This window comes from Lagenorhynchus albirostris, chromosome 1 (genome assembly GCF_949774975.1).
Source record: "Lagenorhynchus albirostris chromosome 1, mLagAlb1.1, whole genome shotgun sequence".
Lineage (NCBI taxonomy): Eukaryota > Metazoa > Chordata > Mammalia > Artiodactyla > Delphinidae > Lagenorhynchus > Lagenorhynchus albirostris.
In genome coordinates, this window is record NC_083095.1 from 50348962 (window position 1) to 50409909 (window position 60948).

At 46.2% G+C, this 60948-nt stretch overlaps 1 long non-coding RNA gene across 4 annotated transcripts; it reads right to left on the reverse strand.

The window, feature by feature from the left end:
• Positions 1-34664: 34664 nt before the first annotated feature.
• On the reverse strand, positions 34665-58148 carry LOC132516463 (uncharacterized). Of its 4 annotated transcripts, none has more exons than XR_009539320.1 (5): positions 57963-58148; positions 53796-53880; positions 39102-39510; positions 38081-38382; positions 34665-35370 (listed from the first exon to the last, which is right to left on the reverse strand). It is a non-coding gene; the product is annotated as an uncharacterized LOC132516463 (long non-coding RNA). The 4 variants fall into 4 exon arrangements; XR_009539321.1 differs by lacking the exon at positions 57963-58148 and adding an exon at positions 54662-56595; XR_009539318.1 differs by lacking the exon at positions 57963-58148 and having other exon boundaries at positions 53796-56586.
• Between the last annotated feature and the right edge of the window lie 2800 nt (positions 58149-60948).

Consider the following 60948-nt stretch of genomic DNA (forward strand, 5'->3'; position numbering starts at 1 on the left):
CCCTCGGCCTGCAGGGGACAGATGAGTGAGGCCTGGTGTGCGTTGAATTAGATCCCTTCCACCAAAAACTATGTTGAAGTCCTAAACCCCTGGTATCTCAGAATGTGACCTTATTTGGAGGTAGGATCTTTGCAGAAGTAATCAAGTTGAAATGAAGTCATTAGGTTGGGCCCTAACCCAATATGACTTGTGTCCTCATAAAAAGGGGAAATTTGGAGGCAGACAAGCACATAGGGAGAACACCGGGTGGAGAATGAATTCAGAGATGGGGGTGATTTCTACAAGCCAAGGAACTCCAAAGACTGCCACTCACCCACCCTAAGCCAGAAGAGAGGCATGGGACCAATTCTCCCTCACAGCCTTCAGTTTTCAGTAAGCAATAATCACACCTTGGATGAACCTCCTCAGCCACTGTGCAGAGCTTCTCACAGCCTTCAGAAGAAACCAACCCCGTGACACCTTTATCTCAGCCTTCTAGCTTCCAGAACTTTGAGATAATAAATTTTGGTTGTTTAAGCCACACAGTTTGCAGTACTTGGTTAGGGCAACCCTAGCAACTCATACGAGGTCCCCTAAGTGCCAGTAACAAATGCGTTTGGTGACAGCCACTGGTCTCAAACGATTGCCCTGCTGCCTCACATCAGGGTAGGAAGACATTGAGAGCAGCTGGAGTCTCCCTTGGTCATTCCTCTCAACAGAGAACCCCAGGGAGTCCTCTTTCCCGATGCAGGCAGGCAGGCACTGGCACACGGAGTGAGATCAGAAGAGGCTTTTCTGCTCTCCCCCTGGGAGTCGTGTTAAACAGGGATACTTCCCAAGGGTGAAGGGCTGACACTAACTGGCAAAGTCTGTTTGTGAATACCTATCTATCTATCTATCCATCTATCTATTTATCTATCATCTCTGTATTTTTTCATTTTCCTGGCAGAAAATCAATATCTAGATGGGCAAGAATCTTGCAAGTTCTGCAGTCTTTTCAGACCCCCACTGAAGTCTTTCTCTGTTGAATGATTCTTGTGTGTGTACAAACACACACATGAAAGAACTGCATGCGGTCTCTCCTGCCCCTGTCTCCCCGGTCACACACACACTTGGCTTTCCACCTGGGGGATTGGAAGGCAGAAGGGATGGGGGCAGAGGAAGAAAGGACATAAAAAGGCTCTGCAGAAGTAGGCCGGCCAGCCAAGTAACCACGGCTGGCTCCCCCTGTCCACCCACTGATACCATGTCTTGTCACCACGGTCTAGGCTGAGGCTGCTTTGGGCACATGGGGCATTTTGTGAAGCAGAGTGAGGACTTGTAGCTACTAAGCATCTGTGTTGCTTCTTGTTCTTCTGATAGTCCTTCATTTTTACTCTTTACGCCTCACTGTAAGCAGATGTTAACCCCATTTTTAAGAGACTGAATCTGGGACCCAGCAATTCACCCCGAGACACCTGAATAAGAGGCTGGGCTATGCGATTCTGAAAAGTTCACTCTGTGGCCCACGGTCCACAGCACACTGATTATGAAGGTCCCAGAAGCCTGTGCTAAGTGGACATAGAGATTGTTTCCTGGGTAAGGAAATTTGTATTTCCTTTCTCAGTTATTCAACAGTAATGCTTCGCGTTGAGTTTATAGCGTTGGCTACAAAGAAGATGATCATGATAATCAGTCAAAGGTGTGTGGAAATTGAGGGAAAGCCATTTGTAGAATACATATGGTGGCCTGCACTGTGCCAGGCTTGTGGAGAACACAAATGTGTGCCTTGCTTTTTAGGGACCTAAAGTCTAAATGGGAAGATCAAACTAAACTCCTGAGAAACAAGTTGACAACTGGTGTTTCTCTAAACTCAAAGTGGCTTTATTCAGGATTTGCTGGTAATAAACACAGAGACCCCTCAAATTGTCTCAAGGAAATAGGGATGGATTGTAAAAAATCCATGTGGTTGGCACTAAGGCCTGGCGAGCCTTCTCTGCCCCTCTCATGGAGGGGCCCAGCCCCCTCTCTTGGTGCCTCTGCGCTTTCCCTGCATCTGGCCCCTGCTCCTCTCTCTAATGAGTTCAGTTTCATGTCTGTCCTACCCCAGCTTACCCATAGCTTCCACCTGTTCTGATTCCACCTCAAGGCATCCTTTTAGCTTTAACTACCATCCCAAGCAGTATAGTATTCCTGTATTTGGTAGTTGCTTGGTGGTTCTTTCTACATTTGATTGGCCCAGCCTCTAGACCTCTGTGAGCCTAGATTTGGTTATCCTTTTTTTAAATTAATTTTTATTGGAGTATAGTTGCTTTACAATGCTGTGTTAGTTTCTACCGTACAGCAAAATGAATCAGCTATACATATACATATATCCCCTCTTTTTCGGATTTCCTTCCCTTTTAGGTCACCACAGTGTATTAAAGATTTGGTTATCCTCGGATCACTTGCCATCCCTGAAAGTCCTGTCAGCTGTGGCCAGGAGTAGTGAATCACAAGACCACCTAAAGTGTTATGTGCAGATAGACACCTAAAACAATTCCAGTATGGGGGCTATTGGTTATAAAGTCAACCACAGGCCGTAGAAAAGAGAAATCACTCTGAGCTAGAGAGAGTAGGCTTCCCAGGGCAGTGAGATGGCTGGAGTTTCAACACATGGTATTTGTGTCATGAGAGGGAAGGAGAAAGCTGAAGTGAGCACTGTGGCAAATTGTAGCAGTATTCACAGTTATGTTTCCCCTCCGTATGGAAGGATTATCCATCCCTCCCCAGATGACAGCAGACTTGGACATGTGACACTTTTGCCAATGAAATGTGAGTAAAATGAATGTATGTCATTTCTAGGCAAAAGCTTTGATAACTGAACCATCGTTCTCCATGTTCTCTTTTCCCTTTGCTTTGAGAACATCACTGTCCCAAATAGGGAACTCTCCATCGGCTTGGGTTGCAGCATGAAAACAACTTGGAGCAGAGCCAGAGCAAGTCCATGATGGATATATGCATAATGTAAATAAGATATAACCCTCTCTTGTGTGAAGCCACTGAGATTTTGGAGTCATTTGTTACTGCAGCATAGCATAGCCTAGCCTGACTTGTACAAAGATCAAGTTGTGTGCAGATAAATGGGAGAGAGAGAGCTGGAGGTGAAGACGTGATAAAAAATAGAGACAGGAATCCAGATATCAGAGAAGGAAGACTTAAGCAGGATAGCAGGAGAAGACCTGAAAAGAATGAGGGGACTTTAAGAGCCATTTTGAAGGAAGATGTACAAGATTTTGGTAACAGATTGGAATAGGGAATAAAGAAGAGTAAAGAGTAAATAAATAAATACATAAACCCTTTACTTAATAGCTTATCACAGTTGAGAATTGGAACCATTTTGAGAGAAAGATATCCTTTTCAAAAAATTTAATTTAAGGGCCTTCCCCAGTGGTCCAGTGGGTAAGACTCCATGCTCCCAGTGCAGGGAGCCTGGGTTCTATCCCTGGTTGGGGAACTAGATCCCGCATGCATGCTGCAACTAAGAATTCGCATGCCACAAATAAGACCTGGTGCAGCCAAATAAATAAATAATAAAATTAATAAATAAATAATAAAATTAATAAATATTAAAAAAAATTTTTTCATTTAATTTAAAGTAAGGTGGACATCTAGCTAGTAATTTCCAGTAGGTACTTCGGATTGGGGTCAGGGCTAGTTGGGCCAGTGAGTTTTTGGAAACTGGTCTTTTGATCTGTAAACATCACAGGTTGTGAGAAATAGAACACAGATACCACATTTGTAGAGAGAAAGCAATACTAGACGGACGGAAGGAAGAGGAGGGACTAAAACCAAGATCTTCCAGAAGCATCACTCCACTGCCTTATGGAGGTCCCAGGATGACTAAGTTGGCCCACAAGAGATTTCTCATCATCTGATCGAGCAGGGCTCTCAGGCAGGCCTGGCATGAAGTCTCACATGGGGTGGGGCGCGTGACAAGGCCTCGCCTAGTGACCCTGGGACGACTGGACTATTAACGTGGTAGATCGCACACAGTTAAATGGAATCCAGAGATTATTTTTCACTCTTCAAGCCTCATTCACATATACTGTCTCATTAATGTCTCACTAAAAAAACCTCATAAAGTATGTATTATCTCCATAAAACAGATGAAACAGAGGCTGGGGAGAAGCTACAGAACTCTCTGAGGCAGGACTCAAATGACATGTTAGCATGCCACGTCGTCTCTGTGATTCCACCTCAGCTTTCCTCTGAGAAGTCCCAGAATCACAGCACATACCCAGGAGCGCCCATTTGGAGACGTTGCAGAGTTTGGTTTGAGCACAGTTCAAGGCAAGGGGCAAGAAACCACGTAAAGTGATAATTTCCCAGCTCTGAGGAGCTCTTCCTTTTCTGTGAGTTTAGTAACAGTTTAGCCTCCGTCCTCGTAAGCTTTCCGGAAGCAAGACCAGAACTGTCTTTAATACTAAGGGGAGACAGCATGGCTTTTGCATTAAGAAAGATTTGCATTGGTTTTGGGGGAAAACACTAAAACACATACTTGCATTTTCTCTTGCTTGGAGAGGTCACCCAAGAACTGGCCTCTCCCCCAACTTTTCTATAGAATCTCTTTTACTGGAATGGTCTTCTCAGATCCCTCAGACTCCAAAAGACTGCATCCGGAAGTTCCCATGGGGAGGTTCTCATGATGGTAGCAGTGTGTGTGTAATTCTATTATATGCTCTTTGAGAGCAGTTGCTGCCATGTGAGAAGCACAATAGCACCCATTGTTCTGTTGTCGGAAACAGATTTCTGGCTCCAACTTCTTCATTTTCTTCTACTTCGTGGTCTCCTTTAGAAGACCAAGGAACAACTGGAGAGATGAGGTTTTTGGCTCACGTATAATAGGTCCTGAGAGCGCCTCCAGCCCTGCCCCAGCTATACCAAATGAACTTGGCACTGTTTTGTACAGTCAAGACACCATGCCATTGCAAAGTGAGCACTGCCTGCACCACTGTCTCTAACTGATCCAGGAGAGCCAATCAAGCCCACCCCTCTGGCTTGTCTGCTTCCAGGGTGCTGAATTGAAACCCCTCCCTAGAGGAAGGTGACAACTGTATTCTTGTTGGATCTTTAAAACAGGAAGCTAGGAAGCTTCCCAGAGGCTCTGAATCTGCACTTCAAGGGCAAAAAAAAAAAAAAGCATTAACCTAGTTTAGCTATATTTTAGGAAACGAATGCTGGGCACTGGAAAGCCCGTTTTGCTTCCAGCTATAGGTTTTCTGGAGAGAAAACAAGACAAAGTTCACCTCTGAGCACATAGGATAGAGTGCATAGGATACAGCCTGTTGCTTAAGAACCCTGCAGTTTTGGACCCTCCGATGAGTGAGTCTGTCAGAAAGAGCACTTGTGACCACATTCTGTTGAATATATGCATTTGTAGGATGCTTTTGGCTCAGGCCCCTCCCAAAGAGCCTCCTCTCCGGACTTCCCTCGTGGTCCAGTGGTTAAGAATCCGCCTTCCAATGCAGGGGATGCAGGTTCGATCCCTGGTCGGGGAAATAAAATCCCACGTGCCGCGAGGCAACTAAGCCTGCGTGCCACAGCTACTGAGCCCGTGCACTCTAGAGCCCGAGCACCACAACTAGAGCACAAAAGCCCACGTGCTGCAATGAAGATCTCGCGTGCTGCAGCTAAGACCTGATGCAGCCAAATAAATAGAAAGAAAGAAAAGAAAAACTTATGAAGGTGACCAGATATAAAATAAATTTTTTTTTTTTAAAAGAGCCTCTTCTTCTGGTGGTGTGTATGTGGCAGACAGGGTTGTGCTGGTTTACCACGGAAGTGGATGGGGGTGGGAAGGACATATGAGTGCAGGCTCTGTCTTTGCTGCAGCCTCTGAAAACATCACATGGAAACTCCATCCCAGCTGGGAAGCTAGAATTCAGGGAAATCACCTTTAACTTGAGGGAGCACCCTTGGGCTACAGAGCAGTCGCCGATAAGGAACACCATTTCTACAGCTTTGTCAGGTTTACACATAATGCATTGTACGTGGTTAGCATTTGCAATGGCCACATGTTCAAAACTTCTATAAAGGGAGCTAGTGCTTTCTAGCAGCCCACCAACAGAAATTCTTTCACTTAGGCCTGGAAACACACTTAGCCCTGTTTCCGTGAGGCTCTTGCCCCGGGCCTCCAGGGAAGCTTCCTCTTTTTTTTTTTCCTGATTTGCCAGTCTCATCTCTCAATATACTTTATTTTTAGAGCAGTTTTATTTTATTTTGTTATTATTATTTTGTGGGAGCTGTACCACGCAGCACGTGGAACTTCCCTGACCAGGGATGGCACCCGTGCCCCCTGCCGTGGAAGTGCAGAGTCTTAACCACTGGACCACCTGGGAAGTCTCCACAGTTTCCTGTCTTAAAGTGGTGTAGGACAAGGCCCTGTTGACCGGTAAGCTGGGGTTCGCCTTCATCTCTTTCTCTGGAAGGGGAAAAGAAAACAGCCAAGAAAAAAAAGCCCAGCGTTTCCTCCTAATCTTGCATAACAAATTACTCTTAAACTTAGCAGCTGAAAGAATGAACATTTATCATCTCACAGCTTCTGTGAGTTAGGATTTCGGGAGTGGCTCAGATGGTGTATCTGACTCATGGCGTCTCTCATGAGGCTGCAGTCATCTGAAGGCTCAACTGGGAAGGGCCTGCTTGTAAGCTCAGCCATGTGCTTGTCAGCCGGCCTTCGTTCCTCACTGGTTGTTGGCCAGAGACTTCAGTTCCTCACAATGTGAGCGTCTTATAGCCTGTCTGAGTGTCCTCACGATGTTTGCCCCAGAGTGAGTGATCGAAGACAGTGAGAGCCCAAGGCAGAAGCCACCGCCATTTATAACCTAATCCCAGGAGTGAGTCCCATCTTATCTGCTATATTCTTTTTTTTTCTTCCAGTTCTATTAAAATATAATTGACATCCAGCACTGTGTAAGTTTGAGGTGTACAGCGTAATGATTTGATTTACATCCATCATGAAGTGAATATCATAGGAAGTTTACTGAACATCTATCATCTCATATAGTACAAAATTAGAGAAATAGAAAAAAAAATTTTTTCTTGTGATGAGAACCCTTAGGATTTAGTTTCCTAACATGCCTGCTCTATGCTCTTGGTCATATAGACCAACCTCGACCCAGCGCAAGAAGGGGCTCTGCCAGCATGTGAATTCCAGGCTGCAGGGATCCCAGGTGACCTCTTGGAAAAGAGAGAAGCGGGGAAGAGGGTCATGCACTGATAGAGTTCATGGTGTGAACTGGCTAATGAGGAACTCTTATGTCAACTAGTCAAGTGTCTTTCACAAGTCAGCATCTCTGCTCCTCCTCTCTGGGCCCTTCCTGTAAAGTCAGGTGTTTGAACTAGCATGATCTTTAGGTTCTGTAATGTCTGCAATTCTAGTCATTTGAGGTTGGTGAGGAGAAGAGTGAAGAAGGGAAAGAGTAGGAAGAGAAAGGAACCTGGGTCTCATGAAGCAGCCCCAGGGCCTAAGCCCTGAGCTGGCTCTAAGCCCAGGGTGGATGCAAGTCCTACCATTTGCTGAGCATGGAAATGGGAATGGGAAGCTCTAATTTAATGGCTACTGCCCTGTTTCCCTGAGGTTTTTAGACCTACTTCTGTGCAAGAGCCAAACAGAGATAACTGAGGGTACTCTGAGCCTGGGGAGAGGGCTCCCCTAGTTTCCAGCTGGTGCTGGTTTGTGTGTAAATAGATGATGGTTCCTTATTGTGTAAATGTATTTCAGAGCGGAGTGCAGCCGCCCTGGTACCTGTCTCCAGGGGAGCGGCTATTGGGACCATCATTGCTTCATATTTCACATCTTGCCCAGCCATTACAGACCCTTCTACCCATGCGTGATGGTTCCACTGGACTTTGGGGAGCATGTCACCCAGTAGGCACCCCGGGAACCTTGACGTGGGAAGGCTTTTTTAGCTTTTCATCACTGAGTATCATGTTGGCTGTGGGTTTGTCATAAATAGCTTTTATTATGTTGAGAAATGTTCCCTCTATACCCATTTTGGTAAGGGTTTTTATCATAAGTGGTTGTTGACTTTTATCAAATGCTTTTTCTGCATCTATTGAGGTGATCATGGGGTTTTTGTCTTTTCTTTTGTTGATGTGGTGTATCACATTGATTGATTTGTATATAATGAACCATCCTTGTGACCCTGGGATGAATCCAACTTGATCACGGTGTATGATCCTTTTTATGAGTTGTTGGATTCAGTTTGCTAATATTTTGTTGAGACTGGGAACCTTGATGTGAAAGTGTCCTTGAAAGTCTTTGATGGGGCTGGTCCCAGTTTGGGGAGCTACCTGCTGAAAGAGCAGGGCCAGGCTTCACTCGATCAACTTGCCTTCCTTTCTTTGGGTTCAGCACAGGGAAATAACAGTTCCTCAGAACCAGATGCATGGACTTTTGCAGTTTTTGAGCTGAAAGACCTGTTCTCAGAGATGAGTTATTCTACTTCAGTAACTGTCTTGGGCATTCTCTGGAAGCTCCCAGGCTGTATGATTACCCATGTAATTTCTTGGCGTGGTTGGTGACACTTGAATCATTCCAGGAGACATCCCAGGTGTTTATTCCCAAATGCTGAGATTTATTCCTCAAGTTTTGAGCTGTTTCTTCGGGAAAGCTTCCAGTTTTGTGGTTCTCATTATAAAACCAGAAACTTTCATTGCTTCAGGAAGCCCCCAGGGCTAAGGGGGAATTGTCAAAGACTGTCAGACCCGCAAGCAGATCATCTATACTCCCGCAGAGTTGGGGCAACGCAGCCAGGTGGAGGAGCAGTTGGGTTCTGGTTAAGCCAAAGAGACGAAATGCTAGGTCCTCAGCAAGCTCTCCTTCTGAGAAAAATCAGTTAAGCCTGTTTGGAAAGAAAGAGCATTATTGAAACAGCCTGGCAACATCAGGCTGTTCTCAGTGCATTCTACTACACTGAGAACATCTGTCCTGACATTTCAGGCAAAAGGTCTGGAGCTGTGTGCTGCCATCTGAATTGACTTGGGGTTAAGTAAATATTGTGTTTCTGTATCATGAGTCATATGGCTCTGTCCCTTGGACCAGAGCCACCCTCATGAAGACCCATTTCCCAACTCTGGATATAGCTCTCCAGGACTGGGACTCCTCATCTGGCCAAGCTCCTCCCAGATTTAACACTCAGCTTCTTTCTTTCTTCCCTTCTCTTCTTTTCCCTTCCCTTGCCTTCTTTGGTCTCAAAAGGACATTAAGTGATTCCAGATTTGGGAGTTTAGAACATGCTTAAAACCAGAATCTAAGACATAAATGGGGTTTTACAGGACATCTAGTTCAGCCTCTCCCCTAGTTCAGAAATCTTCAAAGATCTGGCCTCTGGAAGACACTTTATGATAGGGACAACCCTAGAGCGCAAAGCAATTCATTCTCTTTGGATGGCTCTATTATGGCGGAATCCATTTTCATATTGACTTTCTTATACTGAAGTCGGCCTCTCTGAAACTTACTTGTGTTGACTCTTATTTTGCCTTCTGGGGCAATCTAGGCTACAGCTACTTCTTCTCCATAGCAGCCTTCAGATGTCTGAAGAAAATGGCTATGAGGCAGGGTGATGTTGTAGCCAAAGTGTACAGTCTGGATCTGGTTTGAGTCCCAGGTCTGCCACTATTGGTTATGTGTGATTTTGAGAAAGTCCCCTAACCTCATCTGCAGGTAGGGGTGGTACCCACTGTATACGGTGGTATGCTGGAACCAGATATTGGGTGTGTCTCCTCTTACAGCTGTGCCCAGTGATCTCATGTTGGTCGCTTAAAATGAGCCACGGGGGGAGTATTTACACCATGGAAATTGGCAAATGGTATATGTAGCTCAGGGTTTTTTGTTGGTTTATTTTTTGTTTTACCAGCACAGCACTGACCATCTCTCAACTTAGTGATAAGGATCAATTAAGATAGTGCAAGTAGGGGCTTCCCTGGTGGCGCAGTGGTTGAGAGTCCACCTGCCGATGCAGGGGACACGGGTTCGTGCCCCGGACCGGGAAGATCCCACATGCCACGGAGCGGCTGGGCCCGTGAGCCATGGCCGCTGAGCCTGTGTGTCCGGAGCCTGTGCTCCGCAACGGGAAAGGCCACGACAGTGAGAGGCCCGCGTACCGCAAAAAAAAAAAAAAAAAAAAGATAGTGCAAGTAAATATCCTGTGTGAAACTATAAAGTCTATAGAAATAATAGATATTATTTATTTGGATAGACTGTTACAAAATAGTCCCCAGTGAATCACACTCCTGAATTCACACTGTTGCATGGTCCCTTTCCACATTATATCTGGGCTGGTCTTGTGATGCGCTTGGTTCAGTACAATGTGACAAAAATTCCAGTCCTGGGCATTAAAAGCCTTGCAGCACCTACTTTCACTGTCTTGCTGTCCTGAGAAGCCATGACACCCAGGCTAGCCTCCTTGAGGATGACAGGCCTTGTGGAGAAGGAGGATGAAAGAGCTTGAGGGGTGTGGGCAGTCCACAGCCATTCTGACCATTTCAGTTAAGGCGACAGACGCGTGAGTGGAGCAGTCACGGCCCTTCCAACCCCCGTCAACCTGCCAGCGGGCTGCGAATGCATCAGTGAGCCCAGGCCACGCCACTGCACCACATGCGGCAGAGAAAATCTCTCCAACCCAGACTGCAGAATTGTGAGCAAGTGAATGGCTATTGTTGGTTTAAGACACTCAGTTTTACGCATGGTTTATAAACAGTGATAGATGACTCATTATAGTTACTATCCTATCAGGCCCCTCCATGTCTTCTCTTGTCCGAGTTAAGCTTTCCCAGATCTCTGGCTGGGCTCCATTCACCGCTCCTGGGATGGACACGCTGCTGGCTCCCAGTGCTCTGACCGAGCAGAGGCTGGGCCACCTGCTCTCTGCTCTGGATCTTAGATAATCATCGCAGCGGAGGGTGAGCCAGAGCTCCTGGCACTTGCAGTTCACTCTGTGAGCTCATTCTCAGCCTTTGCGGTCAACTTAAACCCCCAGGCTGTGAAACTACGCTCTCCTATCTTGACATCTTTTAAGTACAAGGTTTATAGCCATCACCATTAAACTGTTTCACTTTCGACATTGTTATTTCAGCCTTTCGAAATCTGGACTCCAGTTTGATTTTAAATTTTGCCGTGACTGTAGCCTTTCCTTCCATGCACACATGCACCCGCCACACCCAAACACACATATATCCAGACACACGCAGAGCACATACACACGAACACACATGCACGTAACAAAAGACAGAAACTCATTTCAGTGTTCACAGCAGCTGCCAGTCTTCCTAACAGTCATGACCCTTCATGGACAGCCTTCTGTCCTCTTCCCAGTCTCATCTCCTCGTCACTACCTGTTTCAGTAGGAGAATCCACAGCTCTAACTGTGATGTAACCAAGTAGGGATTATTTTTCTCAGGCGACAAGAAGGTCAGAGGTAGGGCCTCCAGGACTAAAACAGAGGCCCCTTGGTGTCATCGGAGATCAGGCTTCTTCTGTGCTATTTTGCCATCTTCACGACATTCTCGTGGTCTCCAGATGGCTGTTGCATGCCTGAGTGTTGCCTACGGGATCCAGGCAGGAATGAAACAGGAAGGGGGAAAGGCAAAAGGCAAGGGACACAGAGCCTGTTCTCTTTTACCAAGAAAACAACAGCTCTCCTGGAGGCCCTACCCGGGGGACTTCTAGTTACATTCATGGGCCAGAACTGGGTCACGTGGTCACCCCAGCTATGACGGAAACTGGGAAGGCAAATATTTGTACCTGGGCACATGGTCACCCTGAGAAAAAGACCTGGGGTTCTGTCAATAAGAGAGAAACGGAGAATGAATAATGAGTGGGGAAATAGCAGGCTTTGCACATTCTCCCACACATACTAGGAGTTGTCAACTTTGAGCGCCAGGCACATGCCAAGTTTATTGAAAAAAGGTTATGGGAAATGAGGAGATGTGGTAGATTGCAAAAAGCCCTAAAATCCTCCTTTCCTGTGTAGATAACTCTTTTCAGTGAGTCTAGCTGGTCCTGTGACTTGCTTTGACCAGTAGGACGTGGCAAAGTGATGTTATGCGACTCCCTGGCTCACACCTCGAGGTCTTTTAGCTTTTATTCTTGCCCCCTTAAAACTCAGTGCTACAGATGAAGTCTCAGAGCTCCTAGGAGGAGAAGCCAGGTACAGAGAGAGGCCCAGCCAGCAGCCAGCACTGACCACCAGCCATGGGCGTGAGGCCATCTTAGACCGGACTGTCCGGCGCCCCCTACCCCACCCCCTGCCAAGTATCTCGACGGCAGCTGCAAAAGAAACCCCAGGAGAAGCCCCTTGCTGAGCTCAGCCCCAATGGCTGACCCACAGAATCATGAGCAAATAAGCTGGTTGTTACTTAAGACACTAAGTTTTGGTGGGTAATGAAATAGATCATGCGTTGGTGGCATGCAGGTAGAACGGATATCGGTGGTGGTGTTGGATTCCTGGATGGATTCGGATCCGGTTTTCAAACTTTGTTCTTAGGAGCCCTGCATCGAGGGCAACAGGGCAGCCGATCTAACCACTTCCCATCCCCACCCTCACTTCATCCAGGGCGCCTTGCCTTTGTCTGTTTTGCAGATTTGGATTCTGTGTAATTTTTTTTTTTTGCGGGGGGGGCGGGGCGGGGTGGCCGCGCAGCATGGCATGTGGGATCTTAGGTCCCCAACCAGGGATCGAACCTCTGTCCCCTGCAGTGGAAGCGCAGAGTCTTAACCACTGGACTGCCAAGGAAGTCCCAAGATTTTATTTGTTTAAGGAAGTTTGAATAAGCCTTCAATTGGATCATCTCTAAGTTTCCTTTAACTCAAAAATGTTAAAGAGTTTTTAACAGGCATAGAGTTTTACTTATTTGGAAGTTGTGCTCCCACCCCCTTTCTGTTCCTTCTTCTTTCATAGTATCTCATTTACCACCCATCACATTTCATCATGAGGACACTTGATATTCCTTCAGTCACTTGCACCAAGTTCCCCCAGCCCCAACACACAACCCTCTCTCTGCCCTTTGCAATCATCCTTAACAGGGACAGGGTCTCATGTCTTATCCTGAGAAACCAAGGCTAAACTAGGGGAGGTGGCAGGGTCTGTGTAAGTCTCAGAGAGACACACTAGATATGGTCGAAAGTGAGAGCAGAGGGCTCTGAATGACACTTGCCCATGAGAGCCAGGGTGAGAATTAGCTCTTTAATAGCCAACATTTTCTAGAGCCTTCCACGCGCCATGAGCCATGTTAGATGGTTGCTTATCTCATCAAAGCCTGACAACCTTGGAAGACAGGCCATACCGCCCCAATTTACAGATGAAGAAACTGAGATTAAGAAAGATTAGGTAACTTGTATGGGGTCTCTCAACTGAAAGGTGGACTTATAAGAACTCAGAGCATGTAAAGAGTGATTATGAAAGTTTTAAGCCTTTTTTGTGTTATTGACTTTGAGCTATTTCTGTTTATCCTTTATTGTTTAGTTAATTGAATCTATAATTCTTTTTTTTTTTTTCAAAAGAGACCCTGAGTCAGAATAGCCCTCTCAGGGTCCATTTCACGACTCAGACAATAGGAGAGAGCAGGAAGCCAGGCAGATGCTGTCACCAGGACTGCTCTAGATGCCCCCGAAGTGGTCATACGTTACCACTGTCTACCTGAACCACTCCTCCGCCCAGTAGATGTGGTACAGGGCGGCTGTCCGTCACAGTACCCACCTCCCATACCCACCAAATATGAACCACCAGCAGTCTCCTAGCCACCTGACAACAGCCATTGGCTCAGGGGACATGCTGGCCTCTCTTGCTGCCTATGTGGATCACGCTCTGTGTAAACTCCAGGATTTGCTGCCCTTGAGTTGTGCAGTGAAAACGTGCACAGCCATGGCATGGGGTATAGCCATAGCGTGGGTGTACATCCAGAGCCTGTGGGTACTGCCATAGCATGGGGTATAACCATAGCTTGAGGGTATAACCACAGCATGGGGGTACGAGCATGGACTCTGGAGCCAGACTGCCTTGTTTCAAATTCTGGTTCTACCAGTTAATAGCTGTGTGGCCTTGGGAAAGCAGCTTAACTCATCTGTACCTCAGTTTCTTCATTTGCATCGGAGGTATTAATGGAACCTAAATCATAGGCTTTTTTTTTTTTTAAACAGGGATAAGTTACTGTTTGTGACCTGCTTAGAACAATGACCAGTTACTTAAGTGCTGGATTCAAAAGAAAACATCTTGCATCTGTAAAACACACAACCCACGTGAGGCCAGCATTCTTTCCTGGGATTGATTTTCAGAAGTAGAGAAAAGCAGCTCTTTTTTCTACTGGGATTTCTAAATTGGGGCTTCTGGTGGCCATGATCCTCACCACGTGGCAAAGGATGTCTGCTGAAAGAGAATGAGGGCAACAGGCAAGGATACAGGGAGACAAGCAGAAAGGGGAGCAGGGGAGAGCCCTGCAGGCTGGAACAGCCGTTGCTGTGGCTCCTACAGTCCTTAGGCGCCTTAGGTCAGGGGCTCCAAATTCAAATGCCAGCAGGAGCCTGGCTGTCCAGGGTGGAAAAATCCCTTTTAATGGCAAAGGGAACACTGAGAAATCTTCCTCGACTGTGAGAAAAACAGTCGTGCAAGTTCAGGGTCAGTAGCACCTGGCTGCATGTGAGGGACGTCTCGGGCGTGGAGCGGAGAGTGAAGAACTGTCAGGCCTGCGCTCTGTGTAACCAGCATAGACCATTTTGCCACCAGAGCCCAGTATAGAATATCCTTGATTTTCTTCTTTTCTCTAAAAGAAGACGTAAATCTGTGACTCTCCGAGTCCATAAACGTTGGATCAGTTTTTTGTTTTTTACAATATTGTGCAACACATCTGCAAGCGAACGTGTCCCCCAGGTTGCTAGTTATCACCGTAGCAGTCCAGTTCCAGGGTCTCTGCCTGAAATCTAAATAGAACCAATGTCCTGGGACTCCAGGTCTGGGGTTCAACCTCTGGCAAAGCATTCCCTGCTCCACCCACACGTCAAAGCTGGCTCTGTGTAAAGGGATTCCCCATAGTCCTACGGATCAATCCATTCCTCCCCACTGTCCTAACCTCCTCCCTTTGGCTTCTTGCCCCCAGGCTGTATTTTTTTCTGTATGGGGGCTGGGGTGTGGTACTGATGGAGGAGGTCTGCCAGCCAAAGGTAAACCCACAGCAGTTGGATGCTCCGGTGTTACTTGGGTTTTCATAGCTCCTGTAGCTGGAACCTGGGTGCCCAGGGCCTACAGCAAGAACATTCAGGGCCAACCTGGCAAGTGACAGAGGGAAGCTTTTCTGGAAGTCTCTGAGGGCAGGTCCATGGTGGCAGCCATCCAAGACCTCTGCTTCTGTCTAGCTGAATCATCAGCCCTGCTCCACTGAAACACTTAGAACAGGACAGAGTAAGGGGAAATGGCTACTTTAATGTGGGAAAAGCAAGTAGGGATTTGGGGCTCTCCTTGGAAGACTCTTTTTCTGCACTCTTCTTCTGGAAAGTGAGCCGTAGGAGGAGAAGCCTCTTGTACGCTCTAGCTTTTGTTGGTGCAGACAAAAAGAACCAAGAGGTAATTCTCAAGAAATACTCCAAGGGTTTTTAGAGACAGGGATTGTTTCTATGTGAAAATGAGAAGAGATCCTTAGACGCCTTTCAGAATAAAATTATTATTATTATTATTTTTTTTTTTTTGTGGTACACGGGCCTCTCACTGTTGTGGCCTCTCCCGTTGCGGAGCACAGGCTCCGGACGTGCAGGCCCAGCAGCCATGGCTCACGGGCCCAGCCGCTCCGCGGCATGTGGGATCTTCCCGGACCGGGGCACGAACCCATGTCCCCTGCACCGGCAGGCTGACTCTCAACTGCTGTGCCACCAGGGAAGCCCCGGAATAAAATTAGATGAGAGAGGAAGCAAAGGACATGAGCAATTAATGCTCCGCCACGCCATTTGGAGAACCTAGAGGGGCTTTCTTGGAAGCAGCCTCCAGAGGCTTCCCTTGACGACCCAGCAGCTGCTCTGTCCAGGGCACACACATTTAGCTTCATTCACCTGGTGACTCTGGGGGGTGTGGCCCGGTACCTGAGAGGCCAGGTATTCTTGACTGGTCTCACCAAGGCAGACTTCCTCTCATTTATCGCTAAAGGACTTCTGAGATTTGCAAATGCTGAGTCCAGAAGAAAGAGATTAAGGCAGCACTTGGAACCCTCTAAGGTTTTACCCTAATTTAGAATCAGCAAGGATATGAGCACCTGGGCAGCAGGCTGTTGCTCTGCTCCCTTCTCTCATCTTGATCTGTCTAAATCCCTCACACAGGGCCTGGCTTCAATGCATGCTCCAAGAAGGCTGCTGAACTGAATTGGAGTAAGAGGCGCAGGAAATGAATTCATTCATTCATCTGTTTGTTCATTAAGTGCTTCTGCACGCTGAGCACTGTGCCGTTGGAGTGGTTTCAGGCCCCCAGTGGGAACTCCGTGTGAAGGGCACGCCTGGAGCTGTGCCCCTCAGCACAGCACTGGATTTATGCCCCTCCTTTACTGGAGCAGAAACACTGAGCTCATGGCAAACCAGAAAACTGCAGGTGGGCCCCAGGGATACAGACATTGTTGCTGCTGAGGACACAGCTTCACAGGGGATGTGTCCACGAGTCAGGGAAGTTCAGCCCACCTCCTGCCAGGATTTGGGAGCATGTCAGAGTCTAGGCGGAGCCCGCCAACAATCTAGATTCTTAATTCCTTGACATTCCAGGAAAGTTCCTGTAATTCCTGCAATATTCACCTGCTCTGTATCATGGTCACCTTTTCCCAGGGTCTCAGCCTGCTTTCTCCTTGAACTTCACCATCTCACTCCCTAAGCGTTGCCTTCTGCCCTGCCAGCTTTCCCTGCCTTTTGAGACTATACCAGTCCCTCTTCCTGGTCCTTTTGCTTCTGCTCTATAACTTCCCCACCCGCTCTAACTTCACCCGATAGTGGTGTGGGGAGAGTTGGACCATTGGAACTGTGCTTTCCAGCATGTTCAATTCTTTGCACCCCAGGTCTTACCCCTACCCCTACCAGGGAAATCTCACACACAGTTTCCTGGTTTCCAACTTCAGCTGAGTCCTCAGATCCTTAAAAATAACTAGCGACACTTGGAAGGAGGGACCTAGGATGAGAGGTGAAGTGGTGGGAGTGGATGAGCTCAGCCAGACACAGAAGAAGGGAGAAAGGGGTGCATGCTCGGTAATGTCAAAGGCTGCAGAAGGACTGGCTAGAATGAGAACTGAGGAACTGAGGAAAGGCTATTGGGATTGACCGTTACATCTCAGATGATCTTCGTAGGGGCTGTTTCTGCAGAGGGTGAATGCAGAAAGCGGACTGCAGCAGGCCGAGGAGTGAATGGGAGAGGAGGAAGTAGACACAGGAAAAGGAACTTCTTTAAAGGAATTTGGCTGGGAAGGGGAGGAGAGTTTTCAACAGCCTGAGTACAAGTGAGGTTCAGAGTATTAGAGGCAGATGAACCTGGAGTGAGCCCTAGTTTCATCACTTGACAATTGCTTGAGCTTGGGAATGAATGTCACTGAATTCCCTGAAGCCTCGGTTTCCTCATCTATAAATGGAAAGGATATCTCCTACTTCACTGGGTTGGTGTGAGGATTAACCAAGGTAAGGCAGGTAAACCGCCATGCACCTGGCACATAGTAGGTACCCGGATCCCCGTCTTTGTCACATGTGCAGGCTCATGGGAAGCAGCCAGTGGAAAAGGAAAAATTAAAGATTCTGGCAGGGGTAGTAATTGGCAGGGTGTGTCCTAACGGCGATGGGAGAGGATGAGGTCAACCTCCAAAATGGAGGGGGAACAGTTCTTCTGAGACAGGAGAGAATGAAAAGATGGAGATCAAAAATTGATGTGAAGGGACTGGAAGTTGTGATCTGAAGAAGTTGTAGCCTTTCTTCAGTTCTCCGGGCTCCCTTTCCACCTGACCAATCAAGTGTTTGACGGTTTTCGAGTCCGTAAATCAAGTCCATAAATAGACTGAACATCAGTGGTTTCTCACATGGTGTGGTTTCGCACAAATACCATCCTCCTGAGAGATCCTTCCAATATGTTTAAGTGTCTCTTAAAGTGTGGACCCAGAACTGAGCCTAAGCATTTCAGATACGGCCCTGCCCTGTGACAGGGCTCCCGCCTCCCTCTCTAGACGCTGTGACTCTGCCAACCCTGTCAACGGCTGTTCGGGCTTCCAGCTGCTAGATCAGACCTTGGCTCGCACGGAGCTTGCAGTCCAACAAAATCTCCAGGCAGCTTCACATACAACACCACCGAGACGGAATTCCTTCTTCTTTCGTCATTTTTTTCCTTTTCACCACTAAGTACAACACTTTACTTTGATTCCCTTAAAATCTTATCTTCATTGTGACCCATCCTTCTAGTCTTTCAGATTCAGTTCCCCTGGCCCCAGAGCAGGAAGTTATATTTCAGACCTGTCAGGTGACTCAGCCGCATCTACACAAAGAGTCCTTGTTAGTTGCAGCCAAGCAGCTCTGATTTCCCCGGGGACAACCCGGGACTGTGCAAAGATAACTCTGGGTCTCCTGAATGCCCAGGAGGCTGTGCAGGGAGACAGGGGTTCACCTGAGCCAGGATGTGTAAGACTTCTTTGGAGAAGTGGGCCCCTCCCTGAGAACTTGAGACATAGCTTTCAGAAAAGGTTGTGAGTAACATCTACTTTCAAGTTCAAAACCACTCTTGGGAAATGAAACTAATTGTACAGAAAGGTCAATACGAATACATACTCTTCCTCGTAGCAAATGGAGGCAAGATTTCCAGACAGCACCTACTGGTGCTCAGGAAATGCCGAATAAACAGAGAATGAATAAATGAGCCAATGAATGAATCAAATATAAATGTGGGTGATTTTGAAGCCCCTGTTGATGTAGGCTACGGTTTGCTGGGCACACACACTTGCTGTGCAGTGGGGACGAACGTGGCCTCAGGGTAGGCATCGTACTGCCCAACGTAAAGACCGGGAGGACGTGGTGCCCAGAGATCAAAGAGCTGTCTGGTGGCAGAGGAATGGGCTCTGGGAATCGCTGGTCTTTCCCCAGGTCTTCTGGCATCTTGTTTTCCTCTCCCATGGGCATTTTATGCTGCCCTCTGTCCCCTCCCTTATCATGTCACCTGGGAAGAGCTCGTGTAAAGAGTAATGCAAAATGACGCAGCCATTTTGAAAAGCCAGCTGTTTCACTCCTACATTCCCAAGAAAGGTTTGATGTCAAACCAGCTCTTGGGAAGCTCCACATGCTTCACAGCTATCTCTGCTTTCATCAGCACAGAGTGCAAGGGATGGAGGGAGCTGGGAAGAAACAAATGTAGTTGTTCTTAACTTGGAAAGGGGTAAACTGAGGCAGAGGCTCAGCTAGGGAGTGGGAGGTGACGGGGCAAACAGAAGACACCGTTGCTGCTGTTTCCAAGTGTCTACCTGCAACTCCCCAAGCCCTGACCCACGTGAAGTACATTGAATCCTCACCATCTCTTCCAGGAGACAGACGTGGGGATTTAGAAACCAGCTTCTTCAAAGACACTTACAATTACAAATGCAGGAAGCAGGACCCCAGCTTCTTTTGATTATTTTTTATTTTGTTTTAGTAATTGACATGAAATAAACAGTCATGAAATAAAACACAATTCTTTTTTTTTTTAACATCTCTATTGGAGTATATTTGCTTTACAATGGTGTGTTAGTTTCTGCTATACAACAAAGTGAATCAGCTATAGGTATACATATATCCCCAAATCCCCTCCCTCTTGCGTCTCCCTCCCACCCTCCCTATCCCACCCCTCTAGGTGGTCACATCTCTGTGATTCTCCATGGCTCTTAGAGCAGTCCCTTATACATAATAGATGTGTAATAAACATTTAAAAAAATAGTAATGATGACGATAATAAGTGCTTTTCTCACCCAGAAGTACTCAGGCCCATATTCTATTAATATTTACTGAGCCTCTACCAAGTGCCAACCAGCATTTTAAGCACTTTGCAAATGTTAAGCAGTGAACGAGGAGGTTGGGTTTCTTCCCTGAGATAGTTAGTTGCTTGGTTGTGAATGACCTGCCAGTGTGGCTATAGCTCTCCTAAGGTGCAGAAAGAGCTCTGGGATCCAACAGCCTTGCATGGAATGCCACAGTTCACTTATTCATATCAAATGGTAGTGAAATACATCAAGGAATTCTTCCCACTTAATTTTTTTCACTAAGAAAGCTACTATTGTGTGATCTCAGCTGAGACAAGGTCAAGTAGGGACACAGCTCCTTTGCCTGTTCTCTGGCTCCCTGGAAGTTTCCTGAGATGTTTCTGTGGATCTAATAGCATCACAAGTCCAGCTGTGCTTGAGAAACTGAGATGCGATTTGAGTCCTTATTCCCTAAGGACAGTGACTCCTGAATGGTCAAGACACATAATGATGGGGAAGGTTTCCCCAGGTGGTCCCAGGCCATTCCTTAGCATTTGTAACAGGAGGCTGTTACACACACAACTGATGCAAATGGAACGAATTATTCTTTTTCCCAGCGGCCCTTGTTACCAAACGGAACTTGAGTCTGCTTGCCGAGCAGAAAAGCCAATTTACTGACACCAGGTTGTGGTGAAGGAAAATACATCATTTATTGCAGGCACCAGGCAAGGAGAAAGGGCAGCGCATGCTCAAAAGATCCTAACTCCCCAGTGGCTTTCAGGGAAGGGTTTTTTAGGCAACATCTGTGGGGAGGGCTGCAGTGTACATGACTTTCTTCTGATTGGTTGGTGGTGAAGTAACAGGGTGGTGTGCCAGGAATCTCAATCATCAACCTTCTGGTTCCAGCCAGTCTGGGGTTTCGGCCGTAGTTACCATCTTCCACCTGGTTGGGGTGGGGGGGGAGTCTTAGTTTCTGTAAAACAACTCAAAGGTCTGTGTCAGATTGTTATGTATGTACCCTGAGGAGGAACTAGGACTCTGTTTTACTTTTCTTGCTTGACTACTTTTCCTTTGTTTCTGCATTCCCTCACTCTTTATGCCTGCTTTTTGGAGCCCAGGGAAGGCCTAGGAGACTATAAATCCTTTTTCTAAAAATAAGACATGGGGAACATGGAGGGGCTTTTGTACCTGGGAAGGCCCCGCAGGGTCCTGCTCGGTTCCATTCCCCCCTTTTCTTTGATACTCCTCAACCCTGAGTGGGATGGGGGAGGTGTTGCAGGAAGGGGGACTCCTTCCGGAGCCTAAGAGTGGGCTCGTGTCTAACACTTGGAAATGAATTGTCCGAGGAGACACATGTGCTGACAAAGCAGGAGATTTTACTGGAAATTGTTGCCCAGGCGGAGAGCAGCAGGGCAAGGGAACCCAGGAGAACTGCTCTGCCATGTGGCTCCCAGTCTCAGGTTTTATGGGAACGGGGTTAGTTTCCAGGTTGTCGCTGGCCAATCATCTTGTTTGGCCCATAGTGTGACTCAGGGTCCTTCTTGGTGGTGTGCACATCTCTCAGCCAAGATGGATTCCAGCGAGAAGGACTCTGGGAGGTTGATGGTCTCCTCCCTCTTTTGGCCCCTCCCGAATCATCCCGGTTAGTTTCTGGCAGCTGCGCCGTGCTCCTTACTGGGACCTGCTGTTGTGAGACAACTCAGGCAAGCAGGCCTGGTGAAGGCAGGTGGTTTCAGTCAACAGTTCCCTGACGGAGGGACAGGAAAGAAAATAAAGTTTTGGATAGAGAGGTTAATTAAAAACTCAGCAGGGGAGCTTGGTTTCAGGGACACTCGGTTTCACCCTCATTGGCATCCCCAGAAGTGGAGCAGTTCCTGTAAGGGGTTTTGCTCTGTCCCATCATAGGGTAACCTATACGGCAGAGACTCCTAGTATCCCCCAGTATCCATTTTACCTTTCTTCCTCAGGAGTGGACCCCCCAATATTTAGCAGGCACACAGAGTAAAGGGTGTCTTTCAGCCTCCCCTGTCGGTCGCGTCTCTGGGCAATGATGTAAGTGAACGTGATGTGTTGGGGTGGGAGGGAAAGGGGGAGCAGGGGCGGGATAATGGAAGGAATAGGCCAAATGCTGAGGATGGTGAGAAGGTGCCGTAAATAGATACTGGGTTCTTGACAACTTCCTGAAGCCTAAGTCCAGACTTTCTTTACACAAGAGAGAAATAGATTTGTCTTGTTTTAACCGTTCGGGGGTGGAGGGTGGGGTCATTACAAACTGAATCTAAGTCTCACTGGCACCCGGTTAGGGCATGAGGCTGCTTGTCCCACTGAAGGTTTGAAGACTTCTGGAAGTCAAACACTTACTCCAAGAACTATTTTCCAAGTCATAGGGGGGGATCCAGATCTCCATTCCCGCCCTGGCCGCTGCCATCAGCTCAAAACAATCTCAGGAAGGATTCATACCAGGGATCCTTGGGGAGAAAACCTCACTAGGGTCCAAAAATTCTGCATGACCAGAGCAAGCCTCTCAGAGACTCCTTTGCAAGAGTGTGTTGCGAAAAGCACAGTAGAGGCAGATTACATGGTTACGAGGGAGGGAGGGGAAGGGTTTTAATAAGCAGTGAGGAAAAGGCAGCATTTTACAGATTCCCGCCTCTCCACCCGGGTTTCTGTTATTCCTTCCCCCTGTTTCTTTTTTCTCTCCTTTACCTAAAGAAACACATCATCTCCAATTGCTAGGAATCAGTTTACACATCAGCCAGCCAGCAGTCAGGTCTCTTTAAACTGAGAGTGAAATAAATTCCAATTCAAACGGACCTAAACACAAAGGAATTAATAATTTATCAGCTCATCTAACTAGAAAGTCCAGGGGCTCCACACGCAGCTGGATTGGGGGTTTAAACTGCGTCCTCAGGACTCCCTCAGCTTTGCGCTCCTCTACAAGGATCCTCCCTCCCCAGGCAGTGGCAAGAAGGCCACCAGGAGCCACAGGTTCACCTAGTTCCAGCCTAGTCAGCCCTGCAGAAGGCCACATCCTCCCTTCCAATGGTTTCAGTAAAAATCCTGGGACTAACTCTATGACTGACTTGGGCCTGGGCCTATCTCTGAACGCACTGCTGATTGACGGGCCAGACCGCCTATGCTGTGCGGCCCCGCCTGTGTCACGTGTCAGTCCTGAGCCTGGCTGGGGTCAACCTTCCAGTGAGCGACGGCGGGGCAGTGCTACAAGAAAAGAATCCCGACGCGGCTGAGGAGCCAAAGCACAGCTTTTAAATCTGTTACATGCAGGGTCACCTCCTACCCAGGAGGCCGAGCTGGCTTACTCATTTCGGTGCTCTTCATTAGGGAGAGACCCAGGACGGGAAACTGAGGAGGAGTGGGGTGGGGCGTGGAGCTTGTATGGGTAGGAATTTGGTTTTTTCCAAGCCAAAAGCTAAGAGGGTGGGGCAGTGGCCTTGGAACGAGGTATAAGCCTGTCTTCTGAATCCTAATTGCTTATTTTAAATGACAGCCATTCTCCGTGGACCCAAGAGCGGGATGTAAAGAGCAGTTCGGTGGGGGTGAGGATCCTGTGCTGATGTGTCCAGGGGGAACCCCAGCTCCCTGCAGAGCCGGCCCACAAGATGGGCAAGTATGTCTCACCACACTAGCTATGCGCTAGCTACGCAGGGAGCGCAGCGGTCAGCATCACAACCACCACCTCCCCCAACCCTGCTCGGGGACTGGAGGCTTCAGGAAAATACCTAGATGCCCCACCTCAAGGAAAGCGCTGTAGCCTCCACCGCCAGAAGTGCACTGTCTGCTTCGGAAAGTCGCCTCAGCCCACATTTATGGATGTAAGGATCAGAAAGGCAACCACTGCCCTGCGCCCTCAAGGAAATCATCCTTAACGACATTCTCTGTCACTGTCGCCTTCTGAAACAGGCATTCACTTGGCTGGCCTAGCCGAGGAGCAAGCTGTGACTTAGACCTGCCCTTTAGGGGATGTGCACAGGGTTGCAGGGACTTTTCATCATTGTGACCACCCCCCCCCCAATAAAAATGACCAAATCTGCCCTTAGGTCACTGGCAGAGAAGCTGGTCCTTGTGGGAGAGTAGCAAATGGCCAGGGCGGCAGCACCACTGCCTCTGCAGACCTCTGTGGTCCAGAATACGGGCAGGTCCAGTTACCCACATGCTCCTGCCCCAAGGCTGCCCCTCTCACCTGCCAGCTTGCACCTGGCTGAGCGTGAACCCCAGGGAGAGCAGGGGCTGAGCCAAGCCTGAGAGGCTCATCCCTAGAAAAAGTCACCTCCTTTTCCCTTCTCCCTGCCATCTTAGGTGCTTGGACACCTGCACCTAGAAACTAGATTGGGAATTTAAGTTTTTCTGCAGTTTGGGCCTAAGAATTGAGGATCAGGTCTATGAGCTCAGAGCACAACCTTTTCTTACAACATTTCCTAAAGTCAGTTAGAATTATGGTCATCGCTTAGAAAAATTAAGACTGTGGACCCTCCCAGGTCCAACCTAGAGGAGAGAAGATATGTTCTCATGGAATGAATTAGAAATAATCCTGATTTTGAAAAAATCAACACCAGAAGTCTCTCAACATTTAAACTTTACAGACTAAGAGAATCTAAGCTGCAGGGTTAAACGTAACAAACAGCGCACGGTAACAAATATTAATGATATAACACAAAAGCATCAGAAGCAGCACTAGAAATTTGCTGAGGTCACCATTTAATTAATCCAAGTTGAACGTGTGGCTTTGCTTACATGTGGTTCCAGGCCAGAGGCATGAAAGCCAGCATTTGTGGGAGAGCCAGGAGGAAAAGCGGCCAGTACAGACCATGGAGCAAAGGAGTAGCCTTCCTCACCCCAACCTTGACACCGCAGCTTCCAGTGCCCCCACCTTGGGGTGCATGCAGCACCCATCCTTCTCTTGACCACTGCACTGACCCCACTTATAACGCTGTACTTGCAAGATTGTGAGCTCCTTCAAAGCATGGATGTTGCCCTGTTCGTTTTAGAATCCATGTGTGCTTGTGGAGAGAATGAATGAGTGAATGAATAACCCAGCAGAAATAAATGGAGAGAGGCAGAGGGGAAGGGCAGCTCTAAGCAGGGAAACTTGCTCTTTCCTAGAAAATCCTTGATGAATATGGAGAGAGTTGGCTGAACAAAAGATAATAAAGAGTCTGCATTATTATTTAACTTATTAAGTTATTTGAAAAGGTGAGAAAGTGAGTCAGGTCTTAGACTGCAAGGAGCAGAGATCCACTAAGTTCCCTTAAGCATTATAGGGTTTATTTTAAGGCCACACACAGGGCTTCCCTGGCGGCACAGTGGTTAAGAATCCTCCTGCCAATGCAGGGGACACAGGTTCGAACCCTGGCCTGGGAAGATCCCACGTGCCGTGGAGCAACTAAGCCAGCGAGCCACAACTACTGAGCCCGAGTGCCACAACTACTGAAGCCCGTGCACCGCAATAAAGAGTAGGCCCCATTCGCCACAACTCGAGAAAGCCTGCACGCATCAACGAAGACCCAATGCAGCCAAAAGTAAATAAAATAAATCTAAGGCCACACATAGATAAGGAAGTAAGGGCCATAGACCAAACGACAGGTCTAATGGCGACCCAGGGCAAACCACACAGAACCTGCATGGAGTCCAACAGAGCCCCAGATGTAGTTCAGGAACCAAGAGGTCTTTCAAGATCAAACACAGCCCTAAAAAACTGACAGTCTGTCATCTTGCCAGCTGAGCAGCAGGCTCCATCCATCCTTGCCTTCGTGCTTTGTCAGTGGGGCAACTCCGGGACTCCTTCTCTGCCCCTGTTCTACCTGTTGCTTATTTACATGATTACTGCTTCAGGACCTCCAATGCCTGCTTTGTCTCTGTCTCCTTTATTAGCAAGTGTTCCCTCTAAGTCTCCTTGTAAAGTTTGCCAAGACAGAGGATCTCATTGGTCACTGGGCTGAGCCTTCACCGGCCGGCCAACCAGAAGAGGGCAGCTGCTTGGACCAGGTGCAGGGCCCAGGGTGGCGGGTTCATGGGTATGACTCTGCGTGGGGGCAGAAGTTCTTTGCAGGGATTGTAGGTGTAGCAGGTGTCCTGAGGGCCAGAGCCTCCAGCCCCTGGTCATAGACACGGTATGATTAAAGTGTGAGAGGAGAAGGGCAGAGGCTACTTGGAGTAACGTGTCGAGTTTGTGTCCTTTTGACGATTCTGGTGTGTTTCCGACAATCATAGAAATTTCTTTTACTCTGCAAAGTTGGTGAACACATATCCCTAGGTCCCCCTGCTGCCATGTGTGTGCCCCACTTGGGTCAAAGTATCAACACTGGGTGTTCTGTGTGCCTTTCAAGCGGATTGTGGATTGGTGGGGGCTATAGCGGAAGAGGGACATGAGCCTTGACAGAGAGGGTGAACATGTGCCCGTGATTTCATTTATTTTAGTAGAGAATGTAGAGGGGTGACAAAGCTGGTTTTTAGAGGATATAGGAACAAAGATTTTGTGCACTAGGAGAACAAAAAGGAATGCTGAGGTAAGAATGCAAAGTTAGATACAAAACTGTTTAATGTCCTACAAGGGCAATGAAACTATAACCTTTGGGGTTATTTTTCTTACCAGATAGAAATCATTTGCATCTCTACTAAAAAGTCATTTACATTTTAACAGTTGCTACATAGCCTCATCTAATTTTACAGTAGTATGCATGTCTGGACTCTAATTAATAGTAAACAGTCCAAGTTACCTTCCCCTGGAGAGCCAGATGACCCTCAGATGGGCTCATTAAACCATTGCTTTCATTTAATATGAAAGGTTCTTTTGCCCTTCCCCTTCCCCTCTGCAAGTTTTAATCATTATTTTTGCGGTACACGGGCCTCTCACGGTTGTGGCCTCTCCCGCTGCGGAGCACAGGCTCCGGACGCACAGGCCCAGCGGCCGTAGTTCACGGGCCCAGCCGCTCCGCGGCACGCGGGATCCTCCCGGACCGGGGCACGAACCCATGTCCCCTGCATCGGCGGGCAGACTCTCAACCACTGCGCCACCAGGGAAGCCCAATCATTATTTTTTAACAGGGAGAAACATCAAACACATTTTGCTTCAGTGGGTATTAAAGAGGGGAAAATGATAGAGAATTAATTGGCAGGCCAAATGCTCAAGGTGCGGGGCACCAGGGTTTTCTACCTGGCTGGGCATCTCGCCAGTAGGGTGACCTTAAATTTGATTGCACTTGTTCTCGGTGTCCTCGTCTATAAAATGGGGCTTTGGGACTGTACACTTGGCAGGACTTTGCGCTAAAGGTCGTTTTTTAAATTAAAAAAAAGAAAGACACAAAAAACCCCGATCCCGGCCCCCTCCCTTATCACCCACAGTAACTCTTAGAGAGAAAGAGGAAGGGGAGAACAGGCCCAGAAGCAATTTACTGGGAGAGGATCGTTGTGACCGCTCCAGAAAACACCACCCAATCATGCATATTTACAGACGGATGAGGGGAGCAGAAATGGGGCTGGTCCTCAAGGAGCAAATTTACAGGCGTTGCTTCTTTCGTTGTGTGTAGGACAGGAGGAGGACGGCGATCGCATTCCTCTATCACAAGTCAGATTGCTTGCGGGTCTCCTCTCCTGCTCGCTCCAGCGGCGGCAAAGCCTGCGCGGCTCCCGGGCGCCGCCGCCGCCCCGCGACTCCACCCCGCAGGGGCAGCGGTGCCGGAAACCCCCCAGCTCGGCAGAGCTCCCCCGGCCCACCCCAGGGACGACCTGCCGCCTCGTGGGCACGGAGCCAGAATCTCCCTGGGGGACTATCAATGAGCCACCCTTGTTTTGTGAAACACACACTCCCCGGTTTCAGGCAACGCTAGCCGGTTGCCACGGGCGTTTTCTGTTTTGACAGGAGCAGGGACAAACCGAATCCCCCGACTCTGAGTTGCAGATTGTGGACGTTGGAGTCTCCTTTAGCCCGGAAGGATGGAGGGCTGCACCCGCCCTTCTCACATTCCTTTTCAAGTCACCTGACCTTGGCTAAGCGCCAGGTGTTTCCGCTCAGGCTTGAGCCACGGGGGCACCCTTTTCCCTGGCAGGTGAGGTGAGGCAAAAGGATTTTCAGGAAGGCGAGCCCCTTCCTCTTTATCCCCCAGGGATAAACCCCCTTGAACACCCTTTTTTCCTCTCCAGAGTAGATGGAACTGTGGAGCCCTGCCCTCTGCTTGCTTCTACGAGACCCAAGAAAGGCCAAGAGGGAACTCTCTCCAGTAACGCCATGCAGGCATCCCAACACAACGAAGCAAGGAAACAGGGGCCCAAGCAGATAGCCCGGAGGGCTTTGAACCTGCAGAGGGGGTTTGGAAACGCAGGGCTGAGCACTTGTCCAACAGGGCTGTTCTTGGCTTGGTGAGGCTGGCGTTGCACCGCAGGAAGTGTAGCATCACACACACACACACACACACGCACACACACACACACACGCATTAATGCTGTAGCACCTCCATCTCTTTGTAACAACTCAAAATGCCACCACCTGTGTCCAAATACTCCTTAGAGATTATGCATCGTTAGGTTGAAAGCCAGTTAAATCATTTCCTAAACTATATTCCAAAAGACATGAATTAGTTCCTTGAGATGTCAGTAGGAATGATATGAAAAGAGTCCATAGTCAATATCAGGCTGAGTTTGGGAAATGACGGGTTAAAAAATAGGCAACAGAGTTCCTGAGAAAAGGACTTCTCAGAAACCTTAATATAAAAATAGGTGTTTTGAATGATCAAGTTTCCCCAATCTAGTTGACAGTGGAATTCTTTCTCTTTGGGTCTCCCTTTGGGTGGACACACCTTGGACAACTCTTAGCCACCCCCAGGGACTTTTGTATGCTCCGCAGTGTGAAGCCCAGAGCTGAGTGGTCAGAAGGCCCTTACGTTCTGACTGAATTGAACACCCTCAGAACTCTGGCAAACCAGAACGTGTGAAGCTACCAGGAAGGAGGCCAGAGTGTCTGGAAACCACTGCAAAGATGACCTCACAAAGAAACCAGTGTGGTGGGGCTCCCAGAGTGCTCAAGGGGACGCGTCCTGCCTGAGAGAGAGAAGGTCGCCAGCGCCTTTGGCTGGCGTAGTTCAAGGAAGCTGAAACAGCCCGGGTGATTGGAAGAGAAGTACGTGTGCATGAAATTATTCAAATGCTGACAGGTGGGCTGGAGGTCTCCTCTCCTGCGGGCCTGGCAGCCTCTGCGTGGAAAGCCTCGCCTGGGAGATGGGTCCCGGCCACTCCGGTGAGATGCTGGAAATACAAGCCCAGCAGATACAATGGCTGTGAGTCACAGTAAAGCACCAGCTGTCAAGTACTCAGGGGGGAAGCTGAAGCCAGGAGACTCACTGAGCTGAGCAAGAAGCAGGGCCATCCTGTTGTGCAAAAGACAAAGAGCAGAGTGTTCAGATCCCAGGATCAGGTTTCTCATAATGGAAGCCAGAGCTGTGCGCTGAGCTTCAGGCTGTGCTCCAAGGTCGGGGGACAAAACCCTGCCTCTTCCGTTCCAGGAGGATGCCACCCAAACACACCCATTCCTCCCAGGCCAGGGCCAGCGGGGATCTGCCTCTGCCCGTGAAAAATTGGGTGAGCAGCCCAGCACCTGTCAGGGGCCCAGCACGTCAGCTGCAGCCTCCCAGACTTGGAAATCTGGGCTCTGTTTTCCGAGGGTGCTCTGTACTAGCAAACCTCTCCGAACAGCTACAAGCTCTTGGCTCCTAAATGTTTCCAGTTTAACTGGCCTGGCCCGTGCCTGAGGCCTTGTGTTCAAGATCCCAGCTCTAAAGAAAGAAAAGAAATGAAAAGGTAGGTGGCCTCCACTTCTCCAGGGCTGGTGGGCTCCGAGCCTCCTGCCTCTCAGTGTGCTGGGCCGCACAGAGCGGCTAGGGTTTTTTTTGGCCTGGGCGACTGTTTTGCTCACAGGTCACAGTCAAGCTTCTTAAACTTGGATGACAGTAAACCAATGACTAACTGGGTAATTAAAGCCACAAGTCAGGAGACCTGAGGCCCCTCCTCTGGAACCTCCTCCAGTGGCCTGTTCCACAGGCGATGCCCCTCGCTCTTCCCCACAGCAGGAACGTTTTTGTGAATGTAAAGCCCTCTGCGGTGACCTCCACCTCCTCTCAAGGTCACTTCTCCACTTGTCCATTGCTCCCTCCCCCCTCCCCACCCCACCATCCCTGTCCACTGCAAGGAAGGAGGAAATCTAACCACACGCCCCACCCGCTGCCCCAACGGGAACATGACAGAAGGTTTCCAACTAAAACCAAAGTTACTCCACAGCGCTTCCGCCAGGCTGACATGCTAGAAGGCATGGTGTGCTTCCTCTGCTTCAAGCACTCGAGAGCCTCCCCACTTCCTGGGGAGAATGGATGAGAACTTCAAAGCTGACAAAGCCGCAGCTGAGAAGAGCTGGCTTGCTTCAAAGACCGTGTCTCCTCCGGGTCTGGAGCTCTTGGTGAATGTCTCTCCCTGCTTCTGAAACAAAATGAAGAGCTGCTGAAGTTTACGAGGTCCCCAGAAACATTTCTGTGTGCGTCGCTCTAACAGAGGACCCCTGCGTCTGCACAGCAAGGTCCCTAAGCTCCCCTTGGCAGGGATGCTGTCTGTGTTTTACGCCTCTTTGATGCCTCTGCCCTCTTTCCGGCTGGCCCTCTGGCTGCCCCTGCATCCTCCGTCTTCTCCACCTGCCCCCTATCCCTCCTGCATCCCTGTTTTAAGCAGCAGCCCCTTTTCCACTGAGGAGACATGGGTGGAAGAGGAGTTACAGTTGGGGGTTGGAGGGCGATATGATTTTTTTTTTTTTTTTTTTGCGGCACGCAGGCCTCTCACTGTTGCGGCCTCTCCCATTGCAGAGCACGGTCTCCAGACACGCAGGCTCAGCAGCCATGGCTCACGGGCCCAGCTGCTCCGCAGCACGTGGGATCTTCCCGGACCGGGGCACAAACCCGTGTCCCCTGCATCGGCAGGCGGACTCTCAACCACTGCACCACCAGGAAAGCCCCTATATGATTTTTGTATGCTATTCCAGAATAGGTTTGTGGTTATTTTAATTTTAAAAAAATAATTAATGTTCCCTCCAAATCTTTAAGGATCTTTGATTGCAGGAAGCTGTGGACCATGCTAAGCCCATGGCTCTCTGATGGTTACCCACCTTGGCAGGCTGCTGCTTACACTGGGATATAACAACCAGGACACGAGAAGCAAGGGTAATTTGGATTTTTACTTTTTAGCAAAAGTAAAACTGTAAAACTCTAGAAGGCAGGGGCTCTCTGACATTGAACCTCATGGTCTTGTGATAATGCCTGGAAAACAGTAGCTGTTCTCAGAAGATGTGTGTTTGTTAAGTTACTGTCATTCCTTAAAAAAAAAAAAAAGATTAAAGAAGTCACTCTGTGTTCTCAAGATGCTGCATGTGTAAGTGTTTAGGCCACATACATGTTGAGAAATTGCACATATTTCGTCTTCATCTCGTATCGCCAAGACCTGATGTTACCAAACCTCTTGTCTCATCCACTGTCTTATCATCTGTGCTTAGCAAACTAAGACATAGCAAACCAGACGAACTTTCGGGAAACCTGCAGACATTTGAGGGCATTTGAGACAAAGAAAATCCAATAGAGTTCTAAACGGAAACAAGAAGCAGAAAGATGGTCCTGTTGTAAAGTGGCCCCAAGCCTCAGACCTGCCTCGGATGTCACCAAGTGCCTCTGGCCTTCGGGGCCATGGAAGATGCTCAGCTCGGCATCTCTGCTGTGGCTGGACTTCCTGGCCAGCCAGGCCCGAGGGCGGCAGAGGAGGAAGTGCTGTGGGTGAGGTGGGGGGAGCACAGTGCACACCCAGGGGTGACTGCAGGGAGGAGACTTAGGACAGAGGAAAGCACAGGACGGACGACCCCCTCTGCAGAAGCGACTTTCTGGCCCCCTCGTCTCCCAAACACGCTCTCCAACTAAAAAATATTAATTGTGCCTAATTCTGAAGGCCCACACATGTGTGTATGTCTATACCTGTGTGTATGTCCTACCATATCTCTTTGTTCCTGGGGAGAAACATAAGCTACAAGCCTCACATGCCTCTTCCTTGCTGAGTTACTACTGCTTAAAAAGTCAGAGAAAAAAAGCTCAGCCCAACCGCCTATGAACAGATAAATTTAAGCAAGAACGGCTTGAGTTCCTGCCAGTTGCTGGTGAGGCAGTTGTTAAGTGTGATGACAACCACCAATTTAGTGAAGGGTCAGTAGTTTGTTTGTTTGTTTGTTTTTAAATATTGAAACCCTCTCAGTTATACTTGGATCCCTTACTTGAAATCATAGCAAATAGTAGCATTATGGTGACAGAAAGAATTCAGCCACTTCCTGGCAAGTAATGAGTACTTCATTTTATTCTACTTTTCTAGAGTTAGTTTAGAAGTCACATCAAAGTAAACTTTTCGCTGATCATCCTTGAGTTTGCTGATCCCAAGGAGGGACTCAAGGGCAGGATCCCCTGGGATCCACTCTGAGCAATGGGGAGTCCCTGTCCCCCAGACCATCTGCTGCCAACAAGCCAGGGGACTGGACCTGGAGGGCTGCGTTTTGGTCATAATGAGCCATCTGGCTGCCTGGCAGAAGGAGCCCATGGGAGTATGTGTCTGAGATGTTACTGACATTACCACTGACCTTTGCCAAGGAGTAGCTTTGGTTTTATCCAGAATGGCTCAGCCTGGTGGTAAGAATACATCATCTTGGTCCAGGACACTTTCAGGGATTAGGCTCAAAATCCTCAGCCTCCAAATTGAATATTTTCTTGTAATTATTTTTTTTAATTGAAGTATAGTTGATTTATGGTATCACGTTAGTTTCGGGTATACAACAAAGTGATTTGAGTTTGTTTTTTTGCAGATTATATTCCATTATAGGTTATTACAGGATATTATGTATAATTCCCTGTGCTATATGGTAAACCCTTGTTGCTTATCTATTTTATGTATAGTAGTTTGTATCTGTTAACCCCATACTGCTAATTTGTCCCTCCCTCCCTCCTTCACTCTCCCCTTTGGTAAACCATAAGTTTGTTGTCTGTGCTTTAGTCTGTTTCTGTTTTGTACATAAATTCATTTGTTTTATTTTTTATATTCCACATATAAATGATATCATATAGTATTTTTCTTTGTCTAACTTACTTCACTAAGAATGATATTCTCTAGGTCCATCCATGTTGCTGCAAATGGCAATATTTCATTCTTTTTTTATGGTTACTTGAGTAATATTCCACTGTGTATATATACCACATCTTAAGCAATCTTCTGTTGATGGGCACTTGAGTTGCTTCCATGTATTGGCTATTGTAAATAGCGCTGCTTTGCGTGTCGGAGTGCATGTATCTTTTTGAATTAGAGTTTTGGTTTTTTCCAGGTATATACCCAGGAGTGAAATTGTTGGATCATGTGATAGTTTTTTAAGGAACCATAACTGTTTTCCACAGTGGCTGCACCAATTTACATTCCCACCAACAGTGTACAAGGGTTCCCTTGTCGCCACATCCTCTCCGGCATTTATCATTCGTAGACTTCTTGGTGAAGGCCACAAGTCGAATATTTTGTTGAGCGCTAGGGGCGTATGCTGCACCTGGGTTGTTCTGTGACTTCGTCCTGCCCATCCCTCTACCTATCAAGGAGGGGGATCTCTACCTATATTGTTGCTCTTGCATGTGTCCTGACCCACCACAATGGCAGGGCCAAAGCCTGGCTTCTGGAGGTTTTCCTTTGTTTTTTAGATAAATGTGCAATTTAAGGATAAAGAGGGTTTGATATATAATGTAGCTTTAGAAGAAATCCTTTAGCTATTCCTTGCTCCCAACAAAATGCCACCCCCCAGATTTTCCCACATAGAAATTCTGGAGCCACTGCTCATCTATGGGACGTGTGTCCTGAGTAAACTGTTTCTGCTAGAGCTCCAAAGTGCAGAAGTGATTAACCTTTAAAAACTAAATGAAACATCAAGGTTGTCCGTGTCGTAAGTTGCTCCCATGTTACTTGGGTTTGGTGGTTTTTCTAGGTGGGAGAGGAGATGGTGTTACAGTCTGTATACTGGGTGTCACACCCAAGGAAGTCCAGGGAGTGGGCTGTGTTATTAGGGGTGGTTGGGAGCAGGGCAGACAGAGGCAGAGGGCAGGTGAGCACTGCCGATCCCTGGCCCTGAAGCGGAGGGGGAGGGGGCGGGGGGGTTACACAGCAGTAAAGAAAGGGGATTTCGAGGGTCTTAGAAAGCCAGAGAACTTCCTTCCCCTCCAGCCAAGGAAATCACCAAGGAGATGGATTTAACTCGTAAGACTTAATAGCCTCCTTTGGGGGTTCTGCTTTTTTTGGGAATAGAATATTGGAGCACAGCCAGACCAGTCCTCTGAGCCAGGTTTTCTACTCAGAGTCTCAGACTGTGGCTAGAAGTTGTGATTTGCTTGGTCTGAGGAATTTTGTAAATTCAAGGTGTCATCATGCTAAAATTGGGAGAATTCAGGTAACACGGAGACTTCTGACTTCTCTAAAGAAGCAGAAGTGTTGGCAACATTAGGCTGTCATTGGTGCATGGCAACAGCGGGCGAGAGCAGGTGCTGGCCGACCCGTTAGCTGAGGCACACCCGCTCCCCCCTACACACGTACACGTGCATCCCCCCTCCTGCTTGGGTGCCCTCCAGGCAGGGAGGGTCCTGCCACGGACCACCGCACCCCTGTTCTCCCTGCCACTCAGAAGCGGTCTAGACACACACTCCTGGATCAAAGTCAGCCCCGAGAGCCACGATTTATTCCTGCCTCTGCCCTCACACAAACACAAAAGGCTCCTCCCCATTTACGAAAGCCAAAGAATGTCAGCATTAACCCATGATTGAAACTCGTGAAAGAGGAGCTCAAGGCAGCTTCAGCCTTAGCATTCCACAGCTCCTCATTAGAACGGGGACTTTTTGTGACTCTGGGACAGAGACACATGACTGCATTCAGAATCTCACGCGAAGGGTGCCGGCCTCAAGGACGCAACTTGTGGGATTCCTGACGTGCTCCTTGGACTTGGGGCAGGCGTGCTGGGTGTTCCACACCACAGCACGATGGCAAGAAGGACCGGGCCGTCGGGAACAAGGCGGTGGACAGTCACCGTCTGGGCCAAGGTCCCGCTGGCCCCAGGCGAGGCCAATTCACTGGCTCCAGAGCAGAACCAGCTAAGAAACAGGCACGGCCCCGGCGCCCTCTCCCCCACGCCACGCAAGTCACACGCTCTGCCGTGCTGGCTGCTCCCCGGGGTACACACCGACTCTCTCACGGGGCTTCACGGTGGGGGCCGCCGTCTCCTCTGGGCTGCACTGCGTGGAACTGCGCAGAATATGCTTCAGGGGGCTTTGGAGTCAGAAAACACTGGAGCCCCGCGAGGCATCTTAGATAGCATCTGCTCCAGGGTTCCCAACGGAGACTGCTCTTCAGAATCACCTAGAACACAAAACCCAGATTCTGAGGCTCCAGATCCCACCTCCGCAGCCTACCCCCCAAAACACACACAGTGATTCTGCTGACCAGTCAGGTTTGGGGAACGGCTGATATCGTCCGAACCCTTCACTTCTGTTTCTGAAGTACAATCCTGGGTTAAGTACGTTTTCCGAGGTCACACAGCTGGTTTGGCAGGACTGGGCTTAAAGTACGGGTCTCTTGAATATAACCCAGGGCTTTTTCTACAACACACCACCTCCTGGACGTACCCATGAAGGGAACGCCAGACGACCCCAGAGGGTCTGGGTAAGGAAAAGGCTAAGAGGCATTGTCCTTGTGCATGTGAAGTAACCCCAGATAGTTTCCCAAATACTGGCTCCCACTGTGGTTTATGACTCAGATGCCATAGTCTCATGTCATCTGGGCAGGAGATTCTGCTTCTGGCTCTATAATTACCCCAGTTTCACTTGTCCTTTGAGAGGTCAGGGAAAGAACTGTGCATGTGTGTATAGACTTCTCTGTGCCTCAGTTTACCTCTATAGAAAATGGAGAGAATGGCGGCACCCTTACGCCCGCCTCTTTGGAGCTCTGCAGACCTATTGCATGACCACACAAAGGCACCCCTAGGCAGAGAAAGAAGCCTTCCGTACCCACACAGAGTTAGTCTTAAACTCAAGGCCACTCTTGCCACATTTTAAATAGTTCTATGTCAGAATACCACTGTGACTCCTCTAGCTACCCTGCACGCCCTCCAGGAAGGGCTGCTCGTCTCCTCCTGGTCTCTGGAGGGCTGGTGAAATATTTCCTGTGGGTGATCTTGGGAGGAGCCCCAGTTTTGAAGGACTAAACAAGATTTAAAAAATTAGCTACTACTACTAGTAGTGAATAGCTGGCATTGAGTTGTTATTAAGTGCCAGGCACTCTGCCAAACACTTCACATGCATTTAATCCTCACTACAGCCCTATAAGTGAAGTGTTATGAGTATTCCCATTTTACAGACGTGGAAAATGAGGCTCAGAAAAGTTAACTTGCCCAAGATCACATAGCTGGTAAGTGACGGAGCCGTGATTCAAACCCACATACTCCAGTCTCCAGGGGCAAAGCTCTGATAAAGGGGGTGGATGAACAGGTCACTGTCGTCATGAGGTTAACCCTCCACGTGACACTGCCTTGTACTTGCCAGTGGAATGTCACGCCCTAATGCAGCTCAAGCCAAGGGCAGCTTGGGCGCTGCAGCTGTGACTGTCTGCTGGGATGTTCACAGCTCCTTCTGTTCAGGGACTGCCTGACCCAGCCTGACCAAATTAGAGCATCTAACGGGCATGACATAATTTGACATGTACATTGTTAGCTGAACCCCTTGGGAGATGATTTTAAATAGAGACAATACCATGCTGTGAACTATTTTGGGTCACGGAGCCCTTATTCTCTAACTCTTGCAGGAAAAAAGAATTGTGCCATGATAAACTGAAAACCCCCAAGAAGCTGTTCCAGGGTCAGGAGAGCAGCAGGCTAGCTGGATTGGCAGAGATTCTTCCTAAGAGTTTCAGGGATTTCACCCTCATTTCCTAGCACTTTATCCCCCAAACATTCCCAAAACCCTAGTTAAGAACTGCTAACTCTATCCGTCCTCCTCCTAGAGACTCCCTAACCAGGAGGATTCAGAACCCCAGTCAAAATCCAGCACTGGTAAGACTGCAAAACAGGCACGGCTTGAAGCCCCCATATGCACCCCCCATCCTGCTTTTCCCTTTCTCAGGTGCACAGAACCAGCAGTCTACCCAGGGCCATGCTGAGGGACCACGCAGGTCCACGCTCTCTGGGCATCACCCGATGCCCAACTCCTAGTCATAGCAAGTCTTCCCTGTCCTATTTCCCATGCCCTCATACTTGCTTCCTGACCTTCCTAAAGAGTATGTGCAGCCCTGTGTGCTAGTGCCACTGATACTCATGGCTTAGACCTACTGACTATGACACGTAACCAGCACCCAAGAAACGTTTAGTGTTGAATTAATGAATGAAAGTAAGAGTAACAGTTTCTCTGGCAATCCCATGCCTTACTCCCAACCAGTAAGTTCAATACTGGTTTTCAGGCTAATAAAAATGGATTTGGGAGCAAAAGACCTTTGCCTTTTAAAAAACTGAAGCCCTTGAAATAACACTACTTGAGAAGGATGACCAGGAGAGATATAGAGCACATGGTGGCCTTCCCATATGCATTTCTTTCTTCCCCTTCCTAGCAGGGCCCCATACTTCCCAGCCATGCACTTGGGAAGGATTAACCTAATTGCAGTTCTCTGGGCAGACCTCGGTCAGTTCAAGCCATCCAGTCGGTTCCATTGTCCTAGCTACCCTAGCCACAGTGATTGGCTTGGGGATGGCCACCTGGTCCAGATATAAGGCGATTTTGCTTTCGTGATCATTAGGTGGGACAGTCTAAGAATGAAACCATGGCAGACTAAGAAGAAATGGAAAGACACTGGGTCTTCATTGGCTTGTCCAGCTACTACATCTGGCCTTACCTAAGCCCACTCAACCTCTGGTCTTCTCAATTACATAAGCAAACAAAGCCTTTTTTGGTTAAGCATAATGAATACATAATACAATAATACATAACCCCTTGATTCCTTTTATGATTGAGCTCAGAGACTATTTTGTCAAGTTACATCACCCTTATCTTACAGCTTATTTAGCTTAAAAAAATAAACATACCAAAAGACAAACAAATGAAATCCCTAATTTTTCACTCTCTGGTCAAAACCTTCCAAAGAGTCCCTAGACTTGTGATGTCCCAGGTGAAGGAGGAAATAACAGTGGTTTCAATAAGATAGAAGCTTATTTCTCTCTCATACAAAATAAGGCTGGATTCTGGCTGGTATGGGAGCTACAGTGTCATCAAAGTTCCAGGTTTCCTCTGTCTTTTTGTTCTGCCATACTTAGCATATGGCTTCCATCTTGAATTCACTTCATGGTCCAATGTGGCAGCTAGAGCTCCAGCCATCACATTGATCTTCCTGTTCCAGGAAGGCACAGGAGGGAGAAGGGAAAAAAAAAAAAGATGACGTCAGTAGTCTAGCCCCTCTTAAGGCATCTTCACAGAAGATCAACCCAACAACTTCTGCTTGTATCTCAATGGCCCACCCAGCTGCAAATGTGGCTGACAAATGTTATCTTCCAGCTGGGCACATTGTCATCCAGTTTAAAATCTTGGTTGTGTTATGAAGGAAAAAGGGGAGAGTAGATACTGGGTAGGCAACTAGCAGTTTCTGCCCCACCCCACTAAACAACCAAGCCTGGCTTCGGTGTTCAGTTCTTTTTTTTTTTGAATTTTATTTTATTTTTAATACAGCGGGTTCTTATTATCTATTTTATACATATTAGTGTATATATGTCAATCCCAATCTCCCAATTCATCCCACCATCACCACCTCCGGTGTTCATTTCTGTCGCTCGGTACCTGCTCCTCCAAAGAGACCCCCTGGTTCAAGCTGCAATTACTCTCTCTGCAGACCCTTAACATCCCAAGTTGGTCCCCCCTCCACCCTGCCCTCCACCTGCCAAGGATCTTCTGACCAGCATCTTCTGATTTATCCAGTTGAGAAGCACTTATCGAGCCAATAAATAAGTAAATTAGAACACTTTAGTCTTTCATTAGCATCTTGGCTTCAGTTTAACTCATAGCACACTTGACCTTCTTCTCTGTCTTGCTCTAGTCAGACCCATTCGTACTTACCCTTCTTCATTCACCAGTCTCCCTTGAACTATGTTCTTTCCAACACAGGTCTGCTCTTCAGTATCAGTTTCTAACTTCTTTCTGACATTAACGTTCTCGGTCCCATGGGTAAGAGCCTAGGGCAGCAAGGGCTATGGTCAAAACAGCAGCTGAGTGGGGGCTGGTCTGCAAATCTTCATGGATGACAGGGTGTGATTTTGTCTGGGGACAGGTGACTGAGGCCAGGGCAATGACTTCTTTTTCAGTTCTCCCAAGGCCTTCTGACCCGTTCTTGTACATTTCAGATCCCACGGACAGCATTGCAGGCCTCAGTTAGCAATGAACAGCATACACAAGGCAAATCAAACAATAATAATGAAGTGAATTATTGCCTTGCTAGAGGCAACACATCTGCTCCTCCGTATATCACCTGCACAAAAGCAGGAAAAAACAAGAAAAAAAAATCAATGTCTAATAATGCTAAAAAAATGTGTTACCTTGAGTCCTCATATAAAATTAAATTTTTCCATTTTGATTTTAATTATAAACTGAAAGCTATTGTAACTCAAATATGTACAATCTCTTACGTCTTTTCAAATAGCAACATCATTAGGCAGATGTGAACAATTATCCCCAATTGGATTTTTTTTTAAGTTAAATTCTTCAGAGGAATAGATAGGTTATTCTTTAAATCCTTGGTTTAAAACTAAACCTATGAGACACAATATTATAGGTTTAACCAAGAGGGCTTGACTTTGGATTTAGAAAGTTTAATTGATCCAGTCATCCCTTTTATTAAAGCTATCCATATATTTTTAAACCAAAGAATTGTAGTAATGCATATTTTAGGGCCAGAAGCATTCATCATCTTGACGACCAAGTGATAAATGGTGAAAAGATTTGAGATCTAAGACACTCTGTTACTACATTGAAAGGTCAGGTAAAGAAATTCCAAGGGAAGGTGTCGGCATATGTCCCCTCTGCTTTTTAATTTCCAATGACAGACACTTAATTTCCATTCCAAACACTTCCCATTTGGATTAAACAGAACTTGATTCTCCAGGGAAAACTGGCAGCATAAACTAAAAAGAAATGCATCTTGCTGAAAAGCGAGTCTGTACTCAGGTGTCACACCACCATCAGCGTGACAGGATCTCCACGGAAAAGCAATGCTGGGAGTGACTTCACTCCCTTAGAAGCACGGTCACCAGTACCCAAGGATGTCAGGGGAACTGGTTGGATCTCAGAGGACGTGTCTTTTTGGTGCAGGAGAGGGCATACTGAGGAAGGCAGATGCTGAAATGGACACAGCTTATCTCAGAAAGGTGGAGAGGGCTTATCTCAGAAAGGTCATTTGAAGGAAAATTTACCCAGGAATGACATTCTCCTCTATCTTGGAGTAGAAGACCAGCCAGATACAGGCAGCCCCACAACCTGGGGAGCTGCAGCTCCCCTACAGGCGGTTGAGCAATGTCACCCTGGCAGCACAGAAACCCTGGACAGGCCTCTGAGACTGGGGCGTCTGACCAATAGCCCACTGATGAGAAATTGCACTGTCCTTGGAGACATTGCCTTGCCTAGACTTTAAGAGCCTCCCTTGTTTTTTCCCCTCCAGTATACCACAGCCAGATTTCCTCTCCCCTTCCTGCTGTAGTATTTTGCTCCGAGGACCTTGAGCCACAAAGCTAAGGGGGGTGTGTGTGCGTATCATTTTACACAAGAGGCATAGGTCCTGTACAACTAGCTGTGCGATGTTGGGCAAGTCACTTAACTTCTCTGTGCTTCAGTTGCCACAACAGTAAAGTGGGGATTATGATTGCGTTCACCTGAAACGGCTGTTAACCAGCATTCAGGGAAATCCTACTGGAAAGTGCTGAGGAACAGTGCCTGGCTCATAGAGCTCCACAAAGGCTGGCTGTCACTGCAACTGACAGGGGAGCAGTTTCTCCCTGGGTTTCCACTGCAACACACGTTTGCCTCTCCCAACACGGGACAAAGATGATAAGAAAGTGAAATGTCTCACTTGGTCTAGGAATCCTTTCATTTTGTCAGTGGTTCCTGAATTATCAAAAGATATCTATGTGTGTATATGTAGATTCCTTTAACTTCCTAAAGACTATGCTGATTTGGTTACTTTTTTATCTAATGGTGAAAGGCTATGTATTCAGCCGTTAGGGCAGGCTTCAGGAACATGTGGATAAAATGTAACCAGCGTTATCTTGGTTCAAATTCCTTTTTTGTGACCAACTGTTGTCTCAATGAACCTTCGCAGGGTTTTTGTTGGTTTTTTTCTTAGTTACAGCAGAGAATAAAATAAACACATCCAGGCCTTCTCACACAGATGTAGGCTGACGCCCAATTAGGTCTGTGGAGGCCTCATTTTGGCTCCCCTGGTCACCATGCCGAACAGATTTCATGCATGTTGAAGACAGTCCATTAGTTCTTGGCAAGGAGGATCAAGTTTTCAAAGCTGCTTTCTCTAACAAGCTCCACTCCCCCCCCACCACTGCTTCTCATACACAAAACCTTGTTGAAGGGGAGAGGCTCTCCCCCATTTGTGGAGAAGAGGGGTCAACCCCGTCCAGATCACCCCGAGAGAGATCACCCCGCCAGAGCCTTGACAGTCATCATCTCCAGGACGGCCCTGGACTGTGCTCCATCATTAGATTCCCAGGGCACCACCCAGAGTTAAAATCTCTCCTTCCCGCTCAGGAAAGAAGCATTTTTATTTCAAAATCATACAATGAGAGATTTGAAAAGTAGTTTGCAACCTTCTCTGCCTCTAGGGAAGGCACGTCCATTCACGACCGAAATGTTCCCTCAGTGCATTAGGTGTTGCATTGACTGAGCTTCTGACCTCTCACGGTGCAGCCGAAAAGGAAACAAAGACGTTTTGCCTCTATCTGTTACAATGGAAGTGTAAGCCATGATGATATGGGTTGAGCCAGGGTTCTCAATGGAATCTTTAGACTGGTTCCTGGGAGGAAAAGCCAGTAGGTTTCTGTTATAGTACCAACTGCCACTGGGAGTGGGTTCCTTGACCTAAATGTGCTGTGAGCAAGGCTTCCCTTCCCATAAGGGAGTGAGCACTGTAGTGAAAGGTGCTGAGGACCAATATTCACCAGCAACCAGCATTGTGGAGCATGGTTACCATGGTAACACTGTCAGCCCCAAATGACTGTCATGAGGTGAAAAAATTATCTTAAAATAAATGAAACCAGAAAAGGTATATTTATCAACCTCTTACCAAACACCTATCTGTATGCAAAGTAGAACCTCTTCCTTAAGCTACAGATACTAGAAGATTGGGAGAAATTTCATGACATAAACGTTTTCTTAAAAGAATTGTTATTCTCACTCCCTAAAAATGGTCGGTAAAAATAACGAATACAGATTTGTTTTTTAAAACAGGGAGAGTTCTAAGGAGTGATTGGCCTATACACTTAGATATTATGCAGTTATGACATTAAAATTCTGCACTAAACTACTAATAGTTTGTTTGAAATTTGCAGAATGGTACTTGACTGGGAGTTTTCTTCTAAGTTGTACAAATTATTTCTGGCAGGACCAATACATGAAGCGTCATAAAATGTGCTATACAAGGGGAAAAAGATATCGGTCACACAGCTAAAAACACGCGGGCACAGTTTTTGCCCTGCTCTTGCGTAGCTCCATGTGCGCTTGCCTTTCCTTATGAACAGAACCACCCTTTTATTTAGAGCAGCAGCGTGTCCAGCCAGAATGCCCAGTTTCACAGCCTCCCTAGCAGTCAGAGCTGGCCAGGTGATGCGGTTCTGGGCAGTAACGATAGGCAGAAGTCCCGGGGGTGGATGTTGTTGGGAGACAGTTCTCTGTGGTCTCTCTCATTTCTATGTACCTTGCAAGCAGAGGCACTTACTGATAGCAGCAGAGTATCTTCCCAAGGATGCTTGCATAGCCTACAGCCTTGGAAGATAGAGATGCTGTCTCTCCGGAGCAAAGGGGAGGCTTGCTTAGAACCTTGGAAGATAGGGATGGTGTTTCACTCCAGAGCAAAGGGCAGGCCTGCCTACTGCCAATTGTGTAAGATTTGGGGAACCTGAGTTCAAGGTTCCTCTCCCGTGAGGCAACCCACTGAGTGCACCGGCATTCCTGTGGGCCTATCTGTGCCACCCCTATGGGACTTGAGGGTGAGGAGAACTACAGCAAATCGTGCTGCATGCTGTGTACTGAGTAATAGTGCTGGCTGCCTCTGACCTAGGAGTCTCGTGACTTCTGCCAGCAACCATGAAACCATGGCAGGCTAACTTCTTAGCTTGCAAACAGGACGAAACCTCAGGCCCTTCATTTTTCTTGGTTGGATAAAAAAAGAAAAGCAGGAGAAAGCTCTTGCCCAGTGGCCCTTCTCCTTTCTTCCTGCCCTAAGGTACAGCAACCATTTGGGGACCACGTGGTGACAGCATGAGGACACAGGTCTGCATGCTAAGGATGGCAGAGCAAAAAGATGATGGACCTGGGCCCTGATAGAGAATTACTGTGCCAGCCCTGGATTGCATAACTTCAGGCTTGTTATATGAGATGAATGAGCCTCTACTTACCGAAGTCAGCGTTGTTTTTCTCCAAGCAAATGCATCCCTGGAGTTTGTATCAAATATAGTAATTACATAATAGTAATTGTGTCAAACATACGCAACTTAGGGCACGTATGTTGCTACCTTCCTTACGTCTTGATCCAGATTCTACCTTTCTGTATATTAAAATTATTACATGTATCTTTTATAAGTTAATTCAAATCCTTTTGGGAAAATCAGGGAAAAGTCAGTTCAGTAAGTACAACTTAGTCCTGGGCCACATTTATCCCTGAACTATGAGTTATCCCTTAAGTTATTTGTCAAGAAGGCAGTAAAAACAATAGGACTATCTCTTTCTGGAAACATCTACCACATGCCATGAGGTCTGTTTAGTCACCAGTATGTATCCAGCACCCAGCAAAATGGCTGGCTCATAGCAGGCCCTCAAATTCGTATTAACCAAGTATTCATGAAAGGTCTCTCTTTATCAGATGTGTTGGTTATGCCCCCCCCAAAATTAAGATTTAACACAGAGTATTTCAATATATTAGGTCTGTCGTTTGACTATAATAAGCGTTTTAAGAAAAGACCACAGGTCAACTTCAAAGAAACAGCTTCTTATCTTTGTTCCTTATGACTATAAAATGCTGCATAACTTAACAATGGAATCCAGAGAATCTGTTCAACCTTGAAAACTGGTGCAATAGGATACCAGAAGTAATAACAATCATCCTCAGAGATGAACACATCTTTGAATGTCATGTACACAAATTATTTTTAGAACATTGGATAGAATTTGAAACTTGTGTCAGGGGACTTCCCTGGTGGTGCAGTGGTTAAGAATCCGCCTGCCAATGCAGGGGACACGGGTCCGAGCCCTGGTCCAGGGAGATCCCACAGGCCGCGGAGCAACTAAGCCCCTGCGCCACAACTACTGAGCCTGCGCTCTAGAGCCTGCGTGCCACAACTACTGAAGCCCGCGCACCTAGAGCCCATGCTCTGCAACAAGAGAAGCCACCGCTATGAGAAGCCCGCACACCGCAACGAAGAGCAGCCCCCGCTCGCTGCAACTAGAGAAAGCCCGTGCGCAGCAACGAAGACCCAATGCAGCCAAAAATAAATAAAATTTTTAAAAAAAGAAAACTTACCAGAAAAAAAGAAAGAAACTTGTGTCAGGTAGAAAAGTCAACCAGTACATAAGATGAGACTATAGGAGGGCAATTTAGAACTTTACACCAAAAATAGAATAAACCAAAAGATACTGTGCACGATAAGATGAGTTACAAACATGCTAAGTATTATTTTCAGTATATGTTATGATTCCTAGTTTCAGTTCCAAACCTAAATTATATGAAATTATATATGGGTCCTCGGTATGATTTCTGTTTCAGTCTCTCTCCAAACCAAGTGAAATACCATTTCACACCCATTAGGATGGCTATTATTTTTGAAAAAAATGGAAAACAGCAAGTGTTGGCAGGATGTGGAAAAAATGGAACCCTTGTGTGTGCTGGTAAGACTGTAAAATGGTGAGGCTGCCATGGAAAACAGTTTGTGGTTCCTCAGAAATTAAACATAGAATTACCATATGATTCAGTAATTCCATTCCTAAAGAATTGAAAATAGGGACTGAACCAGATATTGCACACGAGTGCTCATAGCAGCATTATTTACAATGGCCAAAGGCGGAACAACCCAACTGTCCACCAGCCTATGAAGGGATAAACAAAATGTAGTAAATGTATACAATGAAATATTATTCAGCCATAAAGATGAAGAAAATCCTGATACATGCTACAACATGGGAGAATCTTGAATATATTATGCTAAGTGAAAAAGGACAAGTACTGTATTATTTTTGTCCCAAACCACAAATATCGTATTATTCCCTTTATATGAGGTCCCTGGAATAGGCAAATTTATAGAGACAGAAAGTAAAATGATGGTTACCAAGGACTGGGGAAGTGGGGATGGGAAGTTGTTTGGGTACAGAGTTTCTGTTTGGATTGATGAAAAAGTTCTGGAGATAGTGGTGACGGCGGCACAACATTGTGAAGGTGCTTAACGCCACTGAATCATACACTTAAACATAGTTAAAATGGTAATTTTTATGTTGTGTATATTTTACCACAAGCAAAAAAAAAAATCTATGAAACAAATTAAACCAAAAAGATGGGTTTTGTTTGTTTGTTTTAGGAAGAGCAAATAGAACAGATATTTAAATTCCGTGTGAGTTTCGTTTTCTCTGTCTTTGCTTTCTTTATGCCCTGCCTGCCCGTGCTAGGAAGCGGAGTGACGAAGATGCCCCCAAGACATTGCCGTGGCCTCTCAGGCTGTGGGTTTGAGTGGTCATGTGCCTCAGAAGGTCTTATGTCGTTTGGAACGCCATCTAGTTCGGCAATTTTATTTCAGTGCTTCAACGCTCAGGAGAGCATATCATTGCAGCTCCCCTCCACTGACCCCTCAGGTTTATGTTGGGCCAGAATTTGTTTGTGAAAATATTATTTTAGGATTCCTTCCATTCCTATCATCTGCTTATTTTCCTTCCTGCATATTTCATAATGTAGCATAGAGATTTCTGATTCAGCAGTTAAAACAGTCTGTGCATTAGTTATCACTTCCTTGTGACCCACTTTATACACCATTACTCATTCTGGCATTGAAAGTCCAGATTTAAAAAGAAAAAAAATTCCTGGGACTAAAGTATGTATCTGTTGGAATAAAAAGGAAGGGGAAAGATATTGACTGAATATCTACCAGTAGCATTCAAAGCACCCCAAAGTGGGCTTCCCAACTCAGCCCATTTCCTGTCCCATTTACTCTCCTGCAAAAGCTCTCAAATTACACCCTCTTCAGTTATTCCACACCCACAGTCCCACTTTTTCCACCTCCCCTACTTTCATTTCCTTCTGAAAAAATACATCTCTATGCCGAATCCACCAAACCTTGGTACACAATTAAAATTCAATACATAAGAGCTAATGTTATTCTTATCATTCTAGTTTTGTCTTTAGGATAAATTCCTAGAAGTGGGATTACTGGAACAGGAGTGTACGTGTTACTAAATGGGACATATAGAAACGATGTGTACAACTTTCCAGTTTTATAAAAGTGTCTAAATTTGACTGCTAGAGATAAGGATGTCTATTCATATCTGTAACACTAGGTGCTTGGGAGGATATATACCAAGATATTAGCAGTGGTCATCTCTGGGTATCCTCTGTGTTCTTGCTGCATTCGGCCATGGCTCACGGGCCCAGCCGCTCTGCGGCATGTGGGATCTTCCTGGACCGGTGCACGAACCTGTGTCCCCTGCATCGGCAGGCGGACTCTCAACCACTGCGCCACCAGGGAAACCCGAAGAAGCTTGTTTTAATGCCTGGAAGTTAACACTTTTTCTCCCAGGAGCCTTCTATTAAAATGCAAATATATTACCTGGGAAAAGCACCACTTTCAACTTGAGATCAGCAGCACACCCTTCCCCCAGGTGATTGATCCTGGCCCTGAATGAGGACAGATGGAAGGACTGGGGCAGGGCTACCATCCCCCCAAGGACAAGTCCACAATAAGAGTGATGGCAGTGGGGGTCCCAAGAGCTAGAAGGCACAGCAAAGAAGATCAGATGCTCAAGGAAAGGAAACCAAAAACCAAAGCTATGAGCAGGTTTCTAGAGGAGTGCTTGAGAGGGAAGGGCTGCCTGCTCTCTGAGATGGTGGATGTTCAGTCTGGGGGCAGAGGAATAAACCAATGGACCTTTTGATACCTCCTGCGCAGTTCTATGAAAAGCCAATTACTGGGTGAAAAGAAAGATCATGAGACTAGAGATTGCTTACTTGCACACACCTGTGCTTCTTGGCATATATTTTAGAGCAGAAGGTTATCGTTTATACAAGTGAGCTCCAAAGGGCTGGTAAGTAAATCACTCTGAAAGCAATTCTGAGATCTCCGAGTAGATAGATGCTACGAGAGTTGGCATTAAACTGACTCATTAAAATGTTTTCTGTATGAAAACTTTCCTTTTTTGATTATCTTATTTCATAGCTGTATTACTTTTGACCATAGGGCTGCTTTTAGAAGAGCAAACCCCTCTACATTCCCTCCAGGATACTTTCATACCACAATTGAAATCTATGTTTTTGGAGAAATGCTGTGCGAGACTGATATTTCTGAAATGCAACTTTGTTCGACTTTTCCAAAATTCTCTTAATTCCAATTTAAGACAGAAACACTTTTTTTTCCTACAGCTCAGAGCCACCGCTGCCCAAATCAGAGTCTAAACTTCAAATTGAAATTCAAATTGTAAGAAACAGAGATTTCTGGTTCCAAAAGACAGGGGCTGGGTAGAAAAGAGGATGCTTAGGTTGTCAATGGGGACAAACAAAGGCTGACACTGTCTTGCATTTATCATAACAGAAACTAAAGGGAGATGGGAGACTGAAGGGAAGGGGCCGACTAGTCTGTAACCCGTCTTACATACTCTTCCTCCACCAGGCCCCTACCTCCGAGGAGGCTCCGGGATCAGCTCTTTCTGGGCTCTGTCCTTGAAGGAGACAGGTCCAGGGGGTGGCTGGGCCTTCTGCTCCCTGGGTGAGGATCTCAATGCAGATCTGGTTGTGGAAGGAGCCTTTCTCTCTGGCCCTTTTTTTTTTTTTAATTATTTATTTATTTATCTAGGGCTGTGTTGGGTCTTCGTTTCTGGGCGCGGTGAGCGGGGGCCACTCTTCATCGCGGTGCGCGAGCCCCTCACTGTCGCGGCCTCTCCCGTTGCGGAGCACAGGCTCCAGACGCGCAGGCTCAGTAGTTGTGGCTCACGGGCCTAGTTGCTCTGCGGCATGTGGGATGTTCCCAGACCAGGGCTCAAACCCTTGTCCCCTGCGTTGGAAGGCAGATTCTCAACCACTGCGCCACCAGGGAAGCCCCTCTCTGGCCCTTTTAATAATTCTGGAGGGAAAGGAAAGTGATCCCCCAGGCAGGCAAAGCTGAACAGCAGATAGAGAATGGGACGCACAGGGGAAGGAAGGGTGGTGGGAACCGCTGGAGCTTCCCTTTCTCTGGCTGCGTGGCTGCTGTGCTCATCTGTCCTGGATCCTCTTTGCTACTGTCCTACGAGCTCCCCATCAGGGTATCTCACCTACCTCTCCAGCTCCAGCCTGCCTTAGCGCTGGCGTTTCCCAGATCCAGACTCCTGCATCCACCCTCCACCGGGACACCCCACAGGCATCTCAAACCCGACCTGTCCTGAGCGAACTCTTCACCTTTCCATCTAAACATGCCCTCCACCTGGATCCTCTTATCTCTCATCCAGTGGGCGTGGGGTCTCTGCTCACTTACACCAGAAACCTTGCCCACCCAGCCACCCTCCCCCATCTTGTCAATTACCAAGTCCTCATTGCCAGCTTGACTCCTAAGCCACCCTGACTACCACCTGAGACTACAGGCCACCGTCACCTTTCAGGGAATTGGAGCGGCAGCCTCCTCCTTGGCCACCCTGTCTCAACTCTTGTCCTCCTCAAATCCGGCCCGGATGGTTTTTTGAACCAGCAAATCTGATTCCATTTCAAGCCTCTTTCTATGTTCCCCACTCCCATGCAATATGTTCACAACCTAAACTTGGCATTGGCAGCTCACAATTCTATTCAGAACGGCAGCTTTTTAAAAAGTTACATTATGAACTATTTAAAACCCACAAAGAGGCATAAAGGATATAACAACACCCCTATCCATCCCCTAACTTTAGAGATAAAGCCTTATCTCTAAAACAGCCGAAGCTCCCCATGGACCCCTCCTCTCCCTCCTTTCCCACAGAGGTAACTGCCATTATTCCTATGATGTCTTTGTAATTTTCCTTAACATGGCTTCTTTATTTCATTATAACTTGTCATTCTTCCTTATGAGCCTCTCTTGCTGGTTAGATTTCAGTGAAGTCCAGAAAATGCTATTAAGAGACCGTTTAAAAAGTTGTCCTTTCAGGCACATTCTCAGGCTCTCAGGTCATCTCTCCTTCTCCTTGCTGCTCTGCAATGTGATGCCTGAGTAATTCACTGGGTGGGAGGGGTGTGGGAATTGAGAGGGTAGGAGGCAATGTGCTCAAGTCCATACCACGTTCTCCAGATCCTCACTGATTCCCGCTGTGGGGTGGCTGGACTCAGCCTGTTCAGCTTCCCCTGCCACTCTGACTCCAGGGGTGCTATGCCATCCTCTGGACCTGAGAGGTCCAGGCTTTGCTGTGGGCTCCCCCTGCTCCCTTCACCACTGCAGACCCCAGAGTAGGCTCTCTGATTCTCAACTCGACCATCTCGCATAAGATATGGGAACTGAAGGGGGTTCAAAGAAGCCAAGCTCCATCCCTTCCTCTGCCTAATCACACTACTCTGTCTGTTTCACTCTGATAAGTTGGGGCAGTTTGAGAGGTGTTTTCCTTTCTGATCTCAAATATGAAGCAGGGCAAACCCCCCAGGTCTGGTGTTCACATCAACCTCCCTGACAAGCAGACGAGGTTGTTCCTCATCTGTACCCTTCTTACCTCTGTGGTAGGTAGTCTCCGAAGAGGACCACTATTAATTCATCTCTCCCTGTATGTGCAAACTGCTCCTCCCATCAAGAAGTATAAGCTATTTCCTCTCCCTGACTCAGGGCTGGTCTTGTGACTTGCTTTGATCAACAGAGTGCAGTGGAAATAATGTTCTGGTACTTCTGAACCCAGACCCTAAATGTGCTGGAAGCTTCCTCTTCCTCTCAATTGGAAGCCATCTGCCATGTACCCTGAGATCATCATGCTGTGAGGAAGGCCTGCCTAGCCACATGAAGAGGCCAGGGAGGGAGGGAGGGAGAGAGAGAGAGAGAGAGAGAGAGAGAGAGGCAGAGGCCCAGCCAGCCCTAGCTAGCTCTTCCATTTATTCCAGCCAGGCACCAAACTTGGGAGTTAAGAAGTTTTCTTGGGGACTTTCCTGGTGGCGCGGTGGTTGGGAGTCCATCTGCCGATGCGAGGGACAAGGGTTCATGCCCCGGTCCGGGAAGATCCCACATGCCGCGGAGTGGCTGGGCCTGTGAGCCATGGCCGCTGAGCCTGCGCGTCCAGAGCCTGTGCTCCGCAACGGGAGAGGCCACAACAGTGAGAGGTCCGTGTACCGCAAAAAAAAAAAAAAAAAAAGATATTCCAACCCCAACAGATACTCCATGAACAGAAGAACCACCCAGCTGAACTCAGCTCAGACTGCAGAATTATGAGAAATGATGAAATGTAGTTTTAAGCCACTAAGTTTTGGGGGTGGCTTATTATGCAGCAATAGCAAAATGAAACACCCCTCCAGCTGCATTTCTCACCACTGCCTGCCTCATACTTTGGGCTCCAACAACTCAAAGCAGCTTGTGGCTCCCTGCGTATGCTATGCTGCGTCTCACTTCCATACCTTTTATTCAAGCTATAATCTCTTTTCCCACCTCTCTCCTTTGCCTGGCTAACTCCTATTCCACAACTGACTCTCTCTCTTTTTTTTTTTTGTAGGTGTCCATGATACCCTAGGCAAATCACATCATTACACTAATGGCATTATACTATAATTATTTATGTATCTGCCTCCCAAACTAGGCTTGAATTCTTTAAGGCTGGGTACTATGTCTCATTCAGCTTTGAGACACCACTTTATATGGAAATGTGAGCAAGTCCCTTAAACTTCTTTAGCTCAGTTTCCCCGTGTCAATTGGGGATAGAATTCAGTTGTCTGTAGCAGAAACCCAACCTCATTGGGTTAACCAAATAATGGTTTATTTTTTCACACAACAAGTCTGAAAGTAGGTCTTCTGGGGCAGAAAGAGTGGCTTTACAATGTCAGAATATCCCAGTTTCCTTCTATAGTCCTCCTTCACCACCCTTAGAATATGGCTGTCCTCCTTATGGTTGCCTCAAGGTCACAACATGGCTGCTCCACCACCAGCCTCGTATCCACATTCCAAGCAGGGAGAAGGAAGGAACAAGGAGAAAGGGGCAATATCCATATAAGGACAGCAACACTTTCCCAGAGATCCCCAGAAGACTTCTACTCAAGTCTCACTAGCCAGAACCAATCACATGGCCATCCACAGCTGCAGGAGTGACATGATAAAATGTTTGCAAAATGATAAATGTCTGCAGTAATTGCCCATGGATCATAAACTTTGAAGTAGAAGCAGTAACTGCTTGGGGTTACCTTTCTGTAAGGAACAAGGAGAGGATGGATGTTGGGTAGCAACTGGTAGTTTCTGTCTCATTCCCCACCTATAGAACAGGATTAGGACCTACCTCACAGAGTTGATGAAATTGAGAGAGAACGTAGGCAAAATACTGTTCTTCGTACCAAGGACACAGTAAGCACTCAATAGAAGCAGTTATCTTTCTGCATTTCCAGATGTGGCACTTAATTCAAACATCCAAGAGTTTTCCCTGAAGGGGCAGAGATTTAGTTGGCTCAAGGCAATTGTCCCACTCTGTCTGCAATGCTTCTGTGGTGAATTTGCTTCTGATGATTAACAAATCTTTTCTCAATAGTCTGTTCAACTATTAATAAATCCAAACAGGATTATCATTATGACTCTTCACTTACAACGTGTGACCCAGAAAAAAAACAAAGCTTTTTGTCTGGAGAGACACGAAAGGCAAATGAGCTGTTTTCATTGCTTTGCGGCTACAGTGCTGCATATTTCATTTCTGATTCATGGAAAAATATGTAGCACACAGGAATCAGTTAGATTGGTGAGCAGTCTCAGACCAGGGGAGTTAAGAATAAAGTCTCCAAATTCTTAGTCACTGGGACCTGGAAATGTTAGCAACAGGAAGACTTCTTTTTGCTAGGAAACTGCTCTGTGAATCTGCAACTCCCCTTGCTCCACTGGGGTTTTTTGTTTGTTTGTTTGTTTAAGCAGTATATCTAAAATTTTCTGTATTGGTTAGGACATTTTTGTTTGCAAGGGAAAAGCATAAAGTGGCTTATTAAAAAGTGAATTTATTGCCTTGAGTGACTAAAAAGTCCAAAGTAGAGTTTCAGGCACAGCTGGCTCCAGGTGCTCAGGAATCTCTCCATTTCTCAGGTTCTCCCTCTGTGGTAACAAAACAGGCCCCTTGCAGCTCCTAAATACCAACCACCAGCTCAGCATCCCCAGCAGAAAGAGGATGCCTTTTCCCCAGAGGTTCCTGAAAAACCTCCAAGATTGGACCAACTTGGGTCACATGCTCACCCCTGAACCAATGACTGTGCTAAGGAAATGTGGTTCTCTTATTGGCTAGTCTGGATCACATACCAAGAGCCAGGAGGTGGGGTCAGCCCCATTCAAACCGCTTAGGTCAAGAATGGGAGAGAGATGGTCCTCCAGAGGACAGTTGGGGTGCTACCGCCAGCAGAGTAGTGTGCCCAGACCAGCCTCACAAAACCTTCTGGAGTTCTGAACAGATTCAGCTTCATTTAGATATTATTGAACGTTAATACCATAATAATACCAGTGACACCCTTTGCCATCTGTCAACATCCTCATTTTTCAGGCTCATTTCAAATGTCACCACAAACAAATCTCCCTAATGAGATTAATTTTCCATCAGCACTTTATTTTCCTCTCACGGCATGTATCATTTCTTGCCATGGATTATGGTGAGTTACACACCCATTTGTCTCCTCTCTAGAGCTGAGCAAGGCATACCTCTCATTCATCACGGACAGCCTGAGGATAAGGGCTTCTGTCTGGCTGTGACCAGGACTTGGAATGAAGAGAATGCAGCATGGTAAGGAGGGGAGAGATCACATGGCCCCCTCCAGGAAGAAAACGCATCCAGGGGGCAAAATTGGATTTTAGAAGTCAGGCTGGCTTTTCTTTCTTAAGTTATATTGGAACCGTATTTTTTTTTTTTTAATATACATGTGTGGCGAAACCTGGAGTGAAACTGAAAACAGATTCAACCCCTGAGATGGCAGTAGTCTTGGAAATATATCATGTCCTGAATGAATTAGGGCGGCAGGGAGTTGTGAGACGCTTTCCTCCCTTCAGTAAACAAAAATGCAAATATCCCAGATGCCTTTTACACCCTCCCCAGGGCTAGCAGCTTATTAATCAGTTCAGAACCTTTCCACGCTGCTCCAATTTTTTACAAGCTGTCTGTTTCCTCTCCTGTCGTTGGTGGCTTAATTCCAGGGACACTCACCTTGGGAGAGAAGGCACCGACATACCAAGATCCTTCCAGAGTCACCCTTGCTTGCAGGCACCTGCAGATTTCCCTTGGATGTTTCCTGTTCAACACAACAGGTTTTAATTATGTGAATGAATATTTGCTCAGTATTAAACCATGTTTACCCTCGTAAAATGCAAACTCCAAAGGACGGGGATTAGGCAAGCCCAGAAGGAGCGTAACATTTATGTAAACGTGCTCAGGTTTCCTACCACCTCTCCTTTCCTTCCTGCTCCATCCTTCTGGGCGTTCTGCACGTTGGTCTTCTCATTTGAAACAAATGATCACAAGTTCTCTGTTTGCAATTTCCACCTACTCCTCGTGGAAGCAGGACTACGTTCTCCTCCTACAGACACCTCATCCTTCTGTGCAGAAATATCCTCTGTTGGTTCCTTAACAAAGACTAACTCTTTGTGACCCTAATGGTGCTACAAAGGTGCTTCCCTTTCTGTGGCTTCTGGGTCATATTTCTGAACGAAAGAAAGACTGCCTCAGAAAATCTGAGATGTATTGTTTCTCAGTTCTTGTCAAGCATGTCGCATAGTTTGTTCCACTGCCAATTTCTTCCTCATAATTCTGACATGTTGGTTCTGAAACACATTCATTTCCCATAACCGAAAGAGCCCGAGGGGCAGGGGTGAGGGAGGGGACTTTACAATTCAAGAGAGATAAAAATGGAAGCTAGTTGTATGAGACTCCATTTATTACAATAGTGAACACAAGGGTTTCTAATGTATTGTTTTGGGTGGTTGTTAGAGTCCAATGTTCTTATTTAGAGCTGAGAGATTATGTTAAGGTCCTTCCTCCCCTCCCCCCCCATACATGCACACCAGCCTGCTCACATGCAGGGTTGAGGGGGAGACGTCTCAGGAAAGGAAGCAAGAATGAAGTCACACATCTATCAACCAATGGAAAGTGAGCCATTGTATCCACGAAGTAGCTGAAGCAAGCGCGCGTAAGCACCCTTTCATCTACAACAGAGCCTGTGCTTGGATCACGAAAAGTCTGACCCACACCAGAAGTTTCAGTACAGTAGACATTTCACAAGGCAAAGCGCATGCCCTTCCTCTTCTCTAAATTAGTTCTGTGATGCTGGTGGAATGAAAGACTTCGGCTTTCAATACACATCACTCCGATATAAATAACCACCTCTGAGGGCCTCACACTTGACTTTCTCAGAGCTCAGGTCTTCACTTCCCCCAATGTGTGGTCAAATACACCTGTTCCTCCAAAAAATAGCACACTGACTTCTTCTAAGTAAATTATCCTCAGATATTTCCAAGGCAAGGTCCTCTACCTAGGGGATCCGTTGCACGCACATGCAAGATGCTCCATTGCATTTCTCCAAAGACACTAACCTACAAATGCAGACAGGCGATTCTGGAAATCAAAGAAAACCTGCCATACACCGTGATCTTTAATCACTGCCTGTCTGTAGGTATAAATAGTTCAGCTGAAAACATGCCTGTTCAGACAAGCCTGTGTACACTGCACAGGCGCACACGCACGCACGCACACGTAATGCCATGTGTCACAAACAGTAGAAAATTCCATGCTTTCAGGACAGGCACCAGCCAGATCCTTACATTGTGAAGCTAAGAATGCAAGTGGCAAAATGAGTGATTTCAGGCCGCTTTTGATTATATGTTTGGAGCTTGGCCAGCAGAGCAGATTCCAAGCAAACCAGCTCAGGTGGTTCACCGTGGAATGTGCAGTTCACCAGCCTGAAACCAAGCTCTTTGTCAAGCTAGGGGGATGTTTCTTCTCCTCATCCCAGCTCAAGCTCCAGTTCTCTAACATGTTAACTAAATCCCAGGTAATCAGCCTTCCCAAAAATGTGTAAGGAAAAAGGTTTCAAAGAGGAGGGGCAGACAGAACAAAACCAGCTCACATCACAAGCAGCTGGAAAGTCTGCGAACAACCAGACAAGCCCATGCTGAGCACCACTAGTTAACAGACACGACAAGGAGCCGATGCGCCATGTCAGGCCAAGGGGGAGAACAGACTGAGTTCAAACACACTTCTCCCCTATGTGACCCTACACCCAACATCCAGCTGGTCAGGAAAATAGTTTCCCCTAAGCGGGCAGCCTTGCTTGAGGAAGTCCTGTCTAAAAACAAAAGCTGACCCTGGGGATTTGTGATAAAGTTCAAATTGGACCCCTTTTTATACTGAGGATGGACTCAGAGCACATGACCTATTTTGGGGCATCTACTCAGATTGAGAGGAGCTGGGGCTCTAGGAGGGAAGAAGCAGCTGTGGTTTTCCTAGCCCAAGAACCCAGATTCAGTGTGCATCAGGCTAGCTTGAAGATTCCAGAATGGAATCTTCCTCCTTATTAGACACAAGAGTCCATGAGAACCACACCTTTAAGTTAAATAAATGCACAGTAAATGAATAACTAGTTATTGACCATTTATATGCATGGCATTTGGGGTGGCAACCACTGATATAGAACATTTGCCCCATTTAAGATCTAACTGAGGCGTAAATTAGGGGAAACTATACCAAAGTAAAAAAAAAAATTTTTTAAATATTTTTGACAGTTTCTTAGCTCTTTGATGTTATCACCTGTCTTGAAATTCAAAAAAAATAAATATTTAAAAATCTAGGCAGCAAAGGGTACAATTTTATTCATGCCCTAAGTGTTGGATAATAAATTAGCCTCTGTCTCTCACCCTCATAAATTCCAGATTGATTAAAAAGCCTAATGTGAAAATCAAAATGAGTATTAAAAGGAAACAGGAGAGAATATTTTACAATCTTGAGATAGGGAAGGACTTTCTAAGCAAGACATAAAACTCAGAAACCATAAAGAAAAAGATTTATAGCATTGACTAAATAAAAATTTTAAACTTTGTGAACTAAAAGTCAATATAAATAAAGACCAGGAAAAAATATTTACAATAGCTATACGAAGAATTAACATCCAGAATAAATAGAACACATACAAACCACCTAATAATTAACATACAAGGAATAGTCATAGGAAATTCACAATTAGCCAGTTTGATAATACTACTCATGACCCCAAAATTTCATTCCTAGATATATATACACAACAGAAATGTATGCACATGTATTCTAAAAAACATGCACAAGAATGTTCATAGCATCAATATTTGCTAATAGCTGAAAGGTGGAAAGAACCCAAATGTCCATCAATCAATAAATTGTGGTATATTCACATAATGGAATATAATAAGCAATGTATATTAATATATTACAGCTACGAGCAAGTACATGAATACTCATAATGTTGAATGAAGGAAGCTAGACCTAAGAGTGCATGTTGTATGATTCCATTTTATGAAGTTCAAAAACAAGCACAACTAATCTATAGGAGGTATATTACAGGATAGTGATTTCTTTGGGGGAGGTGGGAAAAGGTCTGATAATATTCAATTTCTCGACCTGGGTGGTGGTTACAAGAAGAGCTCAGGCTGTGTTAATTCTTTCAGTAGTACACTTACGACTTGTGTACTTTTCTGTATTTTTATACTACAAGAAAATGCTCCCCCACATCCAAATGGTCAACAGGCATATGAAAAGATGCACAATAAAACTGGTCAATCAGATAAATGCAATTTTAAATGACACGGATTTTTCTGCATGTAATGTTAGCAATTTTTTTTTTAATTGATAATGTTCAGTGTTGAGGAGTATTTTGGTGTCTTTGTAAATTAGAACAGAATTTTTGGGGAGAAGCTTTAGTATTATTTACCCCAAATTCAAATGTGCATGCCTTTTGGTCCAGAAATTCTACCTCTAGGAATATATCCTTCAGAATATTTATGCATAAGCACATAAATTTGGGTCCAAGTATGTTTGCTGTAATATTGTTTGTGATGCTGAAAAATGGCAAACACCTATGTACCCACAATCAGGAAAGAATGCAGCTGTTAAAGATAATGAGGGAAGCCTCTATGTACTAACACAGAAAGAACTCCAGGGTACATTGTTAAGTTAAAAAAAAAAAGTAAGTCACAGGACAGAACATATTATATGATCTTGTTTATGTATAAATGACCTGAATGTAAACTTTTAAAACAAACAAAATTTAAAACAAGAAAACAAAACTGAAGTCTGATGTGGCTCATTTATCTAAATATCTTACAAATCCTATCACAAAAGAAACTTAACTTCTCTCTGGAGATAGAATGCACCGTATAAGAATTCCCTGGAACCGTCTGTCTGTTTCCTGGGACAGATCCTGAGAAGCCTGCACCACGACAGCGAAGAACTGTTTCTTGTTCCACAGACTCCTGGAGGAGCCTCAGTGTCTCAGAAATGCCAGCTCCCACACAGGCCTGAGCAACAGCACATGGAGTCTCTCCAGCCCTTTGTGCTTCCCAAGCACTTTTCAATAATTAACTAATCTGCCTAAAGGGCGGGGTGGGTGTGGCTCCCGCAGACTCCGCATTCCCGTCGGACGCAGTCCTCTGGAACGCAAGGGCATCCCTTAGCAACGGCTGTTCCTCGGCTCCTGCCCTTCCTCAGCCCCCAAACTCAGGGAGGCGAGGGGGGGCCTTCAAGGGCAACTGGGGGGCACCAGAAGGTATCTCCTCCGGGAAGAGTTATACTATACCCTCCCGGCCCCATCTCCACCTACGGAGGAAGAACATTGCAACACGCAGCAGGAGGAATAACATCTTAGTACTGTCAGTTTCAACTCTCCCATCTTTTGCTCAAGGATCCTGCGAACAACAGAAAAATGTATAGATCCTTTCGATTTCTTATTGTACAAATAAATAGCAGGAGCTGTCTCTGTTACCATATTTTCAAATGGCTGGCATCTGCAGCGAAGGTTTCCAGCCTCTGGAATTCAACAAACCATTAAAATGTCACAATTTGGGGGGGGGGAACCCAACAAAGAATTGCTCATTTTTATTTTACCCAAGTACAGACATTTTAAAAAACAACCTGGCTCTTGCTACCATAAATGAGTGGGCACCTCAATACCAAAACAATGTGATCATGACAATCTCAGATTTTAAAAGCAGCATTTTAAGTTTAATACACTTAGATCCATGAAAAACACATATTCCTCATAGACTGGTGAGCATTTCCTCACAGAATGGCATCAGTCCCCTTGGAAAGAGTTGACAGAGAGTAAATCCTAAATTCCCAAACCTGTCTGTGCCTGAGAAAGACAAGAAGGCATTTCAAAGAAAATACAGACTCCAGGTTCCCACCCCATATTTACCACATCAGCCTCTCAGTTCTTCAAGAATGGGGCCCTGGTATGTGTATTGTTTTTTAAAAAGGTTTTTTTTTTTAACTATGATAAAATATTCATAATATAAAATTTACCACTTAAACCATTTTTATGTGTACAAGTTAGTGGCACGAATACACTCACAGCATTGTGCCATCATCACTACTATCCATTCTGAAACATTTTAATCATTGCAAACAGGAACTCTGCAAGGGTTTAAAAATAACTCTCCATTTCTCCCTCCCCCTGCCCCGCCCAGCTCCTGGTAATCTCTATTCTACTTTCCAGGTGCCACATATAAATTGAATCATATGATATTTGTCATTTTGTTATTTTACTTAGCATAATATTTTCAAGGTTCATTTACGTTATAACATGTATTAGAATTTCATTCCTCTTTATGGCTAAACAATATCCATTGTATGTATAAAGCACATTTTCTTTATCCATTCATCTCTTGGTAAAACAGTTGGGTTGTTTCTATTTTTCAGCTACTGTGAATGGTATACAAGTTTCTGGTTCAGTGCTTGCTTTCAGTTATTTTGGGTATATACCAAGGAGTGGAATTGCCGGGTCACATGTAATGCTGTTTAACTTTTTGAAGAACCATTAAACTGGTTTCCACAACAGCGCACCTTTTTACATTCCCATCAGCTATGCACGAGAGTTCCAATTTCTCTACAATTATGTCAACACTTGTTATTTTGTTTGTTTTTTCATTTTGAGTTTTTGTTTGTTTTTTGTTGTGTTTTATTTTGTTTTGTTTTGGGTAATAGCCATCCTAAGGGGTGTGGAGTGATATCTCTTTGTGGTTTTGATTTGCATTTTCCTCACGACTAACTATCTTCATGCATCTTTTCATGTGCTTACTGGCCATATGTATATCTTCTTTGGAGAAATGTCTGTTCAAGTCCTTTGCCCATTTTATTTTTTATTTTTTAAAATACATCATTTAATGTGCCCATTTTAAAATTAGGTTTTGTTTTGATTTTTTGCTGTTGAGTTATAGGAGTTTTTAATATACTCTGAATATTAACTCCTTATCAGGCTTGCAAATATTTTTCCCATGCTGTGGGTTGTCCTTTTACTCTCTTAAGAGTGTCCTTCGATGCAATAAAGTTTTTAGTTTTGTTGAAGTCCAGTCTGTCTATTTTTTTTTTCTTGCCTGTGCTTTTGGTGTCATGTCCAAGAAATCATAACCAAGTCCAATGTAATGAAAATTTTCTCCTGTGTTTTCTTCTAAGAGTTTTATAGTTTAGCTCTTAAGTTTAGGTCTTTGTTCCTAAACAAAACGGATTTTTGTATATAGTATAAGGAAAGTGTCCAATTTCTTTCTTTTGCATGTGGATATCTAGTTTTCCCCATACCATTTGTTGAAAAGATTGTCCTTTCCCTATCACATGGTCTTGGCACCCTTGTCAAAGATCATTTGATCACATATACAAGGTTTTGTTTCTAGGATCTCTATTCTATCCCACTGATCTATATGTCCATCCTTATGCCAGTACCACACTGCTTTGATTATTGTAGCTTTGTAGTAAGTTTTGAAATCAGAAAGTGTGAGATCTCCAACTCTGTTCTTCTTTTGAAACGTTGTTTTGACTATTCCAGGTCCTTTGAGATTCCATATGAATTTTAAAATAGATTTTTCTATTCTGAAAAAAAAAATTGCTGTTGGGATTTTGAAAGAGATTGCATTGAATGTGTAGAGCAATTTGGGCAATATTTTCCTTTTAACAATATGAAGTCTTCCAGTACATGAACTCAGGATGTCTTTCCATTTATTTAAGTGTTCTTTAATTTCTTTGAGCAATGATTTGTAATTTTCAATGTTCAAGTATTTAGCCTCCTTGATTAAAAATTTATTCCTGAATACTATATTGTTTTTGACACCCTGATAAATGGAATGAT